Genomic DNA, 72,089 nt, shown 5'->3' on the forward strand with positions numbered 1-72,089 from the left:
CAACAATAACTTTTGTCTAGATAACTCTAGATTATCTTATAGACTGATACCTTTCATACACTGCAGTGTGGATTCATTGAATATGTATTACCTGACATATATGACTTAAAAGTCATCTATTAGGAAAAACCGAAATCAGTTTTTCGTCAGAATAAACTGAACACAAGTTTTCATAATGGTGGAAATTATCTGGTTGACCAATAAGAACTCATTACCATAAACACCATAGAGTGCATTTTTCTTTTTTCGAATATGTAATTTCGAAAAACATGACAAAATTGTCTTTCTGGAAGCACCACTTTGACAACAATAACTTTTGTCTAGATAACTCTAGATTATCTTATAGACTGATACCTTTCATACACTGCAGTGTGGATTCATTGAATATGTATTACCAGACATATATGACTTAAAAGTCATCTATTAGGAAAAACCGAAATCAGTTTTTCGTCAGAATAAACTGAACACAAGTTTTCATAATGGTGGAAATTATCTGGTTGACCAATATGAACTCATTACCATAAACACCATAGAGTGCATTTTTCTTTTTTCGAATATGTAATTTCGAAAAACATGACGATATTGTCTCTCTGGAAGCACCACTTTGACAACAATAACTTTTGTCTAGATAACTCTAGATTATCTTATAGACTGATACCTTTCATACACTGCAGTGTGGATTCATTGAATATGTATTACCAGACATATATGACTTAAAAGTCATCTATTAGGAAAAACCGAAATCAGTTTTTCGTCAGAATAAACTGAACACAAGTTTTCATAATGGTGGAAATTATCTGGTTGACCAATAAGAACTCATTACCATAAACACCATAGAGTGCATTTTTCTTTTTTCGAATAGGTAATTTCGAAAAACATGACAAAATTGTCTTTCTGGAAGCACCACTTTGACAACAATAACTTTTGTCTAGATAACTCTAGATTATCTTATAGACTGATACCTTTCATACACTGCAGTGTGGATTCATTGAATATGTATTACCAGACATATATGACTTAAAAGTCATCTATTAGGAAAAACCGAAATCAGTTTTTCGTCAGAATAAACTGAACACAAGTTTTCATAATGGTGGAAATTATCTGGTTGACCAATAAGAACTCATTACCATAAACACCATAGAGTGCATTTTTCTTTTTTCGAATATGTAATTTCGAAAAACATGACAAAATTGTCTTTCTGGAAGCACCACTTTGACAACAATAACTTTTGTCTAGATAACTCTAGATTATCTTATAGACTGATACCTTTCATACACTGCAGTGTGGATTCATTGAATATGTATTACCAGACATATATGACTTAAAAGTCATCTATTAGGAAAAACCGAAATCAGTTTTTCGTCAGAATAAACTGAACACAAGTTTTCATAATGGTGGAAATTATCTGGTTGACCAATATGAACTCATTACCATAAACACCATAGAGTGCATTTTTCTTTTTTCGAATAGGTAATTTCGAAAAACATGACAAAATTGTCTTTCTGGAAGCACCACTTTGACAACAATAACTTTTGTCTAGATAACTCTAGATTATCTTATAGACTGATACCTTTCATACACTGCAGTGTGGATTCATTGAATATGTATTACCAGACATATATGACTTAAAAGTCATCTATTAGGAAAAACCGAAATCAGTTTTTCGTCAGAATAAACTGAACACAAGTTTTCATAATGGTGGAAATTATCTGGTTGACCAATAAGAACTCATTACCATAAACACCATAGAGTGCATTTTTCTTTTTTCGAATATGTAATTTCGAAAAACATGACGATATTGTCTCTCTGGAAGCACCACTTTGACAACAATAACTTTTGTCTAGATAACTCTAAATTATCCTATAGACTGATACCTTTCATACACTGCAGTGTGGATTCATTGAATATGTATTACCAGACATATATGACTTAAAAGTCATCTATTAGGAAAAACCGAAATCAGTTTTTCGTCAGAATAAACTGAACACAAGTTTTCATAATGGTGGAAATTATCTGGTTGACCAATAAGAACCCATTACCATAAACACCATAGAGTGCATTTTTCTTTTTTCGAATAGGTAATTTCGAAAAACATGACAAAATTGTCTTTCTGGAAGCACCACTTTGACAACAATAACTTTTGTCTAGATAACTCTAGATTATCTTATAGACTGATACCTTTCATACACTGCAGTGTGGATTCATTGAATATGTATTACCAGACATATATGACTTAAAAGTCATCTATTAGGAAAAACCGAAATCAGTTTTTCGTCAGAATAAACTGAACACAAGTTTTCATAATGGTGGAAATTATCTGGTTGACCAATAAGAACTCATTACCATAAACACCATAGAGTGCATTTTTCTTTTTTCGAATATGTAATTTCGAAAAACATGACGAAATTGTCTTTCTGGAAGCACCACTTTGACAACAATAACTTTTGTCTAGATAACTCTAGAATATCTTATAGACTGATACCTTTCATACACTGCAGTGTGGATTCATTGAATATGTATTACTAGACATATATGACTTAAAAGTCATCTATTAGGACAAACCGAAATCAGTTTTTCGTCAGAATAAACTGAACACAAGTTTTCATAATGGTGGAAATGATCTGGTTGACCAATAAGAACTCATTACCATAAACACCATAGAGTGCATTTTTCTATTTTCGAATAGGTAATTTCGAAAAACATGACAAAATTGTCTTTCTGGAAGCACCACTTTGACAACAATAACTTTTGTCTAGATAACTCTAGATTATCTTATAGACTGATACCTTTCATACACTGCAGTGTGGATTCATTGAATATGTATTACTAGACATATATGACTTAAAAGTCATCTATTAGGACAAACCGAAATCAGTTTTTCGTCAGAATAAACTGAACACAAGTTTTCATAATGGTGGAAATGATCTGGTTGACCAATAAGAACTCATTACCATAAACACCATAGAGTGCATTTTTCTTTTTTCGAATATGTAATTTCGAAAAACATGACGAAATTGTCTTTCTGGAAGCACCACTTTGACAACAATAACTTTTGTCTAGATAACTCTAAATTATCCTATAGACTGATACCTTTCATACACTGCAGTGTGGATTCATTGAATATGTATTACCAGACATATATGACTTAAAAGTCATCTATTAGGAAAAACCGAAATCAGTTTTTCGTCAGAATAAACTGAACACAAGTTTTCATAATGGTGGAAATTATCTGGTTGACCAATAAGAACTCATTACCATAAACACCATAAAGCGCATTTTTCTTTTTTCGAATATGTAATTTCGAAAAACATGACGAAATTGTCTTTCTGGAAGCACCACTTTGACAACAATAACTTTTGTCTAGATAACTCTAAATTATCCTATAGACTGATACCTTTCATACACTGCAGTGTGGATTCATTGAATATGTATTACCAGACATATATGACTTAAAAGTCATCTATTAGGAAAAACCGAAATCAGTTTTTCGTCAGAATAAACTGAACACAAGTTTTCATAATGGTGGAAACTATCTGGTTGACCAATAAGAACTCATTACCATAAACACCATAGAGTGCATTTTTCTTTTTTCGAATATGTAATTTCGAAAAACATGACGAAATTGTCTTTCTGGAAGCACCACTTTGACAACAATAACTTTTGTCTAGATAACTCTAAATTATCCTATAGACTGATACCTTTCATACACTGCAGTATGGATTCATTGAATATATATTACTAGACATATATGACTTAAAAGTCATCTATTAGGAAAAACCGAAATCAGTTTTTCGTCAGAATAAACTGAACACAAGTTTTCATAATGATGGAAACTATCTGGTTGACCAATAAGAACTCATTACCATAAACACCATAGAGTGCATTTTTCTTTTTCGAATATGTAATTTCGAAAAACATGACGAAATTGTCTTTCTGGAAGCACCACTTTGACAACAATAACTTTTGTCTAGATAACTCTAAATTATCCTATAGACTGATACCTTTCATACACTGCAGTGTGGATTCATTGAATATGTATTACCAGACATATATGACTTAAAAGTCATCTATTAGGAAAAACCGAAATCAGTTTTTCGTCAGAATAAACTGAACACAAGTTTTCATAATGGTGGAAATTATCTGGTTGACCAATAAGAACTCATTACCATAAACACCATAGAGTGCATTTTTCTTTTTTCGAATATGTAATTTCGAAAAACATGACGAAATTGTCTTTCTGGAAGCACCACTTTGACAACAATAACTTTTGTCTAGATAACTCTAAATTATCCTATAGACTGATACCTTTCATACACTGCAGTATGGATTCATTGAATATATATTACTAGACATATATGACTTAAAAGTCATCTATTAGGAAAAACCGAAATCAGTTTTTCGTCAGAATAAACTGAACACAAGTTTTCATAATGGTGGAAATTATCTGGTTGACCAATAAGAACTCATTACCATAAACACCATAAAGCGCATTTTTCTTTTTTCGAATATGTAATTTCGAAAAACATGACGAAATTGTCTTTCTGGAAGCACCACTTTGACAACAATAACTTTTGTCTAGATAACTCTAAATTATCCTATAGACTGATACCTTTCATACACTGCAGTGTGGATTCATTGAATATGTATTACCAGACATATATGACTTAAAAGTCATCTATTAGGAAAAACCGAAATCAGTTTTTCGTCAGAATAAACTGAACACAAGTTTTCATAATGGTGGAAATTATCTGGTTGACCAATAAGAACTCATTACCATAAACACCATGGAGTGCATTTTTCTTTTTTCGAATATGTAATTTCGAAAAACATGACGAAATTGTCTTTCTGGAAGCACCACTTTGACAACAATAACTTTTGTCTAGATAACTCTAAATTATCCTATAGACTGATACCTTTCATACACTGCAGTGTGGATTCATTGAATATGTATTACCAGACATATATGACTTAAAAGTCATCTATTAGGAAAAACCGAAATCAGTTTTTCGTCAGAATAAACTGAACACAAGTTTTCATAATGGTGGAAATTATCTGGTTGACCAATAAGAACTCATTACCATAAACACCATAAAGCGCATTTTTCTTTTTTCGAATATGTAATTTCGAAAAACATGACGAAATTGTCTTTCTGGAAGCACCACTTTGACAACAATAACTTTTGTCTAGATAACTCTAAATTATCCTATAGACTGATACCTTTCATACACTGCAGTGTGGATTCATTGAATATGTATTACCAGACATATATGACTTAAAAGTCATCTATTAGGAAAAACCGAAATCAGTTTTTCGTCAGAATAAACTGAACACAAGTTTTCATAATGGTGGAAACTATCTGGTTGACCAATAAGAACTCATTACCATAAACACCATAGAGTGCATTTTTCTTTTTTCGAATATGTAATTTCGAAAAACATGACGAAATTGTCTTTCTGGAAGCACCACTTTGACAACAATAACTTTTGTCTAGATAACTCTAAATTATCCTATAGACTGATACCTTTCATACACTGCAGTATGGATTCATTGAATATATATTACTAGACATATATGACTTAAAAGTCATCTATTAGGAAAAACCGAAATCAGTTTTTCGTCAGAATAAACTGAACACAAGTTTTCATAATGGTGGAAACTATCTGGTTGACCAATAAGAACTCATTACCATAAACACCATAGAGTGCATTTTTCTTTTTTCGAATATGTAATTTCGAAAAACATGACGAAATTGTCTTTCTGGAAGCACCACTTTGACAACAATAACTTTTGTCTAGATAACTCTAAATTATCCTATAGACTGATACCTTTCATACACTGCAGTGTGGATTCATTGAATATGTATTACCAGACATATATGACTTAAAAGTCATCTATTAGGAAAAACCGAGATCAGTTTTTCGTCAGAATAAACTGAACACAAGTTTTCATAATGGTGGAAATTATCTGGTTGACCAATAAGAACTCATTACCATAAACACCATAGAGTGCATTTTTCTTTTTTCGAATATGTAATTTCGAAAAACATGACGAAATTGTCTTTCTGGAAGCACCACTTTGACAACAATAACTTTTGTCTAGATAACTCTAAATTATCCTATAGACTGATACCTTTCATACACTGCAGTGTGGATTCATTGAATATGTATTACCAGACATATATGACTTAAAAGTCATCTATTAGGAAAAACCGAGATCAGTTTTTCGTCAGAATAAACTGAACACAAGTTTTCATAATGGTGGAAATTATCTGGTTGACCAATAAGAACTCATTACCATAAACACCATAGAGTGCATTTTTCTTTTTTCGAATATGTAATTTCGAAAAACATGACGAAATTGTCTTTCTGGAAGCACCACTTTGACAACAATAACTTTTGTCTAGATAACTCTAAATTATCCTATAGACTGATACCTTTCATACACTGCAGTGTGGATTCATTGAATATGTATTACCAGACATATATGACTTAAAAGTCATCTATTAGGAAAAACCGAGATCAGTTTTTCGTCAGAATAAACTGAACACAAGTTTTCATAATGGTGGAAATTATCTGGTTGACCAATAAGAACTCATTACCATAAACACCATAGAGTGCATTTTTCTTTTTTCGAATATGTAATTTCGAAAAACATGACGAAATTGTCTTTCTGGAAGCACCACTTTGACAACAATAACTTTTGTCTAGATAACTCTAAATTATCCTATAGACTGATACCTTTCATACACTGCAGTGTGGATTCATTGAATATGTATTACCAGACATATATGACTTAAAAGTCATCTATTAGGAAAAACCGAGATCAGTTTTTCGTCAGAATAAACTGAACACAAGTTTTCATAATGGTGGAAATTATCTGGTTGACCAATAAGAACTCATTACCATAAACACCATAGAGTGCATTTTTCTTTTTTCGAATATGTAATTTCGAAAAACATGACGAAATTGTCTTTCTGGAAGCACCACTTTGACAACAATAACTTTTGTCTAGATAACTCTAAATTATCCTATAGACTGATACCTTTCATACACTGCAGTGTGGATTCATTGAATATGTATTACCAGACATATATGACTTAAAAGTCATCTATTAGGAAAAACCGAGATCAGTTTTTCGTCAGAATAAACTGAACACAAGTTTTCATAATGGTGGAAATTATCTGGTTGACCAATAAGAACTCATTACCATAAACACCATAGAGTGCATTTTTCTTTTTTCGAATATGTAATTTCGAAAAACATGACGAAATTGTCTTTCTGGAAGCACCACTTTGACAACAATAACTTTTGTCTAGATAACTCTAAATTATCCTATAGACTGATACCTTTCATACACTGCAGTGTGGATTCATTGAATATGTATTACCAGACATATATGACTTAAAAGTCATCTATTAGGAAAAACCGAGATCAGTTTTTCGTCAGAATAAACTGAACACAAGTTTTCATAATGGTGGAAATTATCTGGTTGACCAATAAGAACTCATTACCATAAACACCATAGAGTGCATTTTTCTTTTTTCGAATATGTAATTTCGAAAAACATGACGAAATTGTCTTTCTGGAAGCACCACTTTGACAACAATAACTTTTGTCTAGATAACTCTAAATTATCCTATAGACTGATACCTTTCATACACTGCAGTGTGGATTCATTGAATATGTATTACCAGACATATATGACTTAAAAGTCATCTATTAGGAAAAACCGAGATCAGTTTTTCGTCAGAATAAACTGAACACAAGTTTTCATAATGGTGGAAATTATCTGGTTGACCAATATGAACTCATTACCATAAACACCATAGAGTGCATTTTTCTTTTTTCGAATATGTAATTTCGAAAAACATGACGAAATTGTCTTTCTGGAAGCACCACTTTGACAACAATAACTTTTGTCTAGATAACTCTAGATTATCTTATAGACTGATACCTTTCATACACTGCAGTGTGGATTCATTGAATATGTATTACCTGACATATATGACTTAAAAGTCATCTATTAGGAAAAACCGAAATCAGTTTTTCGTCAGAATAAACTGAACACAAGTTTTCATAATGGTGGAAATTATCTGGTTGACCAATATGAACTCATTACCATAAACACCATAGAGTGCATTTTTCTTTTTTCGAATATGTAATTTCGAAAAACATGACGAAATTGTCTTTCTGGAAGCACCACTTTGACAACAATAACTTTTGTCTAGATAACTCTAGATTATCTTATAGACTGATACCTTTCATACACTGCAGTGTGGATTCATTGAATATGTATTACCAGACATATATGACTTAAAAGTCATCTATTAGGAAAAACCGAAATCAGTTTTTCGTCAGAATAAACTGAACACAAGTTTTCATAATGGTGGAAACTATCTGGTTGACCAATATGAACTCATTACCATAAACACCATAGAGTGCATTTTTCTTTTTTCGAATATGTAATTTCGAAAAACATGACGAAATTGTCTTTCTGGAAGCACCACTTTGACAACAATAACTTTTGTCTAGATAACTCTAGATTATCTTATAGACTGATACCTTTCATACACTGCAGTGTGGATTCATTGAATATGTATTACCAGACATATATGACTTAAAAGTCATCTATTAGGAAAAACCGAAATCAGTTTTTCGTCAGAATAAACTGAACACAAGTTTTCATAATGGTGGAAATTATCTGGTTGACCAATATGAACTCATTACCATAAACACCATAGAGTGCATTTTTCTTTTTTCGAATATGTAATTTCGAAAAACATGACGAAATTGTCTTTCTGGAAGCACCACTTTGACAACAATAACTTTTGTCTAGATAACTCTAGATTATCTTATAGACTGATACCTTTCATACACTGCAGTGTGGATTCATTGAATATGTATTACCTGACATATATGACTTAAAAGTCATCTATTAGGAAAAACCGAAATCAGTTTTTCGTCAGAATAAACTGAACACAAGTTTTCATAATGGTGGAAATTATCTGGTTGACCAATATGAACTCATTACCATAAACACCATAGAGTGCATTTTTCTTTTTTCGAATATGTAATTTCGAAAAACATGACGAAATTGTCTTTCTGGAAGCACCACTTTGACAACAATAACTTTTGTCTAGATAACTCTAGATTATCTTATAGACTGATACCTTTCATACACTGCAGTGTGGATTCATTGAATATGTATTACCAGACATATATGACTTAAAAGTCATCTATTAGGAAAAACCGAAATCAGTTTTTCGTCAGAATAAACTGAACACAAGTTTTCATAATGGTGGAAATTATCTGGTTGACCAATATGAACTCATTACCATAAACACCATAGAGTGCATTTTTCTTTTTTCGAATATGTAATTTCGAAAAACATGACGAAATTGTCTTTCTGGAAGCACCACTTTGACAACAATAACTTTTGTCTAGATAACTCTAGATTATCTTATAGACTGATACCTTTCATACACTGCAGTGTGGATTCATTGAATATGTATTACCAGACATATATGACTTAAAAGTCATCTATTAGGAAAAACCGAAATCAGTTTTTCGTCAGAATAAACTGAACACAAGTTTTCATAATGGTGGAAATTATCTGGTTGACCAATATGAACTCATTACCATAAACACCATAGAGTGCATTTTTCTTTTTTCGAATATGTAATTTCGAAAAACATGACGAAATTGTCTTTCTGGAAGCACCACTTTGACAACAATAACTTTTGTCTAGATAACTCTAAATTATCCTATAGACTGATACCTTTCATACACTGCAGTGTGGATTCATTGAATATGTATTACCAGACATATATGACTTAAAAGTCATCTATTAGGAAAAACCGAGATCAGTTTTTCGTCAGAATAAACTGAACACAAGTTTTCATAATGGTGGAAATTATCTGGTTGACCAATAAGAACTCATTACCATAAACACCATAGAGTGCATTTTTCTTTTTTCGAATATGTAATTTCGAAAAACATGACGAAATTGTCTTTCTGGAAGCACCACTTTGACAACAATAACTTTTGTCTAGATAACTCTAAATTATCCTATAGACTGATACCTTTCATACACTGCAGTGTGGATTCATTGAATATGTATTACCAGACATATATGACTTAAAAGTCATCTATTAGGAAAAACCGAGATCAGTTTTTCGTCAGAATAAACTGAACACAAGTTTTCATAATGGTGGAAATTATCTGGTTGACCAATAAGAACTCATTACCATAAACACCATAGAGTGCATTTTTCTTTTTTCGAATATGTAATTTCGAAAAACATGACGAAATTGTCTTTCTGGAAGCACCACTTTGACAACAATAACTTTTGTCTAGATAACTCTAAATTATCCTATAGACTGATACCTTTCATACACTGCAGTGTGGATTCATTGAATATGTATTACCAGACATATATGACTTAAAAGTCATCTATTAGGAAAAACCGAGATCAGTTTTTCGTCAGAATAAACTGAACACAAGTTTTCATAATGGTGGAAATTATCTGGTTGACCAATAAGAACTCATTACCATAAACACCATAGAGTGCATTTTTCTTTTTTCGAATATGTAATTTCGAAAAACATGACGAAATTGTCTTTCTGGAAGCACCACTTTGACAACAATAACTTTTGTCTAGATAACTCTAAATTATCCTATAGACTGATACCTTTCATACACTGCAGTGTGGATTCATTGAATATGTATTACCAGACATATATGACTTAAAAGTCATCTATTAGGAAAAACCGAGATCAGTTTTTCGTCAGAATAAACTGAACACAAGTTTTCATAATGGTGGAAATTATCTGGTTGACCAATAAGAACTCATTACCATAAACACCATAGAGTGCATTTTTCTTTTTTCGAATATGTAATTTCGAAAAACATGACGAAATTGTCTTTCTGGAAGCACCACTTTGACAACAATAACTTTTGTCTAGATAACTCTAAATTATCCTATAGACTGATACCTTTCATACACTGCAGTGTGGATTCATTGAATATGTATTACCAGACATATATGACTTAAAAGTCATCTATTAGGAAAAACCGAGATCAGTTTTTCGTCAGAATAAACTGAACACAAGTTTTCATAATGGTGGAAATTATCTGGTTGACCAATAAGAACTCATTACCATAAACACCATAGAGTGCATTTTTCTTTTTTCGAATATGTAATTTCGAAAAACATGACGAAATTGTCTTTCTGGAAGCACCACTTTGACAACAATAACTTTTGTCTAGATAACTCTAAATTATCCTATAGACTGATACCTTTCATACACTGCAGTATGGATTCATTGAATATATATTACTAGACATATATGACTTAAAAGTCATCTATTAGGAAAAACCGAAATCAGTTTTTCGTCAGAATAAACTGAACACAAGTTTTCATAATGGTGGAAACTATCTGGTTGACCAATAAGAACTCATTACCATAAACACCATAGAGTGCATTTTTCTTTTTTCGAATATGTAATTTCGAAAAACATGACGAAATTGTCTTTCTGGAAGCACCACTTTGACAACAATAACTTTTGTCTAGATAACTCTAAATTATCCTATAGACTGATACCTTTCATACACTGCAGTGTGGATTCATTGAATATGTATTACCAGACATATATGACTTAAAAGTCATCTATTAGGAAAAACCGAAATCAGTTTTTCGTCAGAATAAACTGAACACAAGTTTTCATAATGGTGGAAATTATCTGGTTGACCAATAAGAACTCATTACCATAAACACCATAGAGTGCATTTTTCTTTTTTCGAATATGTAATTTCGAAAAACATGACGAAATTGTCTTTCTGGAAGCACCACTTTGACAACAATAACTTTTGTCTAGATAACTCTAAATTATCCTATAGACTGATACCTTTCATACACTGCAGTGTGGATTCATTGAATATGTATTACCAGACATATATGACTTAAAAGTCATCTATTAGGAAAAACCGAAATCAGTTTTTCGTCAGAATAAACTGAACACAAGTTTTCATAATGGTGGAAACTATCTGGTTGACCAATATGAACTCATTACCATAAACACCATAGAGTGCATTTTTCTTTTTTCGAATATGTAATTTCGAAAAACATGACGAAATTGTCTTTCTGGAAGCACCACTTTGACAACAATAACTTTTGTCTAGATAACTCTAAATTATCCTATAGACTGATACCTTTCATACACTGCAGTGTGGATTCATTGAATATGTATTACCAGACATATATGACTTAAAAGTCATCTATTAGGAAAAACCGAAATCAGTTTTTCGTCAGAATAAACTGAACACAAGTTTTCATAATGGTGGAAATTATCTGGTTGACCAATAAGAACTCATTACCATAAACACCATAGAGTGCATTTTTCTTTTTTCGAATATGTAATTTCGAAAAACATGACGAAATTGTCTTTCTGGAAGCACCACTTTGACAACAATAACTTTTGTCTAGATAACTCTAAATTATCCTATAGACTGATACCTTTCATACACTGCAGTATGGATTCATTGAATATATATTACTAGACATATATGACTTAAAAGTCATCTATTAGGACAAACCGAAATTAGTTTTTCGTCAGAATAAACTGAACACAAGTTTTCATAATGGTGGAAATTATCTGGTTGACCAATAAGAACTCATTACCATAAACACCATAGAGTGCATTTTTCTTTTTTCGAATATGTAATTTCGAAAAACATGACGAAATTGTCTTTCTGGAAGCACCACTTTGACAACAATAACTTTTGTCTAGATAACTCTAAATTATCCTATAGACTGATACCTTTCATACACTGCAGTGTGGATTCATTGAATATGTATTACCAGACATATATGACTTAAAAGTCATCTATTAGGAAAAACCGAGATCAGTTTTTCGTCAGAATAAACTGAACACAAGTTTTCATAATGGTGGAAATTATCTGGTTGACCAATAAGAACTCATTACCATAAACACCATGGAGTGCATTTTTCTTTTTTCGAATATGTAATTTCGAAAAACATGACGAAATTGTCTTTCTGGAAGCACCACTTTGACAACAATAACTTTTGTCTAGATAACTCTAAATTATCCTATAGACTGATACCTTTCATACACTGCAGTGTGGATTCATTGAATATGTATTACCAGACATATATGACTTAAAAGTCATCTATTAGGAAAAACCGAGATCAGTTTTTCGTCAGAATAAACTGAACACAAGTTTTCATAATGGTGGAAATTATCTGGTTGACCAATAAGAACTCATTACCATAAACACCATAGAGTGCATTTTTCTTTTTTCGAATATGTAATTTCGAAAAACATGACGAAATTGTCTTTCTGGAAGCACCACTTTGACAACAATAACTTTTGTCTAGATAACTCTAAATTATCCTATAGACTGATACCTTTCATACACTGCAGTGTGGATTCATTGAATATGTATTACCAGACATATATGACTTAAAAGTCATCTATTAGGAAAAACCGAGATCAGTTTTTCGTCAGAATAAACTGAACACAAGTTTTCATAATGGTGGAAATTATCTGGTTGACCAATAAGAACTCATTACCATAAACACCATGGAGTGCATTTTTCTTTTTTCGAATATGTAATTTCGAAAAACATGACGAAATTGTCTTTCTGGAAGCACCACTTTGACAACAATAACTTTTGTCTAGATAACTCTAATTTATCCTATAGACTGATACCTTTCATACACTGCAGTGTGGATTCATTGAATATGTATTACCAGACATATATGACTTAAAAGTCATCTATTAGGAAAAACCGAAATCAGTTTTTCGTCAGAATAAACTGAACACAAGTTTTCATAATGGTGGAAATTATCTGGTTGACCAATAAGAACTCATTACCATAAACACCATAGAGTGCATTTTTCTTTTTTCGAATATGTAATTTCGAAAAACATGACGAAATTGTCTTTCTGGAAGCACCACTTTGAAAACAATAACTTTTGTCTAGATAACTCTAAATTATCCTATAGACTGATACCTTTCATACACTGCAGTATGGATTCATTGAATATATATTACTAGACATATATGACTTAAAAGTCATCTATTAGGACAAACCGAAATTAGTTTTTCGTCAGAATAAACTGAACACAAGTTTTCCTAATGGTGGAAATTATCTGGTTGGCCAATAAGAACTCATTACCATAAACACCATAAAGCGCATTTTTCTTTTTTCGAATATGTAATTTCGAAAAACATGACGAAATTGTCTTTCTGGAAGCACCACTTTGACAACAATAACTTTTGTCTAGATAACTCTAAATTATCCTATAGACTGATACCTTTCATACACTGCAGTGTGGATTCATTGAATATGTATTACCAGACATATATGACTTAAAAGTCATCTATTAGGAAAAACCGAAATCAGTTTTTCGTCAGAATAAACTGAACACAAGTTTTCATAATGGTGGAAATTATCTGGTTGACCAATAAGAACTCATTACCATAAACACCATAGAGTGCATTTTTCTTTTTTCGAATATGTAATTTCGAAAAACATGACGAAATTGTCTTTCTGGAAGCACCACTTTGAAAACAATAACTTTTGTCTAGATAACTCTAAATTATCCTATAGACTGATACCTTTCATACACTGCAGTATGGATTCATTGAATATATATTACTAGACATATATGACTTAAAAGTCATCTATTAGGACAAACCGAAATTAGTTTTTCGTCAGAATAAACTGAACACAAGTTTTCCTAATGGTGGAAATTATCTGGTTGGCCAATAAGAACTCATTACCATAAACACCATAAAGCGCATTTTTCTTTTTTCGAATATGTAATTTCGAAAAACATGACGAAATTGTCTTTCTGGAAGCACCACTTTGACAACAATAACTTTTGTCTAGATAACTCTAAATTATCCTATAGACTGATACCTTTCATACACTGCAGTGTGGATTCATTGAATATGTATTACTAGACATATATGACTTAAATGGTTTTTCCTAATAGATGACTATTAGGAAAAACCGAAATCAGTTTTTCGTCAGAATAAACTGAACACAAGCTTTCATAATGGTGGAAATTATCTGGTTGACCAATAAGAACTCATTACCATAAACACCATAGAGTGCATTTTTCTTTTTTCGAATATGTAATTTCGAAAAACATGACGAAATTGTCTTTCTGGAAGCACCACTTTGACAACAATAACTTTTGTCTAGATAACTCTAAATTATCCTATAGACTGATACCTTTCATACACTGCAGTGTGGATTCATTGAATATGTATTACTAGACATATATGACTTAAATGGTTTTTCCTAATAGATGACTATTAGGAAAAACCGAAATCAGTTTTTCGTCAGAATAAACTGAACACAAGCTTTCATACTGGTGGAAATTATCTGGTTGACCAATAAGAACTCATTACCATAAACACCATAGAGTGCATTTTTCTTTTTTCGAATATGTAATTTCGAAAAACATGACGAAATTGTCTTTCTGGAAGCACCACTTTGACAACAATAACTTTTGTCTAGATAACTCTAAATTATCCTATAGACTGATACCTTTCATACACTGCAGTGTGGATTCATTGAATATGTATTACTAGACATATATGACTTAAATGGTTTTTCCTAATAGATGACTATTAGGAAAAACCGAAATCAGTTTTTCGTCAGAATAAACTGAACACAAGCTTTCATACTGGTGGAAATTATCTGGTTGACCAATAAGAACTCATTACCATAAACACCATAGAGTGCATTTTTCTTTTTTCGAATATGTAATTTCGAAAAACATGACGAAATTGTCTCTCTGGAAGCACCACTTTGACAACAATAACTTTTGTCTAGATAACTCTAAATTATCCTATAGACTGATACCTTTCATACACTGCAGTGTGGATTCATTGAATATGTATTACTAGACATATATGACTTAAATGGTTTTTCCTAATAGATGACTATTAGGAAAAACCGAAATCAGTTTTTCGTCAGAATAAACTGAACACAAGCTTTCATACTGGTGGAAATTATCTGCCAGACGCAAAAAAAACATTTTAAAGTTAAAACAATCATAAATAATATATCTGCTTTGAAATTAATGTGGTAATTAATTTTGTAAACATATTATAAACAGTTTACAACATTATGTGGAACAAAGAACGCCATATGATACAAATATAAAAATTTTAGACCCACTAATGGTCTCGGAACCATATAATTGAAACACCATCAAACTTAAAGATGTCCGACTAAGACAGATATATCTCGAGATTCTCAACGGAAATCTCCGAAATCAATATGTTAATTCCATTTTGACAGTTCAATCGAAGTTTACTTTGACGCTAAATTAGATTTTCCAGAAAAGGGAACATAATATAGATCAAAACTAGATAAATTTTAGGTTATTGGAGCATTCCAAGTACTGGGACCCGGATGTGTGATCCGTCTGATTGGGAAATGGGATGAGAAATTATTAGAAAATCACTGATAACTGTAATTTTTAAATATGGCTAGGACGATACAAAACGTTTTTTAATGTCAATAATAGGCAAAGTATTTTAAAGAACAAAAAATAAGGAGGTATATACAAAATATAATTATATAAAAAAATAAAATATAATTATAATTTATTTTCAATTATCCATCTATGGTACTTCCCAAATTCTATTATTTTCCTTATACTTAAAAAAACAAATAGCGAAAATCTATTTAAAAAATTGACTAACTCCACAACTAAATTTAAACGGTTATTTGTCTTTTCAATAGCGGTGGAAATATTATGGGCTAAAATAAATTACCCTATTGTCATATCATTTTTTTTGCAGAATTTAGAAATCACGCCAGAGCTTAGTAAATCAGTACACTCCGGCATCAAAACAATAACTCCTGGTAGAATAGGCAGATCACAAGTTTTAATTTTAGTGAAAATATATCCAAATAATCAGAAAAAATATCTAATAAAGACCATCTAATAATGAGTGTTGCAACCAGTCAAAGAAAATTAAATGTAGAAAGAAAGGTAATGTATACAAGATATAATTTACGAAGATTTTATGAAAATTAATTCTTCGACATTGGCACTTCGGTAATCTCATATATAAATAATCTAGCCCTATGAAAAGTACTATACTGTACTATCTGGATTATGATTGGTCCAGAATACTTTACTATTTAGCGTTTTAAAGAATATTTTTAAGATCAAAATGCCAAGAGAATACGTTCATTCACTCAAGAATGTTTGCTACTTTTGTGACGACAGACTGTTTCCCTCATAGAGCCTCCATTTGCCGCATCCTCTGAAGATATCCTATTTTAATATTTTTTGAAGGTTTGGTATTAGAATAGAAATGCTACTTATAAAAAATTCTATAGAAAAAAGTTTAAAGATGTTGCAAAGACAACTTATAAGAGAAAAAACAAAAGACAGCAATGCCTTGTTCAATCACTTGTTTCTTTATAAGTTCGTCTTGCAGATAACTATATTTTTTAACAATTATCTATAATAAAGGGCAATGACATTTTCAGTGTTTTTAATACATGTAATTATTATCCACGCATATTATTTATAAGAAAAACCCTCATGTATTATACGTCATAAAAATAATCGCTAACAAAAATATTTTCCTGTCATATTTTTAAGTGAATATTTGTAATAATAAACAGATATTTTAAAATTGAGCCACTCGGCAAAATGCTAATACATAGTGTAAACAAAACAAAAATTGATGGAAAAAGGTAAAAGTTAGAATAACATAGGTTTTGTTGTTTATAATGTTTTTTTTTTAATAATTCATTGCAGATATATTATTATTCATGGTAGAAATAGTTGTGAGTTTATTTCCAGAGACTAATTAGTATTTGGTAATCCGGTAACTATAATCTAAATATTTATATATTATATAATTTACTGTTATTATATATATTATATAATTATTGACAGATGGTGGAATTCTTAACAAGTATTTGATAGGTTAGAAGTTAACAAATTGGTAAATGACTTGAATAGTGATTCTGATGAAGGAGTCTGAATCAATCTTGTGTTGCGGGCTTATGTCCTAATGCTGATAATTATCAACACAGGGTGATAAAAGCAGAAATAATTAAAAATTAATGTATAATTAATATAGGATACGTATAGAAACTCATATTATAGAGAATAAAATATTTAAGAGCATGGATTATTTTGTAATTGTTTTGAATATACATTAGTACTATGTTAGAATTTATGATAGAATTAGTACTAACTTTTTTGGAGATATGGGAAATGCATTAGGAGGAATGTGCATTTAATTTTATAGGTGAAGATGCACCCAGGCAGTAACAGAAGAAACTCTGGGGATATTCAGAGATATTCAAATGAATTTGCAAGAAAACACAAGAAAGAAGAAAGCAAAAAAAAACGTAAAAAGGTAAATATTATCTCTAGTGAAAGTAACACACATTTCCTAGATATACTTATATGGCTGATTAGGCCTCCAGAATATACCACTACATAAAGAACGAGCCTAGAACTCTACCTCATGAGTGGCGAGGAAACAAACAACTCTAACCTTTTAATTAACAGTGGTTAAAGTGCTTCGAAAATATATGCATTAGATATTTGGTAACGCCACTTCTATTTCATTATTTTTTATATTAGTATTTTTTATGTCAGAGTCAAGAATATATTTTTTACACAAATACTTTTTTTTTAAATCTAATATCTACCACGGTATTTCAAATGTTCTTTTTCTACATAAAGGAAATTATACAAATTGAGTACTGGCTAGCTAGCAATTTAATTTAAAGTACCTTTCTCACCCGGGCACAAATAATTAATAGCACTAGCAAATATAAAATGAGGATGTATTATGTAGGAGATTTCTCTTTTTTCTTAATATAAATTCTAATTAGTTTGTGATTTACCACGAAAAGCAACACATACAACAACTAGAAGGTAGGAAATAGCTAAATTACTAACGCTCTGTACGTAATCGATAAATTATATTTCCGATCACACTTAACTCGTGAAAAAGAGAATTTATTTTAGGGAATTATATCGGAAAGTCACCAAACATAGCGTCATCTACAATACCAAAAAGGCACTGCCTTGAAAAATCAATAACTTCAGATAGCTCTCCAAGCTCTCGTCTTATAATATATTAAATTTATATATAAATCATGTTAGCACACAATTATTTATTGATAGCACATCCGAAGTATTCATTATTAAATTAAATCATCGTTTTAACATTTTATTGCAACATAAATTACTAGTAATGGCATCTTAAATGTAATGGAGACAATAAATTAAATTAAATTAAGAATGAGTACTCTCACATCCATAAATTTACATTTAAAAATTAATTTGAAATTATTTATTAATTAGAATCGCATTTATAATATTTGTTGTGATTTTTTAAATTTGTTTGAATATAGCAATTGTTTTACTTAATCATTAAATTTAATCTCTCCATGAGGAGTCCACCAAGGGATAATTCTGACTCTAGCAATATCAGCAGCCAACTCAATCAATATAAAACTGAGAAATATCCTGAACGCCTTTTCATATTCTTGATCGGTTCCAAGAGCAATGAATACGTGGGGGCAGCATTTATATCGGTGATGTCGGACACTATTTGCCATATATAGGGCCCTGATCTCAGTACAAGATGTGAAAGACCAACTATTAGTTATCGTCTCCGATTTAATGAGGTCCTTAAAGTGCCTCCAACCATCGCTATCTTCCAACCATCGATAGCAAAGCTATCACCTTTATCTGGCTCCCTTCTCCCTCTGGGATCATTGAAAATGAAAGAAAATATTACTTAGGCAAGAACAGGGAGGGATCACTTACTCAACATTTCCTCTTCTGAGTAGAGATATGAAGCATCATTCTACTACAATATTTAGATATCTAGACCTACTCATATGGGATCTAACAGAACACAAGCTTCGCTTAAGCTTATTCTCGTCTCTCAAAATTGGTCACTGCAAACTGACCCATGAGTTTCTCATTAAGGGAAGAAGTCCACCACTGTGCGTCGAATGTGGTTCTCCACTGTCTGTCAAACACAACCTGGGAGAGAAGATGGACCAATGTCTTAGTCTGGAGAACCTGGACGAGCTGATTAATTTTCTAACCGTAACAGGACTACTACTAGAAATATAATAGAATGCATCTATGTAATATCATACATGTTCATTTGAGTGGTTTGTATCTTGTATCCTTATCACTGTCATGGGTTGTGCGACCATTATTCAGAAACTCATACATCTCTATGCTTATACAAATTTTACTAGTGATCTTTCAATATGTACTCTTTATCCTACACATTTAACTCTAGACTTTATATTCCGACCATGTATTTATATTGTTCTTTGCATTTTATGGTTGTAATATCAATGTATACTTTAACTGATGACTGATACTGATAAATAAACATTACATTATTGCTAGTCGTTGCTGGCTACAATTCGACTTAACAAAATTTTAAATCTGGTTATATAGTAGGAGGGCCCATCAGCTCTATCTTAATCTCTGTTGTAATAATCTTTACGTACTAACACTAGTGTTTCTCTATTAAATGAACCTCACTGCACTATACTACCTAAGATTAAATTAGATTTTGTTGATTTTCTTTATTTTGAGCCTGTGTACTGTTTTGGTGTTATCAAAGAGTTCGATATTGACATGAGAATGGAGTATGTCTTCATATATCCTTCGAATTTCAAGTAGTTCTTTTGCTTTTCTATGCCTGTATCTGAAGGTCTGGGAGAAAGTAATTATTCCTGTATTATCTCGGTACTCCTAGAATACTTCTCTAGACCTTGTTCTTGAAAACTTTTATTGTATTTATATTATTTTTCGAGGAAGATCCCCAAAATTGAGTTCCGTATGTTCATATAGGTTTCAATTTTTGTTTGTATAATAACAACTTATTATTTGTCTTCATCTTCTAACTAACTATTATATTTAAACCCCAGTTCTTTTCTATTTTACATGCTTCTTTCAGCGAAGTTTTGTATCAAGATTGATTTCGAAATATTAACGTTGTTTGTATATGGAATAATAGAATAATTTATTGTCACTGATACTTGTGCGGTCTGATTATACATGAACTGTACAAACATGTACAAATTTATTTTCGTTAATTTCTATTTTCCCGTTTTGGGGCAAATTATTTATGTTCTCATTACCTCATGCAATTTTCTAGTGGCTTTTTGAATGTAACAAATGTAATAATAGTAATGCAAAAATATTAGGAGCATAAATATATAGATTATTGATACTTGTGAAACAATGAAGATTGGGCTGGTTTGAATTGATGTTTTTAATAAACTCGTATGGTAGACATTTTCCTTCATTTTGTATATTTCACATTGCGTTTAAACCTTCAACAGCAACTGCTCATGATGTTCATCATCAATCCTACTTGAAATATCTTTGAGAGTTTGAGCTAAGTTGTTTATTCTATACAATCCTGCAAATCGTTACCTTCGATCTTCCAATTTGCTATTTTTCTAGCTTGATATTGAACCACTTTCATAACGTTGAAACCAAAACAGTAAATTGATATGTGACGAAGCAACATCATGTCATTCCAAAACCATATAATGTCCTTCATATTTCTCTAATAATGCATTTTGGTCGACGTTTGACACAGAAAGAACATATAGTGCCAAAACGCAAATAGCTTGGGCTTAAACTAAACCAAATGTATTGGCTGGTAGGGCGTAAATCTAAATTATCATTGGATAATAAGGTTTTGCTATATAAGTCAATACTTTGGTCCATTTAGACATATGGTATTGAACTATGGGGTACTACTAGCAAATCTAACATGGGAATCTTCCAGTGGTTCCAGAATAAAGTTTTGTAACTCCAACAAACTGATTCAGCGTGATATCCCCATAGAAACCATAACGAGTGTGATTCGGAGTGTTAGTATGAAGTATTCTGAAAGACTATTAATGCATCCCAATGCATTCGCCAAATAGTTAAATGTGCACGATGACAGTGAACTGATTAATAGAAACATAGAGTGAGATTTAATATCTAGAATAAGTTGAATAGTCTTTAAAATAAATTAGGATAGACCTTAAAATAAGTTCGAATAATATCTAGAATACGATTTAGATTATAAGTTGTACAGCAGATAACTTACTGACGCGATCTTCTACATATCAGGATACTTATATAACGGAAATCATATGATAATACTTATTGCCCACAGGCAGATGTTAAAATTCTAGAAGATCAATAAAAAATATTTCTCTAAATCAAATAAGAAAATTAATGATTTGATTGTCGAAAAGGCAATTTTATTAAATTTACATCGAAAACCTTCATTTTATGTAGAGAAGTGTCTAAAGAGTTAAACTTAATCAGGTTGCTGTGTGTTTACATTCACAAATACATATTACTGATTAAAATACATTAAGCCATCATTAAAATATATTAGGTGAAATATTGTTAAAATATTAACAAGTAAATATATTAATTATATGACGTTAAATTTAAGATAGTAAGAACTCATTTTCCATAAATAAATATCGTTGAGGAAGTAAAATAATAATCAATAACTCATATTTTCAGACATGACCTAAAATCAGCTACAGTATTAATGATATCTTAGATTATATACTGTAATGAAAGTGCGGGATACGTACGTTTATATTAAAATGTGAGTTTTATATTTCATATTTCGATATTGAGATGAAATAATGTTTGCATTTCACGAACATTGGACTTTTGTTTACCAACAATTTTCCATATTTTATCATAGTTTTCTAAAGAAGGAATGTTGTAAAAATAATTCTAGATCGGTTGTTTTTTGATAAATTAAACTAGATTATAATTAACTATAATTTAACTAGATTATAAATTGCTATTATTCCTAATTCGTTAACTGGTACTGACCATCTTCCCACAGCGAGATTGAAGGATCCCTAATGATGTCTCCTAATGATGATCCCTACAGAACATGATAAGAGTCATATTGGTACGATGTAATTCCGATAGAAAGTGATTGGAAATTAAGTAGGTTAGGATCAGAAAGCAATGAGCTCGTAAATTAGTGATATTTGAAAAAATGACAATCGGTTATCAATACTGTAAGGTAGTAAAATAAAGTCAAAATGCCATAATCAGTTCCACCATTATGCCCATTAGTTTCTGTGATGGGAAATGAGTCTAAACACTTCTTGGACATTCATAAAAATAGTAGTTGTTTCCAAATGACATCTCTTGACGCAATGAATATTCTACTTGACAATTTTAGGCCCAATTTCAAGTTATTTCAAATTTATATCAGAAAAAAAACAAAAAAGCACATAAAAAGGCTTAGAAAGGTGTCACTAATGCCTGCATATTCATTTTAATGGTAATCCGGATGCGAAAATTGATGGATACTGTGCTCAAGGGTAAGGTGAACCATTGTCCAAGAACTACGAACGATTAAATGAACTACAAAGTCAAAATAGTTTATATTATATTGGATGCCATCTCACCACTATAATGTTGTCATTAGTCCATTATAGTAATTCTCCGAAAAGGTAAATATTTACGATTAATTTTTGCATGTTCAGCCATTTAACAAGAAAAATTAGTAGTCATTTTATTTAATAGTTGTTTACATTGATGTTCGAATCTTCACGAAATTGTTCAAATATTAAAAGGTGATATTTGCTCTAAGATAACAATAACTCGTATTTTTAGGGATATATTGTATTAATAAGTATGTATAATAACTTTATAGGATAATAGGAAAAGTGTATTGTAAAATGTTTCCAGTGATAAATAATATTTAACAATCGTTATATTCTATAATACAACACTGTATTTATTATTCATTATTCGTCATTGAATTTATCTTCAATAACAAAACATAGCAATGGTCTAAAATGAAAATATTAACGATAATCTGAGGGCATATTACGTATTTTTCTTTAACAGAAGGACAAATTGAAATAACCGTTCGGAATACGTTTCATCGAACAGCCATCGTAGGGGATATAACCGTTCTCGTAGCAATTGATTGAGAACTGAACGAAATCAATACTGTGTCGCCAAAGGGGCCTAATATATATAATATGATGGTCAAAGGGCAAGAATAAATGGGCAAAGGAATGCGCAAAAAAACAATTCAATTTTTCAAAACGCATTTATCTTTCCCGAAATTAGCTTTGGAAAAATAATAGTTTCATTATTATTCTTAAATACAACATAAGAGGTCACATAACATTAGCAGAAATGTTATATAACCTTCAGTTTTTATATGGAATAGATTGATTCAAGGTCGCTTATCTCAGTAATCCTTACAGACACAAAGAGAAAATTATTCCTTTGCTCAGTTACTAACTAGTGCCGCATGTAAATGGATATTTTTGTTCAGAAGACAATTTCCATCATATTTTTCTCCGAAAATGCTTACACTTCTCGTATAGACGGCGATGACTGAATCTTATCTAAGACAGAAGGTAACTATAATATTGACATATAGTCTATTCAAAACACTAGTAATGCTTATTTAATAAATTTCAAATCACCGCGCTTTTTAATGAATATACTTTTTGCGCGTTGCAGCTGCACTGAATATTAGTACGGACACGGTCACTAAAATATCTCAAAAGAACAATATAACTTTATATTCTCCAAAAGGAAATCCTCTTTCGAACCAGGTGACGAAACAAGATCAACTTGATGTTTCCTGTATCAGAGATCAAATCTACGAAATGTATAAAAACGATAAAAAAATTTTTCAGTCGAAACATAATTTAATACAATTATTATGCCAAAAGATATGCAGCTATTTGAAGGATGTTTAACATCCCTTCATATATTGTTAGGTAATATAGAATTTATGTGTTGTAAAGATAACCCAAGAAGCGGTTTAATGGAACTTCTAGACGTTGCTTTTAAAAGAATACAATTTTTAAAAACATACAACAAAATCTAGGAAGAATTATATCAGTTTGTATAATTAAATGAGACATTTATCATAACATTTATTAATAATTCATTGCAGACAAGTGCTGGAAACAGGAAATCTTTAATTCCTGATGCCGAATTAGTAATTTCCTCTAAGTTCAAGGGTGACTACCATGGAGAAATGAACCATAACTTGTTTTTACAGTGGTTTGAAAACCAGCTTTTAAAAAATTTGGAGGAACCATCAGTTATTGTTTTGGATAACGCACTATATCATAGTACACTGGTAGAGAAGATGACAAGAAGTACACCAACAAAGGCTGTAATTAAGAAATGCCTTAAATTAAACAAAAAACGTTTGGAAAAAACATGTTAAAGAATGAACTATTTCAAATTGTTTCTTTGGTAAATATAAATGGAGTATTTCATTGCATTCTATATAAATTACTTTTTTAGTAGTAATAGTTTACAGTAGTAATACGTCTTCCTCCTTATCACTGCACATTTAATCCAATTGAGTTGATACTGGGTATTGCAAAGAATCATTACAATACACATTCGCATCGAAGAGGATATTCAAACCGGAATTGTCTGGATTTATGGAAAGAGGCATTGTCGAAAATAATAGTTTAGATGAGCTCGATCAAACACATTGAAAAAGAACGGTAGATTGGAAGTAAACAGCTTAGTTATTCAGTTGACTAGTATTTCTGAAAGTGACAGTGATTGAATAAAACTTTATGAATGTTGGATTATGATTCAATGCTGACAATTACGAAAAAAGAGTGATGAAAGAGGAAAAAACTACAGGTCAGTATATAACTAATATACTTTATCAGTAGGAATATAGAGCGTGAAAGCTTTATAATGTGTGTGTTGTTGTTCAAAATATACATGAACGTTTAGTTAAAATGTATGTGTAGAGAAATAATACTAACTGTTAGGCAATTATGGCAAATGCATTAAGAAGAATTGCTTGATTAAATCTAGTTTTAACAATAAATATGTATATATGTAGTAACAAACTAAGGCGACATATAGTAATATCAAAATGACTTTCCAATGAAATGTTGCATCCAAGAAAACAAGAACTAAGCATAAAAGTAAAATATGCTCTCTAATCAAAGTAAAATAGACTACTCAAATATACAATTGTTAATTAGGTGGATTTGGCCTTCAAGGGACCACTTCATAAAAAAGAACGCGACTAGAACTCTACCCATACTAGTGTGGTATGGGTATTTAGGTCAGAATTTTGTTGTATGTCAAAGTCAAAATGGACTAAAACTCAGAGTTACTGCGGCAACATTGCAAGGTTTTGACACATCACCTGGGCACACTGCTGTTTTCAGTTGACTATATGTGTTCTTATTTTTCACTTATTTTGAAGTTATACAAAATCGTGGTAAAGTATTAAACGGTTAGTGTCAAGAAATTATCTTCAATACGTAATATATTATATATCCGAACACGCCCATAAATACTTGTCAAGCAAAAAGATATGTCGGTCCCTAGTAAGAGTGGGCCTACATTATAAGTTTATTTCCATTAATGTGGGAATAAACATTTGTAATCATGTATTTATCGACCCTAGAAACTCCTAAAGGATGCTGGATGTTAACAAATAATATTAATCCGTCAAACCCAATAGTTAATACTCTCAAATATTCCTCAAGCATATTGAATTCAAATGAATCAAATTAAATAAAATCGAGCTTCTCCGAAAATATATCCTGTGCCTGCCTGCATGATATCTCTGGATAATTTATAAGCAAATATATAAGGTAACGAGAATTAACCATCTTAAGATTCAGCCCGTGTCTTATAATAAATAAAAAAATAGGGCTGGATCGCCGATAGTCGCTCATTCGATTTTCATTCTGCTTCTTGGCTCATTCGTCAAATATAACACGTGCCCTGTATATCAACGCGATATATCACTAGTGAAATCGAAGAGGGGCGCTTTTCAGCCCCATATCATCGAGTAAACTCGCACTACCCTTATATTAAAACGGAATAATTTAAGCCATATAAAAAAGTTCATAATGACAATATGAAGGCTCGATCTGGTTCTTTAATATCGCTGAATATTGGTGGTGGAAATCGAATTTAAACCTGGCGATATCAAACTTATGGGCATTCAAAAGCACATTTGAAAATGCTTTTGCATTATCTTATATATACTAAAGAACAAAGAGAACTCGGGTTAACAGACAAGTAATTAGCACAATAAAATTCAAAGACAATACAAAAATCAGCTATTTAGGAAATAATCGGTCGCAAGAATTTTCGGACTAGATAAGTCCCAGTCCAGATAAACCCTCGTTGATAATCTCATGTCAGTAAACTTATTTATATTATATATTTATTCATACATCTTCTATAGCTTAATGTACTGGTTTTCATTTTGTCTTGAACTCACAAATCCCCAGCAAAAATGAATTCATTCTATGAAGCTATTTTATAATTGCAACAATGTTCATTTCAACTATTAATATACAAACTAGTATAGAACTAATACATTTACTATCGGTAATATTTGGTTAGTGCTTTGTTACAAAATGCATTTACTTAAGTAACCTGGAGTGCATTAGAAGTCAATACCAAAAAATCTACAGAAAAACATTTTACTATTTTTACAGTTATCCAATTGTAATATGTCTCCAAACCCACATCAATTACTACCTGTTTTTAGACAAGATCGGTTTTCTTAACTTTTTTCTCTCTATCGGATAATTAAATGTCCGAATTAAAAATGTTTGTCAAATAAGTCTAATGTATTAGATGTTTTTAATATATATTTTAGGTGAGAAACATGTACAAAAGTTAAAGATTATAAATGAAAGATACACAAATGAAATATTGAAAACATGCAGATAAAATGACGATAAAATAAAACGGGTAATTAATTATCTAATTGTTTCCTCTATTTTAATATTAATATTCATAAATTTATTCAAATAAAAATTTCAACAATTTGTATTATTATATTCCGTGTTTTTATACAAAGCAGGTATTACTTCATTTAATATTCGATATTTTGTGTTCATAATATAATAGTAAATACTATTCCATATATTATATACTTATATTTGATGTTCTGAGGTTGCTAAAGTTCTGAAAATAATCACACTTATGATATTTTTGTTTGAATATGTGTTAATGTTCAGTGGTGTGGTATTTTATATTTAAATATCTTAATATTTTGTTGATTTAGTGGAAATTAGATTTAATGAAATAGAATTTATAAGATGTTGATGAATGTTACTTCTTGAGAAATCGCGCATATTTTGATATATTGTTACTTTACTTGTACTTATTTTTAATCCTTAACATGTTATGAGGGAAATATTTTTTAAAAAATTATTTCGACCACTGGGTGTTCATGATTATTGATTTTTGAGACCATATTTACCTTCAACCTTTAGGTTTCAGGTTAACAAAGTTTTTTGTTATACATGACATTACTGCCAAAAAGCAACAATTGAAAACCATTTTTATATATAACAGAAGCACCTAATTATGAGATCACAATATTACGGTCAGATATTCTTCCAAATATTAATGTTTCTAAAATACATCGGCAATACAATGTATTAATATTATTTTAAAAATTTGCACGTTGTTATTGTTGCCCATGATTATTTTACCTCTAAATGAATATATTTGTATTAAAATTGAAACGTTACAAATGATGGAAACCAAGGGATGTTTAAAAAAAAATTTAATACGGTATTACAGTTTTAAATTGTTTTAAGATAGGAAGAAATTTTGTTAGGAACAGTAGAAGAACAGTAAGACAAAACATAATTAATGTGAATGATTTTGGTCATATTTCTTACAAGGACAATCACAGGATATTAAAAATGTACCCATAATTTGGCATTACGATTTTCAATGGGGCTGGTGATATTTTGTTTTTTTTTGGATCTGAAACTGAAACTTTATCCTATTTTATCCTCATTTATTTAACATACTATAAACTTCACCAATTACTTAAATTCTAGTCACATCTGACGTTTATGTGCTTTGCAGGTTTAACATATGAATGTGTGCTTAAGTTGTTTATGATTTTTCTTTGCTCAATAATCTAATGATTAAAATTATTTTTGACGTATACAACTAGAGCTTGCATTGATATAAACATTCTAGTTCATGATCCAAATGATTACTCAGAAAAAGCATTATTTGGTATATATGGGTATGAGAAAGCTCTGTGCAAAATGGGTGCCGCGCCAGCTCACTTTTGACCAAAGACAACGATGAGTTGATGATTCGGATCAGTGTTTGAAGATAATCAAGTGTAATAAACCCGAGTCATCAATAGGTGACAATGGATGAAACATGACTCTATAATTTCACACCGAAGTCCAATCGACAGTCATCCAAGTTGACTGCACACGATGAACCCGCTCCAAAGCGTGGGAAAACGCAATCGTCGGCTCGCAAGGTTATGGCGTCTGTATTTTGGGATGCGCATGGAATAACTTTCATTGACTATTTTAAAAAAGGAAGGAGCATCAACAACGACTATTATATAGCATTAATAGACCGTTTAAAGGACCAAATCGCCGAAAAACTGCCGCATTTGAAGAAAAAGAAAGTGCAATTTTACCAAGTCAATGGACCGTGTGACAAGTCAGTGAAAACGATGGCAAAAATCCATGAATTGGGCTTCGAATTGCTTCCTCATCCACCGTGTTCTCCATATATGGCCTCCAGCGACTATTTCCTGGATCTCAAGAGAATGCTCACTGGGAAGAAATGTTTGTCGAATAAAGAGGTGATCGCCGAGGCCTATTTTGAAGCAAAGGACAAATCGTACTACAAAAATGGTATCGAAAAATGGTTGCTATAATCAGTATATCACCTTTGAAGGGTATTATATTGAATAAAAAAACTAATTTTGCCAAAAAAATGTGTTTTGCTATAGTAGGCTGGGTACAATTGACCTGTTATGTGATTTTCATTGATACTTTGCATTTTCGCCAATATGTATCGTTAATTAAAATACATGGAAATCTTTAAAATATGCATCCAAAGATACTTAATATAGAACGTGAAATCATTGAAAAATTAAATATCTAAACCAATTTTAATGCTTGCCAACTAACGGAACATTTCTAACGTTTCGTCCATTAAAGTATTTCCAACTACGTGGATACTTGAACCTTAAAAATACAAACAAATAAAGTGTGGCGGAACAAAAAACACCATTAACAGCTTGTCTTCCTTTAGGAAATGTATCCGTCTGTTAAATGAATGTAACACAATGCATTCGTTCTTTCCCTCTGAAATCGTTTATATCAGGTTATTTTCTTAAGTGGTAACGTATCTGTGTAGATCTCTTTAGTCTTTAATAAGTATCTCGCCGAAAGATCGATCATACGATTTCAATAGCGAACTTTTGCCAGCATTAAACTTTAACAATATTTTATTCCGATATGCTACAAAAAGTTCTTATCGTATTTTCTCGACAGTTTTATAAAAGTTAAATGTAGTCGTTAGCAGTATTGGCGATTTCGTAACGGTTTCAACATTGTGCCGTTCGAAAGCCTATATTTTATAGCGGCCGTTTTCTTGCTTCAACACCTACAGATATTAGAACACTCTATTAGAACTTAGATTAACCGGCTCTTGGATTTTAACAGTTCTCTCAATATTGAAACACGATTTTTTTAGTTTTATTAATATATTATAACTAGTCGTTGCCAACTAATTTCCTCTGTAACTGTAACTGTAAGTAAAAATATTTATCTCCCTAGATAGTTTTATCTAGGAAGACCTATTATCTCCTACTCTCTAAAAATATTTTTAGCAAAAAAATAAACCGACTTCAAAAATAAATAACTCAGTTAACAATAAAAATAATCAAACTTAGATTTTTAACACAAAAAAAAAACATTTTAAAATAAAATGTGTACATAATAATCATTGCAATAACTAAATAAAAATAATCAAACAACTTATTTAACCCATCTAATACACGTATTTTATATTGTACTTTATACACACAATTTAGCTTAATACCTACCTAAACCCATTCATCTATTTACAATTCTGTTCTAACTACTATCAAATGATGAGTTTGAAGTCGGTACTGAGCAACAAATTAGCTTTGTTTTGTTCGTAATTTAATTTTGAGAACCCAACCAAACTCAAACAGTTATATTAATTTAGATATGTTTTGTTGGTCATTTAATTTTCTGTATATGTCACAAAACTATATTATTACTATTGTATTGTTTAGGCTCGGCACAGATTAGGAAGGTATTGAGCTAAATTGTGTGTATATAGTAGAATAGAAAATACGTAGAGTAGATAATTTAAATAATGGTTTTTATTATTTTTATTTAGATATTACAGCGACTATTATGTATATATTTTATTTTCAAGTGTTTTTTTTTGTGTTTCAAACCTAAGTTTGATTATTTTTTAATTTTTGGTGGGATAAAGTAGTGAGCTTTAGTACTTTGTATTTATTTTTTGAAGTCGGTTCAATTTTTGTGTTAAAACTATTTTGCTTTTCTCTTTTTAGTGTTAGATATTTACTCAATACATTTCGCAGTTATTTTATTTAATATTACATTGGGTAGGCCAAGTAAAGGTGCAGCGTATGACAAAAATACGGATAATGAAATATATTTGAAAATAAGCAATTCAGGCTCCGAAGTTCGCTACCTAGTGTAGGTGATTTGAGAAATGTTCTAACTAGAACAATAAAAAATATTTTCTGCACGGAAATCCGCGACCAACGATTGGGAGCTAAACGCTTTAACAATTACACGATAGAAGTAATTATCTACAATATTTCGACGAGGTGTTATATGCTGTTGTTAGAGTTTAAAAAGTAAACTGAATGGCTCTTGCACTCAATCGCTTCTGATTTTCCGTCACAGTAGCTAAGCAATAAGATTATACACGAATATCTGATTATTTTAGATAAAAAATATGTGAACACTTTGTATATGCCTTTGAAATATGAGGCTTTCCTTCTCTTTCCTCCTTGAGTAAACTTCTTCATATTAAATAGTATCTTTGCTGAGCTGTAGTATGTTAAGTGTTCAGCATGTTGCTTCGATAATATTTTATGGTGCTTGGGACCTTTATGCTAGAGTTTAACCAAATCTTGAGCTACGTCAATGCAGGGCTGATCGAAATTTTGTTCTCTTCATGAGTTTTCTAATATCGCCTATGATATGTAGTTGGGAAATTATTAGATATAGGTAGTAGATTTGTTGTCCTCTATGATTTTAATAATTCTACTTCATTTGGTAGTTTTCTAGGTTTCGGAATCATAATAGGTTCAACCATTTTCCTTACACCCGAAACATATTTTAATCAGAATTCTACATTAATCAAGTTGGTGAGTTTTATAATTGCCTTTACTGATAGATTTTTCACCACATTCCGGTTATTAACTTGTACCTTGATATTTTTTTCGGATTAATGTCACTTATAACTTTGGCAACTTTTGTTGACGTAACAAGTTTAATCAGAAGACTTCCGCATTCCCTGATAGCCAGAATATGTTCAAACTTTGATGGTTGATTTAGATTTCAACTATCATTTTTCTAAATGTTATCCACGGTATTCCGAGTAACTTCACAACAGATCTAAAAATGGCAATTGGGCTAAATAAACAGCACTCGGTGACAGTACATAATCCAGAAATATGTAAAATTGAGGCTTACATTGTAAAGTATATATTTCTTACGAAACAATTGATTGTATTTGGTGTTTCTGATACTTTTCTAGTTCACTGCCAAAACCCCTTATTTAGATATTGGCAGTAAAAGTAATACCAAGAGCGACAAGTGGGATATGATGGACAAGGTCACTGTAAGTTTCTAAAAGTGTCTGATGGCCTGGCGGCAGCATATGTCTGCAAATCCAAAAGAAGTATTAAGAGCGAAAAAGAAATGTTAAGCGTCCTATGATTAGCGAATGTGTACACGGAACAACTTAATTATACTACATAGAAAATTGATGTTTTCTCTAGATAAGTGACAAAATTCCATTAATACAAATAGTTGATTAAAATACATTAAAGCATTTGCAAGATTAGTAGCTATCATGCTAGCAGCATTCTATGTGTTTGCAAACTCCGAAATTTTTCACTCTAAATTTGTACTTTGACTAGCAGAATACATATTTTTGTAGATTATATATAGAGCTATAGGTGATGAAACCATAAAATTTTATAAATAAAAGTGTGTTATTGGTCTCAATTGCTAAATATAAAAGAGAATCTCCTAGTAGAATCCCAGCATCTGTGAACATAATAATCCATTTCAAGGATATGTTTTTAAAGTAGCATTACACTGTACCTTAATATGTTTTAGAGATATTTAGTTACACTGTCTGACACATTTATTCTAACATAAACAAGTTGACGAAAAAGGTGATAAGATGATAAAGTGAATATTATTCACGCTAAAACGCTGTATTACACCCAAATGGCAGCCAATACCCTTCCATGCCTATTGCGCATTCAGTGATTTTAAAAGAAACGTATGAAAACATAAAACTAATATTAGGGTTAAACAAATGCGAATAATACAACTGACTTAGTTTGTATTAAATCATACATTAACTATGAACTTATTCCGCAAGAAAATATAACGTTTTTAATAAATGTTTTAATAATTTCATGATATTTATATTTGAAAACTTGTTTTTTCTAAATTAAATGACGCTAAATTAAAAGAAGGCAATTTCATTAGCCCACAAATAAGAAAACTTGAATTGAAACTTGAAAATGCCGAGATTTCAGTGAACGACTTGTTACAAAAAGTTAAAAATATGCGGCTCAGGATATCTTAAAAATGCATTGCTTGCATTGGCATATCGATTTCAACCCCTAATCTTGGAACGACGAAGACGAACCAGGAGGACGTTTTTACCTGGATATAAAATAGATAGAAGAGTTTATCAATGGAGATGGAATGCTAAAATGTTTGTAATCCAATTGGATTCTTCACAAGAGGAAAAGTTAAAATTTTGTCATTTTATTTCAGAATATACGGCTCAGTTTTTATATCGACCACTTAAACCTGAGCAATTTTGATTCATTGTCTATTTGTAAATATATGTTACCATTTTAATTTTATAAAATTAATAATAAAAATAAATAAATGTGATTTAAAATTTTCATACCGCCTTTATTTATAGTACTTTAATTTATCAGCAAGTACAATTTGAAAAACCAAAAATAGTACAGAATAAGTATGTTGCGCCGTGTTATTTTTTGCTTTTCAACGACTAATTGTTGTAATTTCTTTACTCTACTTTGATTTTTGCGGTTTGACTGCAAGAAGATCCAAGGGATCCAAAAAATAAGTCTTCAATAGTATATATATATATATATATATATATATATATATATATATATATATATATATATATATATACTACATTTGATTAATTAGCTTAATGATTAGATTAATGGCTCGCCGTAATTCATGATAATGACAAATAGTATTAATTGATTATACCCCGACACGTTTTACGTTTATGATACTGTGAGTGGCGTATATGTTAATTTCCATCCATATTTACTCATTCTGCTTTCGACAGACACACAAACGCTACGTGATTTATTAAATTCGAAAATAGAGGTTTTAACAAAAAGTGGAATTGTCTAACTTCGCTGGTTATATTCCACCAGGGCGCAACTGTAAATAAAATTTAGTTGTGCCCGCTTAAATCTCATTTATCTTTCTGTTATTGAATCCTACACATACCGTTCTATAAGGAAATAACTATCCAGCTCCCCTATCTGTCCCAAAATTTATCTCGATTCAGACAGAAGAAAAATGATCTATATAAGTATCGTCTTTCTCCAGCAGTTTTCTCATATTAGTTTTATCAATTTAAAATTTAATTAATAAAAAAATAAATGTATCGTATATGAGAAAACAGCTCGCCTACTTTGGTAGACATTTTCGGATTGGAGTTTACAATGTTCGCAAGTCATTTTTGTATTAAAAAAATAATTGATATGGTAATAACTGAGAAGACTACTATTTTAGTGTAATCTATTCCTAATTATCTGTTTGAATGTTTATAAGTTTAGTTAGATTTTAAATGAATTATTAATATATTTAATCATATATATGTTAAAATCATATCTGCACATAGTTCTCTAAATAAATAGCTTATTTGAAAATGTATAAAGAATCACAATGAAGAGAAATTTATATCTGCGTTTTTTAATTTCCCGCCAATTTGTTTTTATATAATATAGTACATCTTTTTGCTTGCTAGCAACACAGTTTCCTTGTAAAAATGCGATGCCTATGTATTACTGTGCTTAATACTCTTTCAACCTAAATGTTATGACGGGAACTACAAAAAGCTATCATTCATTCAAGAGCTGTAACAGCCAAACTATTTATAATTGAACCCAACAGCAGTCTGTAAAAGAAGTGGCTTAACGATCATAAAACCTACCTTTTTATATGATATATTAAGCTAATTAGACAATTAGATATGAAAAAGAATTAGAATGGATTAGAATGGAAAAAGGTAAAAATTAGAATAACATTTGATTAACTTTTGTAAATCACAATATTTTTTAATAATTCATTGCAGATAAATAATAGGTCAATTGAAAAGTCCCTGGCCTGAAACCTAGATGGCGCTAATAGAATTAAATCGATATGTTTTTTAGCTAACCCTCATAAGAGGCGTGTATAAATTTGACAACTGTTCAGGTCATTAGTTTGTGAATTATAGCATTTTGAGTGAAGCAACTTTTGTTATTAAAAAAAACGAATAAAAAGGAATTTCGCGTGTTGATAAAATATTGCTTTTCGAAAGGAAAAAATACAGTTGAAGAAGTTTTTGCTTGATGCCGAGTTTTCGGACACTGCTCCAGGAAAATCCACCATAAATGATTGGTATGTTAAATTTAGACACAGTGAAATGAGCACCGAAGACAATGAACGCAGTGGGCTCCCAAAAGAGGTTATTACCAGAGGAAAACATTTAATATATCCATAAAATGATTTTGAATAACCGTAAACTGAAATTGAATTAAATAGCAGACACTCTACAGATATTTACTGAACGTGTACATCATATCACTCCCGAATATTTGGGTATGAGAAAGCTCTGTGCAAAGTGGATGTCGCGCGAACTCATTGTCGTTGCTCGTTGCTCGCTGGGAAGAAATGTTCGTCGAATGAAGAGGTGATCGCCGAAACTGAGACATATTTTCAAGCAAAGGACAAATCGTACTACAAAAATGGTATCAAAAAATTGGAGGATCGCTATAATCAGTGCATCACCTGTGAAGGGAATTATGTTGAATTTAAAAAAAATTGCTAAATAAATGTGTTTTATTATGGTAGGCCGGGGACTTTTCAATTGATCTGTTAAAAGAAACCAACAAGTGGTCGACAAAAGCTGTAATTAAAGAAGATACCATGTTAAAAAGTGAAGTATTTCAAATTGTCACTCGATACATATAAACGAAATGCTTAATTACCTTTTATGTAATTTACTTTTTTATAAATAAACTTGAAATATAGATACCTAGTCGATAAGATGGCTGTAATATTAAAATAAATTATATTTTATAACATTTTTATTCCATTAATTTATTCATATTAGAATGTGGTTAAATATCGAAGCTAAAATAAAGTAAAATGCCTAAAACTTCAACGTTAAATGCGGCAACATTGCACTGTTTTGACGTCATAAATTGAGATGATGTGAATTCACTGCTACTTGTTGTATAGACTATAAGTTTAGGCGCGTGAATTCTTGAGTTTCTTTAGGCTCCAGGCCCAGATGGTATAACAGCAAACTATCTAAAAAACCTCACTAGCAAGCAACTATCAGAACTTGCTAACATTACATGCATGAAACATGCATTGGTCTCTGTCATTCCTAAAAAAAAATGCCAAGTCCAAGCCATCTGACTGATTAGTTCACTCTCCAAACTTGCCGAAAAAGCAATATTAAACGCTCTAAACGATTCCACAGACGCACATCACATAATCCCGAACGAACAATTCGGTTACCGAGCCAAACATTCGTGCCACCATCAAGCTGCCCGCGTCACAGCAACAATCCATCAGGCACTAATAAAAGGTCGAAAACTGGAGCCATCTTTTTAGGTGTCTCCAAAGCTTTCGATCAAGTATGTCACTACAGTCTAATATTCAAAGCGAAACAGCTTGGTTTACCGAATGACCCAATATCCTTGATAGATTCATACTTGGACGGTAGGTCCTTTCAAGTAACGATCGGTGACGCAGTCTCCTCTCATAAACAGATTTCCGCAGGAGTCCCGCAAGGTACTCCACTAGCCCCAGCCCTATTCAACCTTTATATGGCTGATTTCCCGCTCCACAAACTTTCCCACACAGCATTTTATGCAGATGATACCGCTTTTTTCACAACCGTAGGACGTATTCGCGTGGTAGCGTAGTACAAATTCTGGCGGGTACAGATATACCCGAGCAAAACTCATACTGTTCTGTTCCACCGCAAGAGGAAGTTCCGCGCCTTCCGAAACCAAATTGATAAAGTCGCTATTCCCTGGATCCAAAAAGTTTCATACCTCGGTCTCCAGTTCGACCGCAAGTTTCAATGGTCAGCCCTAATACAGCATGTCATTTGTAAAGAAAACGATGTTGTATAAAATGGTAGTCCGTCCAGTCTGCCTCAACGGAGCACAGGTGTGGTACAGGTATGTCTCTGAGAGACAACTTGAACTACTAGAAGTTTTCCAATACAAAAAAGTCCGCGCGTTACTCAATGCCCCATGGTTTATGACAAATTTCAACACACATCTCAGTGTAAGGTTCTCCATAGGCACCTTAGAACACGACAACACCTTGATTAAATCCCTACCCATCCACAAACGTCGGCAGTAAACCAACTACGACAATCCCAGTCGTAACCCAGGGTCTCTGTCGCCCGCGAAACAATCATACCTCGAAACCGAAGCGAAATCAGCAGAAGACCATTTGGTTCTAGCTGGTCAACTTGTTAAAAGAAAAAAAAATCTTCAGTTTTTTGGTTTCATATCCCATAAATACCAGAAGACGTCTATAATTAATTTGTCCTCGTTTAATTAACAGACATAATTAACAGTGCCACCGAACAAATTAAATAGTTCTTCCGAAGTAATTAATACCCAATACATTTATATTAAGTTAAACCGCCTTAATTCGTGATCGCGAGTTTAAAACGAATTCGAACAATTATATCGCCGGTCCGACGTACTTCTGACGAAAACCCCTCCCTATCTCTCTCATTCCTGTCGTTGGAAACGAAAACTCAATAAGGCCGTAATCAAAGAACAGTTTTTCACTTAATTTCGGTCTACGGCAAGAGAATGTTGACCCGATTGCGTTTCACGACGATAATGCAATAAAGAATTGAAGGAGGAACGTCCGTTCTGTCTTTCGGCCGACCGAAATTTCGTGAAAGATTGAGATATTATTTGTGCCGCCCGGGAGCTCCACGATGGGAACTCCTATCGAGGTAAATAGTTTCGTTATTGGAAAAACATTATCGTTACGAAATAGCTATTAGACGACGGTTATTTCAAAACGGTTAATGTACGTAACAGATTTTAAGTGAATTGTAAGCAGTCGCGGCTTTTTTTTTGATAATATCATCAAAAATGCAGGAAGCATCAACGAATATGACGCTATCATCAGCTAATATCAAATCGGTCAATATCAATTTATTTATTTATTGATGAGCCATCTTCCTCGTGGGCTATTCGGGGCCTATTCCCAATTTTACAAAATGTACAATATTTTTGTTATGTATAGCTGAACTAATATAATTACTGCATATAAAATACAAAAATATTGTATAGCAAAGTGGATATTAAGTTGAGTATAACCAATAAAAAATCTAAATAATAGAATTATAAAAACATCAAAAATATAAGACTATCACTACATAGTATAAAACAAAGTCGCCTTTTCTGTCCCTATATCCCTATGTGCGCTTAAATCTTTAAAACTACGCAACGGATTTTGATGCGGTTTTTTTCAATAGAGTGATTCAAGAGGAAGGTTTATATGTATAATACATGCATAATATACTAAGGCAACATTGCTAATTTTAGAGGTTTCTAACGTGATGTCGTAAATTAACCTATTTTTTTAGGCTTATTTAGCAATTAGCAAAAACGCTGCCTAACCCTACGAGTTAGATCAAATTAATGTACTACAGTATTGTACACCATAAAAAGGTCTACAAAAAAGTCCGCGATGGTATATGTTTATCTTTTAGGGATAACCCACATTAACCATTTTTATTGTTTACTTTTTACGTGAGAAAATGGCTTATTTACGAAGCTATTTTAAGCAATACGGCATTAATCCTTATCGAATTAAGTACCTTAAATACAGTGTGCAATTAATATAGATCAATATGGTTCCTTACAGCATGTAAATTAAACAAATATTTTCGGAGATATTACAAATTTAAAATTTGCGTTTAAAAATGTGTAATGTAATAAAAATTGTATGAATTTAGATATTCCAAAGATAGCAGGAAATCTTCATAGTAAATATAGGGGAAGAGGAATTGTTTTACTCCAAATTTAATGCGTGCAGGCCAAGGGCAGTAATGAATGAACCCAAAATACTGAATCGATTTTAATCATGTTTTCATTGAGTGACCTAGGCATATATAATTTATGCCCGTGCAAAGTCGGAGCGGGCCGCTATGTATTTATATACAACGTTCATATTTTTTCTGTAGTGTATTTAATTTAGTATCAGCATTGCACCCGTGCGAAGCCGGGGCGGGTCGCTAGTAAATATACAAAAGGATAATAAATTTAAAAAAATTGAAACAGAAAAATATACAAGCGTACAAATATAAAATAAAGAAGTATAAAGACATAAAATATAAAAATTTAGATATATAAATATATAACAAAAAAAACGAAACGTTTAAGGTACAAAGAATATACATAAATGTGAATATTAATAAAAAATATGGGTTACCATCTTTAAATATTTGGCAGTTCACCAGCTGATCCAAGGGTATTATCTGAAGGTATTCTTTCATTATATTTTCCAAGTTAAATAGTCGCCACTATGAGCTGTATATTCGACATTCAATTAGTATATGCTTAACGGTCAGAGACGATCAGCACTCATTGCATAATGGTGAATTCCCTCCCTCAAGGACAACTTAAGGAGTGAATTTACAGTGGCCTATTCAAAGTCACCAAATATGCACAGTTTGCGTCCACTAATATCGACAGTGTTAAGATCCTGGTAGAACTATTTCTTCACACAGCTTACTATTCTTTATCAGGTCTCATTAAAATGTGGAACACTTCACGATTTTGCGTCTCATCATTGAGCAGGGGTCTCTTTTCTGTCTCTGTATCTCCTCTGTATCGTTCAAATGTTAGTATATGTGGCGCCGGAACGAGTACATGATATCCGTCAAGAAATTTGTACAATCATATTGAAAGACAAGCGACAGTAAAAGCGTGCCCCTAGCTTCCAGCGTGCGTGTTGATTGGTCAGAGCTGCTCAAACGAATTTATTCTAACCTAGCTTGAGTACTCGCTTCGACGGTACATATACTAAAATTGGAACGATACAAAGAAGATTAGCATGGCCCCTGCGCAAGGATAACACGCAAGGAAGTCCCTTGACTAGACGCGAATTGCTTTTGATTAAATATGGAAGCTCTTTGAGATTTAAATAAAAACTGTCTCATTACAGACATTTTATTCCATCAAGCACCAACTCAAACCCTCTAGAGAGCAAAATAGAGGATCTTGTCATAGATTCCATGCAGTTTGTAGGCGCTTATCGCTGGCTTTTCCTCCGATATACACCTCCGAGGATAGATTGCCTCCAAGGCGATTGTAAGCTGATTGTGTGCTGATCTCTCCGTGAGGAGTCTACGAAGGGAGAGTTCTGACTCTGACAGTATCAGTACCCAATTCAATCAATATAAAATTGAGAAATATCCTAAACACCTTTTCATATTCTCGGACGGTTCCTAGAGCAATGACTAGTAGGGACAGCATTTACATCGGTGATGTCGGAAGGACAATTCCGGCTCCTCGTTTCATCGAGTGTCTTGACGGCTAAGCTGTTTGCCATGTATAGGGCCCTGACCTGAGGACAAGATGTTCAAGACAAACGATTAATTTTCGCCTCCGATTCAATGAGCTCCTTAAAGTGCCTCCAACCATATCTACCTCTACACCCGCTAGGAGTGCTTATCCGTGAACTAACATCTAAGTTTGAAAGGAGCGGCGAAACTATCACGTTTATGTGACTCCCTTCTCACTCTGGCTCCATCTGACTCAATAAAAATGAAAGAGCGGATTACTTAGCCAAAAATAAGGTGATCCCCCTCTTACTGAAAATTTCCTATTCTGTAGTAGAGATATGAAGAACGACTCTACTAGAATCTTTAGACATCTAGACTAACTCATATGAGATCTAACAGAAAACAACAAGCTTTAGGAGGTGAAAAAAGAGTATTAGCAGGGCCTTAACGCCACTAACATTAGCAGGCGTAACTTAAGCATATTCTCGCGTCTCAAAATTGGTCACTGCAAACTGACCCATGAGTTTGTCATTAAGGGAAGAAGTCCACCACTGTGCGTCGAATGCGGTCCTCGTTGTCAACCAAACACATACTAATCGAATGCCGAAGATACAACTCGCAAAGACTGTTAGGTAACCTGGGAGAAACGACGGACCAGTGCCTTAGGCTGGAGAACCCCTAAGAGAAATATTAATATTCATGTTCGTTTAATTTTTTTGCATTTTGTATCCTTATCACTGTCATGGATTATGCGACCATTATACTGTAGCATTCATATATCCATATATCTGTATGCTTTTACATGTTTTTCTTGCCATCTTGCAACATAATTGTAATAACATTATATACTTTAGCTAATACTGCAAATGTGTTGTATATATTTATTGACAATTTCACAGCCACTCATTTTTGTTTGCAAGGGTTGTGTCTAGGAAGTAGTTTGATATCAATTTTATTTTTATAAAAGCTTGTTAAGTTAATATAATTACATGTTACTTAATAGAGAATATTTATACCAAACAAAGCGAAAATGAATATATGAAATATTATCTTTTAGTTAAATTGTAGCCCAAGTTGGATAAATATTAAAGGAACCAGGCTATAAAGACTCTTATGGCATGTTATAAAGAACATTCAAGGCAACAGGAAATTAAAAAATCCGGAACTTGGAGCGCAAATGAAAGAAGAAATGAGAAACATTATTAACGAAAAAGAAAAAACCAAATGTATACAGCTGGTAGATGTGTGCATTACAAAACTCACGAGCTGACGAAGTTGAATTTTAAAATTATTCGTACTAGTATTACTACATGAATAATTACTTTATGTGTATATTGTTTTTGCAGGTATTACATACTAAGATGAGGATACAGTAAACATGTGGTCTCACTACTTCCGAAAAAACGCTGGAATACGGCTATAAAGTCCATGAACAATCTCCTAAATCAAGTACCCTAAAAAGAAATACTAGGGCACTGTTAGATGCGTTAAATGATTTGATTGATTTGAAATTATGGAAGAGGATTTTGGATATTAAATAACCAAATGCTAACAATTATCAAAACTGAATAATTATCAGAAACCCTAAGAAAACTCAACAAATTCACAGGGATCCTCACATAATCGACACAATTTTGCAGCATTCAGGAAAATTTCTAATAAAATATCAAGATAAAACGATAAGAGATTTGTTAAAATATAGTACGTCTAAATAAATTCTTTATTTATATGATGAGTGGGTGAATATTGCTTAAATTATTTTTTTTTGTTTTATTCGATTTACTGACATGAATCACATTTTTTGTTTCGAAAATATAACCCTGTTTTTCTTTATAATTTAACTATCAATATAAAGATTTTTTTGAATTATAAATATGTGTTTAACATCTATTAATGAGTAATAATAACTCATAAATTATATAGGAACATGAAAGGTTCAAATTTAGACTTGTACATAATACAGTTCACAGTGACACATATTTGATCAAAGATTGTACTATTATAAAAATATTACATATGTTATGACACAGAAGCTTCGAAATTTCTTATTATAATAAACGCACGAACCCCAATGTTTTCCATGAAGTTAAGTAAACGAAACTAATCAGAGACATAGTTTAAGTTTTGGTAGGAGAATTTAATATATTAAAACATATCAAAAATAAAATTTTGTAAATACTTGATAAAGTACTGTAGTTGCATGTCCCTTATAATTCTATAAGGCTGTTAAAATAAACTTCAAAATCACAGTTTGTACTTTTTAGTTACTGAAATATTATAAGATAATTTAGTATAATACCGGATAAACTTGTTCGTTCTACAGAGCTGTTAAAAGTTAAAAAATTAAATACCCACCATCGAATGTATACAATTCAAATACTTTTGTGTTGTAGTTGGTATCAACTATGAAAATTAATATCTTCAATTAATATTAATATCAAATACATTAACTTGTCTATCTTAAATTCATCATCATACAATTTTTCAGTAGGTTTGCCGTTGATGGAATCTTTAATATCGATGAATATTAGCAAATAAAATGCACTTTATAATACTGTTTTAATAATACTATTATCAGAGTTATCAACTGGTGCTTATACGATAATTGTATACTCTTTAGACTTATTACCTGCATTTATTGGTATTCTAAACGTTTTACTGATATTATACGTTTTTATTTGATTTTCGTCAACATTTTAGCTCATTTAATGGTAGTAAAGTAGCCACCGAACAATCAAATCAGCACATACTAAAGTTATTTTTCTCGATATATTCGAGTACAACTTTTTCCTTTAGCTCGTTGGTAGCACAAAATAATAATATAACTCTGAAATATAAGATGAATAATTGAAACAAAATCCAGTGATAACAAACATAAACTACTTTCGTTCATTTGTCCGCAGACTCGCATATCTAAGCTGTAATTCACAGGAAAATGTTTTGCGATATTTTAAAGTTTCTTTTTACCAACTAAGATTTCTTTAGACTATACCTACGACTTAACGTGGGATCCATATCACCGTCTTCGACATTAAGACTACCGACTGGCCAATGATCAACTTGGAGATCATCCCAGAAGATATCTCATCTTAACCAGCCTGCCTTATGGTGACTGACGTGACTGGGGCCATTTTCTTTATTGGATTTTGCATCCTTGCCTTTTGGACACCCAAAAACATAAATTTACGACCATACCTCAGCAGGATTCATGTCGCCTTTACCACAGCGCCAATCAAACCGACAGGAAAATATTTTGATCAAAATATACTGTGACATTTTTTTAAAAATAAAGGCGTTCTTCCTCTAAAGTCAGAAATCGACATACACATAGAAACAACTAGTACTATAAAATATTTATTTCCAATAAACAAAGAATACAAAAATTATAAAATTAGGGAAACCTTTATTATTTACGTATTGGGTAGCAATATAATTATCTGGCTGGTTTTGTCAATGACAATTTAATTATTAAATATTTCACAATGGTTAGGTTGTCAAAGGTAACAACAACAATATTATTCGTTTCATTATGTTCTAAAATCGAATAATGTTCGCCTGTACATTAATAACAGGCTTCACTAAAAGATAAATTGATATAATAGGATCAAATATCAATGTCACGTAATTGAGAAATATTTATTGTCAAATTATAATAGGAAAATAATAATTAATGTTATGTCGATTAAATAATAATAACCGTCGAATAATATAAAAGATATCAGTTATGAATACGAGAATTATATTGTGGCTACACTGTAATTAACAACACCTATTTCATCGATTGTTGGTGAATCTTCGCATTGTAACGTTCATTGTTTTTAAAACCTGAAACAAAATTGCCGGCTCGGTTGGCGCAGTGGTAAAGGCGAGTAGGTACTGTTAATTTAGTTCAAATCCTGCTGGGACATGGTCGTAAATATATGTTTGCGATTGTTAAATATTTGTGAATGTCCTAGGCAAGAGTGTAAAATCCGACAAGGAAATTGATCCCAGTCACGCCAGTAAGCAGGCTGGGCAAGACCGGATGTCTTCTGGGATGATTTCTATGTTAGTCCCTCGCCAGTCGGTAGGTTTAATGCCGAGGACCGTGTTTCGGAGCTACATTAAAGCCCACTGAAGGTTCAGTCCATATAAACCCTCATTGGTAAAAGAAGACTTTAAAATATACAAAAGAAAATGAAACAAAATTTCCTGCGCAAACGGCAAGGCGCATACATTTTGATTTGTAACTGTTGATTAGTCAGTTAAAATTTCAGTCTATTTTCCATTGTATATACCTCCGCGATGGAGAGATTTAGCCCCAGGAAACTCAAAAGTTATAATCAAACATACATTACGATTATATAGGAAGTGCTAATATGTACCTAAAAGATGGAACCTCCTCTAAAGACTAGCAAAGTTATTAATATGAAAATTTATCGTTAATTTTGTATGAAATATTTTAAGTAAATACCACCGTTCAAAAGCCCAATATATATGAATAAATATAAAATATAGATGTGGAATTATATACACATTATAATAATTGAAAGTGTCTTAATTATGTTTACAAAGCAAATAAAAATTTGGAAATATTTGGAAATAATAAGTCATATTATGTTAGAGAAACGTACTGCAATAGTCTAAAAAAAGCATATTTTAAAAAAAATATTAATTACATCTTACATACGATCTTAATTCACAAATAAATGTATTACTACTGTTCTGTTGTACTTGCATTAATGTACAAGCAAGGCAAGTACGGGACCAATACATTAGTATGTATTTTCCAATTAGAATAAAACTAATCTACTTGAGCTAAAGATAAAACACACATACACAACTAGTATGTGTGGTTTGATTCGCTTCAATCTTCTGATTTCTTGCGTGTTGTACATTAGCTGTATTGCTTTACGTTGCTGTGATTTAGAATCTTGTTTTATTTTTTGGCCGAAATTTTGGATGACTTCGTGTCCCTTTGATTCCGAGGTCATGGTGCAGCACAGGTTAAGTAGCGATAAGCATTGGTAGTTAATCCTAAAACTTTGTTTTACGATACGAACCTTGTTGTGCATTGGACTACTAGTTGGTTTGTTGTTTTAGTGCAATCTATGATTTTAGATCAAGTTAAGAGTATCTTCCGACTAACTAGTACAGTTGCCTGACTTGAGTTTAAATTTCTCTGTTTTTTTTTCTCACATGACGTTTCCAGTTTAGCCTACCATCGAGATATATTCCGAGGTATTTAGCTGATTCTGCTTAAGGATTCGAGTATATATCAAATGATATAAATAAGATTTTGTCCAATCGCCGCAACGCAAAATTATAATGACAGATTTGAATCTATTAAGCTGTATTTTCCAGTCTCTAGTACATTTGTAGATCTTGTTCACCACTACTTGTACTTGTTTTATAGCCTTAAACAGAGATGCATCTTTTGCCAATATAACTGTGTCGTCAGCAAATGTTTCAAATACTATTTCTTTGTTGTTGAGATATCAGCAGTACAGAGCATATATAGAAATGGTCCCAAGACAATACCTTGTGGAACTCAAGCCGAAATAGATTTAGGTGTGGAATATGTATATGGAGATCAAATTTAAATATAATTACATTAAATCCATGTATAGGAAATGACATCGTATTGCAACATTTTTAAAAAATCATGAACCATTAATGAAATGCTTGATATAATCTAGTATTATTTAGAAAAAGTCGAGAAAGAATATTTGCGTATGTCATTTATCTATCTCTAAACAAAATCTTTGTCTCACAGACCATCGTAATTTTCACCTGAAAAAACTTTGAACACTCTCTTTTTACTAATACTATTTAGAGTATCTCGTATCCATTTCGTTGTTAGGGATACCGGGATATCCAAGTGACATCCATTGAGCAAAACCCCTTCAAGAAACCCTGTGTTAAACTGACCATAGATAACCTCGATGAAGAGAAACATTCACATGTCCTCCCTAGGTCATCAAAGCAGCTGAAAACCATAGGACAAGAGAAAGAAAAGTAGGCCAAAGTGTGTTTACCGAGGGGCCTTTCGTCACGACAGGTGGTATCCGACCCAATGCTATTTGTTCAACATTTCGACTAAATCGTTGATCTGATGAAGAAAACTCTTTCTTGTTCTTGGACAATAATTTGCTTCGCTTTGGATTGGCAACGCCGCCTATGATCACATTGGTAGTAGTGTCTCATTCCTCACTCATTCCTCGATCACATGCATGCTGTATCTGCAGAATAGGTCAATTTTATTGTGTCGTGCTAGCTGTTATTGTGTTTCATACATACGAACTTGTTGCATTGTCAGGTTATCCACTTCATTTTCAGTCACTCTCGAACGTAATGTGTCGCAGAGCAACACAACTATTATCATTTTCAATCTATCGCTGGTCGTCTATATGGTTAGAACATGAGTTAGCTCGTTGCACTTCGACGACCTAATTCATATCGTCTTTTAGTTAGCATCCTTAATAATAATAGTAAAGAAAGTTTTTCCGCCCTAATTTGTGATGAAATAATATAAAATGTGAAATATATTTACAAATTACGCTTTATCATTTTGTCAAACACTCACCACATAATTCAAAGATGTTCTTATGGATTATGTTTACTCGACCACAATTAGAATTCGATTCGAAATTGCCCTCAGCTATCATAATTTTACAGTTATATCATATATCACATATATATCATTATTTTTCACTTGATTTACGTATTGTCGAATATACATATGAAAAAATACCCACGTTTCGATGAAGTATAAATTGTGGTAAAATATTAAACTGTCAGTACCGAGAATCTATCTTGTATATTTAATACATTATATATTTCTATTGTAGTTGGATAATAGTGGGCGGTAGTTTTAATCAATATTAAACATATTTCGCCACGAAATAAATGCCCGAACATAGTCATATTTTAAAGCCAACCAAATTGGTGGATCCTTTGTGACTTTTCTATATGGGGGAGAGAAATAGCAGTTTTAGCAATTTCTGTTTTCCAGGGGGTATTGCGTAGCGCGGTGGACGCAGCTTGGTTTGAACGCAATGAAGATATGCATAGTGATTTGGAAATTCCTACAGCAAAGGAAGAAATTAAAATATTCGCTTTGAAAAACCAAGCCCGGCACACCTCCATGGAAACCCAGGGGCGCTTCAGCTACTGCATGGATGACACTCTCTTCGCAGACTGAAGAAGACTAAACCCTGGGAGCTTGTGTGGCAGTGTCTATGTAAAGAGGTGTAAGATGTGAGAGCAGAACTATAGATTATCGCTGGATATACAATGGTGTATTAACTGTAATAATAACTGTTACCTGTAAATTTATGGTTGATCTAGGAGACCTGTTTTAATAATAAATAAATTTAACAAAAAAAACCTATTTGCTCACAGTAATTTCATATTCTTCACTATATAAACCTTATAATCTAACTATGAAACCCTATTCATTCCCACATCATTATCAAGTTTTAACAAGACTAACAATTAATTTTTACATATATATATGAATATATTTGGTTCTAAAGAAAATATTTTAATCACAATTTCATATCTTATATATGGTTATTCTCGATCGTATTTTATATATGAAATAATATGTATATATATAAAACTAATCTAATTTAAAAACAATTTTTTAGATATTCCCCGTATAGGTAACATCTGATGACAACACCCTTTGCCATAATAGCAGAATTTTTCGAAATATCCTTTTCCAGCATGGCAAATGTTCGCATGATTGACGGGTAATTCCCTGTCAGATTTTTTTTGGCCCGACAAGCTCCGATGACTCCAAATATAAAACATAGATGACATGGCTAAGATTCAAGCGCCGAAATTCCTCCCGCCTGACTGAACCGCGAAACTGTTGCCTTGCAAAATGGCAAAAAAGTTTTGCCGGCAGTAAAAAGAACCTCGACGTTCTAAAAAATTCGATTTTTACTGAAATACTATAGATTACGTCTTCTGAAAGAGATAGAAATTGTTCTTAGTAAGCGAGATCATTCGCTAGAATGTAATAGAACTCCGCTGTTTGTATAGAGAATTTAAGAAAAATTAAATTTAATTCAATCGAAACATAAATTAATACAATTATTTGAGAGAAAATTGTTAGTTTGGAAAGTATCCATAAAAAGTCAAAAGATGTGAAGCTATTTGGGGGAAGTAAAACATCCCTTCATACACTTTTGGGCAATATAGGATTTAAGTGGTGTAAAGATAACCTACCAAGGGATTTAATGGAACATCTAGATATTGTTTTCAACGGAATACAATGTTTAAAACCATGTGACAAACTCAAGGAAGAACTATTATATCAATTTGAATATATAGATGAAACATGAATATTTCAAAATCGTATGGCAATATACATATCATGTATTAATAATTCATTAGAGACATATTGTTCTCTATGCTGGAAACAGGAATGGTTTTACTCCCGGTGCAGAATTAGTATTTTCCTCTAAATCCAATGGTAACTATCATGGAGAAAATAATCGTAACGTGTCTTTGCAGTAGTTTAAAAAATATTTAAAGTTACTGTTATGTACAATACACCATAGTATAGTATTCTGGTGGAGCAGATAACAACAAGTGCATCAATAAAGATTGAAATTAAGGAATGGTTTAAAGGTCATAAAATAAGTTTCGAAGAAACCATGTTTAAGAATGAACTATTTCAAATGGTTACTCGGTAAATATAAATAAAATATGTAATAACATTTTATGTAATTTAGTTTTTTAGAAATAAGCCTGAGAATATATACATTGTAGATCAGATACCTGCATATTTAATCCAATTGTGTTGATATGGGGCGTTGCCAAGAATTATTACAATAGAGATGGGTCGAGGAGGATATTCAAACCAGAACTGTCTGGATTTATGGAAAGAGGCATTATTGAAAATAACAGCTTCGGTTTGGATGAGGTCGATCAGACATTTAAGAAGAAATTGACAAATAGTAGAATAGTGAGTAAGTTTTTGATTAATTGGAAATAAACAGCTTAGTTATTCATTTAATTAGTGTTTTTGAAAGTGACAGTGATTGAATAAAACTTTATGAATGTTGCCTTATGATTCAATACTGACAATTATCAAGACAGGGTGATGAAAAAATAAGCAACTAAAGTTCAGTATACAATTAGTAGACTTTAACTGTAGGAAATTGTATTATAGAGATATGTGAGATGTATATAATAGAGTATGAATACTTTATGTTATTGTTCAGAATATATATGTACGTTTAGTTAAAATGTATGAGGAGAGAAATAATACGGGTTGTTTTGCAGATTTGGCAAATGTATTAAAGATAATGCAGTGATTAAATGTAGTTTTATAAATAAATATGTACACAGGTCGTATACATGTAACAGAACAAACTAAGGAGAAATATAGTAATATCAAAATGACTTTACAAGAAAACATTGCATGGAAGGAATCAAGAACTAAGCTCAAATAGAACTAAAAGGTAAATATGCTGTCTAAAGAAAGTAAAATACATTACTCAGATATACAATTGTTAATTAGGTGGATTATGCATGTGGGCGATACGACTACATAAAAAAAGGCGCCTAGAACTCTACCTGTACTAGAGTTGAAAAAAGTACAATGTAAATATAATAAAACAACTCTAACCTGCAAATTATTGTGGCTATATAATTAATTATAATTTTAAGTTCTTCGATAATATATGGATTAGATGTAATATAATGTAAAAATAAAATATAATACATAACATTTCTGTCAAAGTCAAAATGTACTAAAACTTAGAGTTGCTGCGGCAACATCGCGATGTTTTGACAGGTCACGTGGGTACACTGCTATTTTGAATTGACTATACAAGATCGTTGTTCCACATGGGCAACTAAGGAGCAAATAGTTGTCTTAAAATTGTTTTTCAATATCGATTGTACCGTCGTCCTAACAGCTAATTTGCCTCTGATGGCCTTCGAAATAACACTTCTTCTACCTAATACCTTCTTCTACCTAATACCTTCTTCTTCTACTTTTTATTGTGTTACACTATTGATGGTTTTCCAAAATTAGGTGAATCCAGATTTAAATAATCTTCAGGTAGAAAACGAAACTATTATCATTTTGTTGGCAATTCACCCTAAATTGTAAGCTTTTGTTTAAATTCCAGTAAACTATGTGAATTCACAGCAACTTCAGTCCGACTTGGTGACTTTATATCGAGTCATGTGCCGAAAATTCAAGGAAAAGGGCTGTTTTTAAAAGCTTGAATGCCTCTTACTGAGAATAGTTTATGACTAGCAGTCTTTGAGCTCGCTCAATCTACCTTTTATGGCCTTGCAACTTCAGCTGCAATACTTTTGTCCCAACTCCACTTAACTACACCGAGAAATTCTTTGAGTAACTGCGAAACGATTACCAATCCAACGTCAACCTTCTTTTTGATTAGTCAATCTGTTTTCTTGATGCCTGCGCTAGTCCAGACCGTATTAAAATCACGATACTACAACCGTATCGCAATTACTATTATTTAAATTAGATCTATTTAGGATTTATACTATATTATTTTCGTTTAAGAAATCTGTGATATTTATTAAAGTACAACAAAAGCTGTTATAACTGATTTTATAAATATATATATATAATATAAACATCGAACATATAACATATAATCCTTGCGACTTCGATTTCAGACATTAAACCAACATAATTTGATACGACTCTATGATTATCTTTTGAAACAATATCAAATATACGGTTTAATAGCGATATTTTATAATATAACATTAATTTAAACTTTATTGACGTAAAATATTAACATATGAATGGATAATATGAAAATTATAAGTATAATTTAATATAAATCGGCATTCAAAATTAAATATTAAACGCAATAGTAATATCGTGTTGGATATTAATATGTACTTTAGTAAAAAAAAACGCTATAATTATTGATAAATATTTATAAAGGAATATTTGATAAAACATAACATGCATTACATGCTCAAACAAAAGGAGCATATTCAATATAATTAAAATTTTATTAATTATACTGAGGATTATAATAAATTTTTTTTAATTTTTTCATTTTTTTGCCAGGAGAGTGTGCTCCTTTAAAAATAATACTTAACAACAATATTTTTGAAGATTCTGTCACTATTCATAGAGTTAAATGTCTTTCACTGATGTCTCTTTTTTTGACGTTTAGAAAAAGTAATCACCGGTAACCAAATCAGCAGATTAGGATATTTTTATTATATTCTTAGAACCTCAACAACCTGCATGTGGGCAATAAGTATTATTATATGATTTCCTTTATACAATATAACTATCCTGACATGTAGAAGATCGCTTCAGTAAGTAATCTGCTGTACACATTTATAATCTAAATCTTATTCTAGATACTGTTCTAACTTATTCAAAAGTCTATTCTAATTTATTATAAAGGCTATTCTAACTTATTCTAAAGATAATTATATCTCATTCTATGTGTCTATAAATCAGTTCGTATGGTAGTTTGCGTTTGAGCCAGCGCCAAAGTATATATTTAAATATTTTCATCATCCCTTTCTAACTATTTTTTCTAAAAGTACTGTATTTATTCAAAAGCGATCTTTTGGCAACTATCCAATGATCGATCCAATTTCTCCTTGCTTCAGTATTTTGAAGCCCTGTGCCAGCCAAGCAATTCTGATTCGCTCTAAATAAATGCTGATCAGAAGGTAGTATATCTGGAGGGTGCGACAGAACTTTCCATTCTGGTTGTGTAACAGTCACAATGTTATTTTACTCTGTTAGTCCCCTTTTTTGACACTATATGTTATTTAATTTGTACAAATAGCTTATACACTGCATGTTTGTGATACGACCATATGCACAACGATACTATATTTCGTGGGACTTAAGGCAGAGGACACTGGACTCGAGTTGAGATTATACTTTCACTTGAAATTATACTAAATACACTTTTAATCGGCAGCTACAATACGCCACAGAAAATTCTTAGAAAATTTTCCTGGCAAATATTGATACCACGATATTGAAACCGTTTAATATGATAGTTTCAGTCAGTTCATCTGGTAGCCCTTGCCCCTCTGCTTTAAAAGACCTAGGGAAAGTTGATTTATTAATTGCTAAGATGGCTGAAAGTTTTTTGAAAGGTGGAGTTGAATTTTCATTCAATAAGTCGTGAAATTTTCAATTTTCAAGTTTTTTAATCATTCAGGACGTTCTTTGTCAACGACATCAAAATCACCTATTTTGAAAAACAAAAAAACAGGGATATGAAGGAGTAACCTGGAATGGTATGACTTCGGCAGGAATGCTAATTTTTAGCAGCAACAACAAACCCATTTGTGTCCTTTGAATAAATCAATATCATTAAAAGTAAAAGTATTATTTGATGTTGGAAAATATCAAAGCCGTCAAATTTAACAAATAATTTAAGTTATTTAGATTGAGTTTGCCGTTTATTGAAAGTAGACATCCCTAATCAGAATACATATCAAATAAAAAGATAATAATTAAGAGAATAACGTAATATTTAAAACTTATATACATTAGGAACTACATATAGAGTTTTTATTGTTACATAATTTCCTTTAAAAGTAATAAAAATATGCATTTCAATTATCCTTCAACAATTTCTGTCAATGAAAACAACAATACAAAAGAGTGAAAATTACAATAATATTCCCAATAGTTTATAGATCACTATAGAGTCTTGCATTAGTTTCAGTTATCCAACACACAATCTAGATAAATCCATATCCAAACATACATCGTAAAAAAGGCGTGTAGAGACCGCTACGACCACTTAGGCCACCACTATTACATCAACATTAATTGTAAAGGTTGGCAACGCTGGTGGATTTGTATCATGCGGATTCCAGCTATAAAAGACCACCACGACGAAGTCTCTCTCATTTTTCTCTTTTTTCTACCCCCTTGTAACAATACCCCTTCCATAGTGCTTTCGTATTTCCTTAACCTAACCTAATGCACTGTCCATCCTTCAGTCGATCACATGTATTATTTAAGATCGAAATAAACAAGTTTTATTCAAGCAGTGTTTTTTGTTCCCATGCGAATTCCTTTCATAAAAATTGTAGTGAGTATTCCGATAAACAATCGTATCGACAGCCACACATTCCGACCGAGAAGACGAACAATCCTACAATTGGTGTGTGTGCCTACCAGATCAAAAAGACCAACAGGATCTAAGCGCTCGATACGTTCATGGGGGGACAAGCACGAAGAACCGTCTCGATTTTATTGAAAATATTTTTTGCGCCTTGCAGCTGCACTGCATATTAGTACGGACACAGTCACTAACATATCTCAAGAAATAAAAAACCATATATAACCTTAAATTCGCCAAAAAGAAACCATGTTTATGCGAAAGAGGTGACGAATCAAGATCAGCTTGGTGTTTCAGAGATCAAATATACTAAATGTATAAAACAGTAAGTAGTTTTTTCAACCGAAAGATCATTTAATACAATTATTTCAGAGATAATTGTTAGTCTGGAAAGTATCTATAAATATCCAAAAGATATAGAGCTATTTGAGAGGTATAGAACATCCGTTCATAGAAGAACCATGAGTTATTGTTATGTACAATGCACTATATCTACCATATATATATATATATATATATATATATATATATATATATATATATATATATATATATATATATATATATATATATAAATAAATATATATAATACACTAGTGGACAAACTCCCAACAAGTTCATCAACAAAGGCTGCAATTAAGGTATGACTTAAAGTACGTAAAATAAGTTTCGAGGAAATCATGTTAAAGAATGAACTATTACAAATTGTTACTTGGTAAATATAAAAGAAATATTTAATTGCATTTTATGTAATTTACTTTTTTAGAAATAAGTCTGAGAAAAGATACATAGTAGATCAGATAACTGAATGTTAATGGTCACAGTGTGTGAAAGCTTTATGAGCATGTGTGTTATTCTTCAAAATAAACATGAACGTTCGGTTAACATGTATGAGAAGAGAAATAACGCTAACTGTTTTGTACTACATTAACTATTTTGTACACCAACTGTGATTAAATGTAGTTTTATCAAGAAAGATGTATACCGATAAAAATAGGACAAACTAAAGAGAAATATAGTAACATCATAATGACTTTATAAGGATAAATTGCATCGAAAGAAACAAAGACTAAGCGTAAAACATAAATATGTTCTCTAATGAAAGTAAAATACATTAGTCAGATATAGAATTGTTAATTAACTGGATTATGTGGATTAGGCCTTTGGAAGATACCACTACATACAATAACGCCCTAGAACCCTATCGATATTAGTGCGGAAAAAATCTCAGTGTATATATAATAAAACAACTATAACCAATAAATTATTGCGGCCGTAAAATTAATTGTAGTATTAAGTTCTTCGATAATAAATGCATTTGATGTACTATAATGTTAAAATAAATGATATTTAATAAAATATTTTTTCAATTATTTTATTTATATTAAGATGTTGTTATATGTCAGAGCCAAAATGTACTAAAACTCAGAGTTGATGCGGCAACATTTCGACGTTTTGACAGTACTCCGGTGTCACTGCTATTTTGAATTGACTATAGGTTCACTAAAACAAATCGGAATGCTCCAGGACGAACTACACCCTGTTCCTCGATTTATTATCGAAATAAACAAGTTTTTAATCAACCAGTGTTTTCTGTCCCCTTGCGAATTCCTTCCACAAAAATATTAGTGAGTGTTCCGATAAACAATCTTGTACGTGCAGTTCTACAAGTTTAATTAAAAACATAAAATTAATAAAATTAGTGTTAAGTAAAAGACGCTTGAAACATTCTTAATTATTTGTTGATAATTAGCATTATATTAAACTCTGTTGCATTAACAGCTTCTATCCTACAGCCAGCTTCAACATTTTATTACAAAATCTCGATGAGTGGCGTGACAAAATAATTAAAGCTTTCGAGAGATACAATCCGAAAATACCTTCGGAAAAAATTGTTTTCAATTTGTCAAGGGATTTAATTAGTGCGATAATTAGATCTTCCTTTTAGGGCTAAATGGGTGCAGCTAATGCCGAAACGTTTATTTTCCTGGCTGTGTCAGAAAGCAGAGAGCATATTTTGCGTTAATTAGATTTGATCGTTTGTAAGCAGTTAGCAGTCTCAACGATTAGAACTTTGGAGATCGTCTAGAGGATTATGTAAAGATATGATGTTATTATTAGATCCTTGTTTGGTAAAAACAAATTTATTTCTCTGCTTTAAAGGCTCACATGCATTCGTATAACGTTACTATCTTAAAAAGGAAGTTATTGAGGAAAAATGACAAGGGATACATTAGTCGAAATATTTTTATCACTTCTTGGAATCTTGTCCCATCTTTATGGCAAGATGGCGATACCGTATCGTAAGAATGATGTTGATTTGGCTGCAATCCGATCAATTTCCCAGTTTTTCAGGATTTCGAAACCGGCTACCAGCCAAACCATGCTCAATCGAACTGAACAACTATCAGTTACAGAGAGCGATAACTGGTGGTTACGCTAGATGCGGCAGAACTTCAGATGATAGTAAAAAGGCTATAAACAAAGTTTTCATTGGCTATAACCGCACATGCGCATTTGTTCTAATCTCGCCTTACAGATTTCACAGCAATCCATTATTTTGTATATATTTCCTTTCGTTTATATAACTCCTCGGAGCAGATAAATAATGTCGAAATATTATTGCCATTAATGTAGTAAAATAATGAAAAGGTAACCTAAGCAATATACATTTAGAGACATACACACAAACCATATAAATAAAATATTAAAATAAAGTTTTGAATCAAAATAACTTATCTTCATTTCCCTTTTAAATGGTTTTTTATTAAAATCTCTTAAGCATCACCTCTATGTTATTAATAATTTCAATTTGAGATTCTTCAGTGACTGACTTATGACGAATCTGTAGATATATTGTCTATTCTGTTATCGATGCAATTTTCCCTATTTGTTTTTTTCCGCTTCTCTCTATCACTGTAACTGTCACTCACTTCACACTCGCTACATTATCTGCAAAAAAGATTACTGCCCATTATCTTCTCGTGCATACATACAAAATGCACATCCTTACATAGAGTATTCCTTATTATATAATCGCGACAGCTACAATACATACCTATACTCACAAATCTTACACACTTTTGTGCAGCTGATGAATCTTTACATTACAAGAGGCCGTTGAAGTCGAACTTTTAAATTATCTGTACAAGTATGTGCTACAATTGCTGTATTAATAATAATTAACATTACTTTAAGGTTATATCATTTTTCTAGGTTATAACTTAGAAGATGAGGACAGAATAAAAATGCGCTCATTGCTTCCGAAGAAACACTGGAATCAATATAAATATGGCAATGGAATCTTTGCACAATCTATTAAAAACAAATACACTAGGAAGGAATGCTAGGATGTCAGCTGAAACACTTTAGATAATCTGGTTGATTTGAAATTATGGAAAAGGATTTAGGATATAACGCTGGTAACTATCAGGAAAAAACTACTATTAGAGCCCATAAAATAAGTATAAAATACATACAGTTCACCAAAATTCAGGCGAATTTGAAGTCAAATATTACAATAAAATATACAATGTAAATATCAATGAAATCTGCGAGAATAGTTGTAAATTTTTTTGTAGAGAGTGTAAGATTTGTGTACATAGGGTATGAAGATGAGTTATTTTGATTGACTACTTTATTTTAATACTTTATTTATATTGTAGGAATGTTCCTCGGGGGTCATGGCGGTCGCCACATGACTCCTCTCCTAGTGGAACTGCCGTGGAACGTACCTCTATGTGGTGCAGGTTCCGGAGTGAACCCGCAATCACGCAAACAAACGCCCAGGGGCTACTGACGAGATGGGGATCCCAACCTGAGCGAGGAGTTTTACGGGTACCTATAAGTGTGGTGCCTTACGTGTCCCGATTCGTGATGCAAGGGTGTTCATGTGTTGATGTTATACATAATGGGCTTCTGTGGTTTTCGTCCATCAGGTTAGTCTCGTGGTATATCGTCGACCTTGTGATGTTGATGGGTTCCGTTCCTCGTGCTATCCTTCCATGCACGTGTCGAGCACCTGTCGAATGGCTTATGTTGAGCTGATTTACCTGTTAGGCACATTGATCACGTCGGTGTCACCAATTGGAGGAATGTTCGTCGGGTCGGTCGGTCGAAATGAATGGCTGTCGACGCTATTGCTTGTCTAAACACTCACTACTATTTTTGGAAGAAATGTGCACGAGAACTAAAAACACTGGTTGAGTGAAGCTTATTTATTTTAGCTTATAATTGATACATATGGTCGACGGGAGAATTGACAGGATATTTAGTGGTACTTTTACAAGGGGGTGGAGAAAAGAAAAGAGAGCGAGACGTCGTCGTGATGGTCTTTTATAGCTGGGAACTGCATGGTACGAATCCGCAGGCGTTGCCAACCTTTGAAAGTGTAGCTGAATGTGTGGTAGCCTAAAGGGTCGTGGCGGTCGCCAATGATTTGTGTGTATGTCTCTAAATGTGTATTTCTTATTTTTCTTATTTTCTTTATTTTATTATATTTATCGCAATAAAATTCTTATTAGCTAATCACCAAAACCAGCTATAAACTATTTAAAATACTTAACATAGTAAAGCTACATTTCATTATATCCTATTTCGATGGTCTTCAATAAAGTTCGTCAACACCAACACCCACACTCACATAATATTTAATTCGTCAATAAACTGAGGAGAAACTGAAAGAAACGGCTTTCAAAGCCATTGTATTAACATTTTTCCGACTAAAAATGACTACCCGACTAATATAAAATAATGAATGTGTTTTGGGCTAAGTATTCCAAAAATATATGTCCCCTGAACGTTAAAAAATGTTTCCAATTTATTAGAAGGTCTAATTTGAACGATAATTTGTCTCGACCCCTTTAAAACGAAGATGGTGTAATTATCGTCAAGCCTAAATTCTTAATTAAAATGATATTTCTTTATTCCACCCATTTAAAACATATAATTTCCTAGATGGAACGCTCATTAGCATAACATTATCATTTAATTATCATCTGATAAGCCTGGTTATAGTACAAGGGTTTTATATATAGTGCAAGATACAAAGATATACAAGATATATATGTTTCTGTCACATCTAAATATATTTTACAGTGTATATTAAAATATTTCCATATATTAAATTGTGTTAACTATATATTTAACCATATATTTTAGGACATGTATGAGGATTATAACATATATTAACAACGTTAAAAATATCATCGAGCTTAAACACCATCAAGTGTCGAAAAAGAATTTGTGACTCAGGCAGTCAAAGTATTTAATATTTACTAGAATGGAGAAGTTTCGCACCAAAGTTTAGTTTCAGCCAGAAAGTTCAAATGGAAATTACTCCTATTAAAACAGTTTGCATCTGTTCTTTCTGTAGGAATATGGAATTCTTTGTAGGATAATATTTCACCAAAATAGTACCGCTTGGAAAGTATAATATTTGCATAATTAAGTTCTTTTCTTTCACGGTAATATTAGGGTATTATATAACGTTGAATTTTAGTTAATGTTAGTTATAAATACACTAATTCCTATGCTCTTAACTATAATTAATAAACTTTATATTAGACACGACAGAAGCCAATAAAAGCTAGGTGTAAGATATTGTTTAACAAAAACAGCTTTGTGGAGTTCGCTAGGCCTATCAATTTTAAACAGGTGAAACTATTGTACACTTTCAACCGTAATACCAACTGAGAAATACAATTAAAATATATTCGCCTCTGCATATAAACGGCCGTTCAAAATTTGGAAACACCCTGTTTTTAGTTGACATAGAGAAATTCTGCAACAAATTCTTATATAAATATGTTGGTATTGGAGTTTTTCCATTTGGATTACTTTCCAACCGCACTTATAAGCATAATAATGACGGTATGATGATTTGGGGACATTCTGATAATAATAAGCCCAATCATATTGAAAACAAAAGGAGGCTATCTGAACATACATGAGAAAAGTTTGTTTTCAACCAGGCAATGGCCATAAATATTTGTCAAAAGAGAAAGTGTTTCTAGAGCAAGAAAGAGAAGAAGGAATATTGCAAATCATAAGATGGCTAAATTGATATGAGATGAATTTCATAACAAAACAAAAAATAAAGCATATCAATCTCAGCACAGCACAGAAAAAATCAGCGTGGTCATTTTGTCAAAATTTTACAAAAAGTACTCAAACTCTATAGTTCGTACTAAGTATATTTAAGTAACTTCAACTAAATAACGGGTCAATTGAAATGTACCCGGCCTACCATAGTAAAACACTTTTTTTTGTCAAACTCAGTTTTTTTTAATCAACATAATTCCCTTCAAGGGTGATAAACTGATTCTAGCGACCCTCCAACTTTTCGATAACATTTTTGTAGTACGATTTGTCCTTTGCTTCAAAACAGGCCTCAGTTTCGGCGATCACCTCTTCATTTGACGAAAATGTGTTCCCAGCGAGCATTCTTTTGGGATCTGAGAACAGGAAATAGTCGCTGGGCCTAGATCTAGACAATAAGGTAGTCAATGAAAATTATTCCATGCGCAGCCCAAAATACAGACGCCATAACCTTGCCAGCCGACTGCTGCGTTTTCCCACGTGGATGACTGTCGATAGGTCTTTGAAGTGAAATGATGGAGCCACCACATATCGACGCCAAAACTCGGGTTTATTTCGCTTGATTATCTTAACACTGCTCCGAATCATCAACTCGTCGTTGTTTTTGGTTAAAAGTGAGTTCGCACGGCACCCACTTTGCAGAGAGCTTTCTCATACTTTTAAAATATTCGTAAATGATATGATGTAAGCGTTCAGTTGATATATTTAAAGTGTCTGCTATTTCATTCAATTTCAATTAACGGTCATTCAAAATTATTTTGTGGATTTTTTTAACGCTTTCGTCGGTAACAACCTCTTTTGGGCGTCCACTACGTTCACCGTCTTCGGTACTCATTTCACCATATCTAAACTTATCATATCAATCCTTGATGGTTGATTTTCTTGGGGCAGTATCCGGAAACTCGGCATCGAGCCAAGTTTTTGATTCAACTATTTTTATTTCCTTTCAAAAAGTTAAGTTAATTTTATCTGGTTGGTATTAGTACTGCAGCTTAAAATGTCGATGTTGAAAACATAGAAATTGTTTGCAAACAATATTTTAGTTCATATTGAATACTACTTCCCCTTTCAATTAATTCAGTTATACATAACCAAAATGTAACTCAAGAATGGTGTGGATATAATTATGTATTAGTTAGTATGAATCGGTAAATTAATCAGATGCAGAAGAAAATTTATAAAAGGAAAGATTGCTGATAAAATAAATTAACAATATAAAGGACTATAGAAAACATTTAAGATTTATTTTCTTCCAGATAGCTAAAGATATTATTAGTTTCTTATTATTTCTAGCTAGTTGAAGAGTCTAATAATTTTGCACATAAGCAAAATTTGTTTAACTAATGTTACCTTATATCCGAAAAATAATTGATAATTTTAATACAATCAACTGTATTTAAACAAAACGAAACAACGCAGATTTTAAAATGAATTGACGAAGAATAACAGTGTTGAAAACCACTAGTAACATATTTTGTTAACAAAAATCTTAATTTGTAGCTTATTTAGTGCTGTGGTTTTAAATTTGCTATTAAATATGTATTTTGCTCTGAAACTTATAAAACCCTGTGACTTACATACATTAAATATGTAGTATCAGAATAAAATCTATTAATAATATGAAAATAATACTCTGAACTGGACAATTACCAAAATCCACATGAAATAAAGAAATGAAATAAATAAATTTAAATTTAAGAGAAATAGTGTAATACTATAACAAAAAATAACAAATTCAATATAACAATTAGGAAAATATTTTTAAATACTTTAAAACATAGGCTTAACAAACGTAAATTAGAAACACTCATTCTCTAGGGGGGAATGAAACCAGAGCTATCATATATGTAAAAAGGTCTTACTATTTTCTCTACTAACGTGCTACCGAGCCGATACCAAATATTGAACATTACCATACAAAAACCAAAAACAAATAACCATAAAACTTCAGGCATATTCGAAAATGTCACTTGATTGTAAAACCTTTTGTCATAATATGAGGCAATTTATATCAAAACTAAACAGTAAGTTGTGAAATAATATAAAGAGGATTAATAAACAGGTGTTAACGGTATTTATGGAATAATATTAATTTAACGTCGACCCCGGCTCATCTAGCATAATAACTGCCACTACAGTATAAGAACCAGTATTCATAAAATCTAACTTTAAGAATCATACAAGTTCTTATTAAATAATTTTAATTTAATTTAAACTTCCAACACTTGGAAAAGCTATGACATCTTGAAATGTATTAACACTGTAGACTTAACATATTTTGGGCTAAAAAATAGCCTATTCTCATACATATGTTCATGAGTTGAATTTAATAAAATTAATATAATAAGTAACGATTAGCTCTGACTGTTATTTATAGCAACCTTAGTTTATGTTTTAAGATGAAATAATCTATAATTTCGTAAAATTGATTTCGAGGTCATCGTGCAGCTCTTTGTTTTTTACGTAGGGGTAGGCATTGATAATTAATCGTAGGTCTTTTTTTGGCTACATTGCATTACTATTTGGTTTTATGTTTTGGGGCAACGCCGTATTTGCATCCCATAGATCCAACATGGCTTTATAATTGACTGATAAACCAATCTCTTTGATTTTAGGTCAAGTTGAAAGTATCTTCTAACTAACCAGCACAATTGCTTGATATTGAGTCTAATCAGCTTTGCTCTTTGCCTAAAATGATGTTTCCAATTTAACCTACCATTGAGAGATATTTAACAGGCTTTTCTTGAGAAATCGGGTATCCATGAAGTGGTATAATACGTTCTTGTCATTTCGCCGTAGCGCAAAGTTAATAAGGACAGATTTTGAATTATTAAGCTGTATTGTCCAGTCGACTGCTACTTTTAGTTTTTCTACAGAGATTCATATTTTGACACAAAAACTGTGTCGTCGGCAAATGTTAAGATATCTTTAAAATATAGGAGTGTAAAGACACGACTCTGGGAAACTCCAGTATTCGGCAACTTTAAACGAGACGAATTTTTTTTAGAAAATATATGACTCCAGCAGTTGACAATAATTTTGCAGTAGCAATTTGCTCATTTTGTTGACTAATCCTAAAACCCATACCATTTTCTTCTAATGCTTTTTCAACATCAGCTGTTACTCTGTGTACCTAGGCGATTGTTTAGTGGAGATTTCGAAATCTAAACTGGATATCTCGTATTTCTATAAATAATTTCATACATTTTAACAACAGTTTTTCAAATAATTTTTATATTACAGGCAGCAGCAAAATAAGCCTGTAAGATCCAACTTGTTGCCGGTTGGTATATTTTTTTAGCAATTATTTGAGCAACCTTAAACAATTCTGGAACATGTTTCAGTCCCAAACAGTCATTGAATATATATGTCAACATGATTATTGCTTTCAGTAGCAGAGCTTTCAATAATCCTGGTGAAATATTATTAATTTCAGGATCTTTTTGATGAATGAGGTTGTTGTTAAATTCGGTGGCAACTTCTATTGGAGAAAGCAGAGTTATATGCGGCTGATAAACCAGATTTGTATCCAACGTAGATTATGTAACGTTCGATTGCAATTTTATTCTGTAGTAATTTTATTTATATGTTGCATTGAACACATTTTTTTAGATCATTTTTAATAGCTGGTACTTTAATAATTAGTCTTTTAAATTTCCGAGTTGCTTCTATAGCAAGTAATCTTTGTTTGCTTGCTGGCTTAATTTATTTACATATTTTTGGAAGTAACTTCGTTTATATTATTTAATCTATTGATTTATCTGATTACTAACTCTATTAAATATTGCTTTGTCTACAACCTTTCTGGTTCTGTGCCATTAATTCTCTAATTTCAAGGGTTAATTTACCTCATATTCTGATTTTTCTCTTGATATCGGGAGGGCTTCTTTTGCAGCAGACCGAATTCGTTTAGTATTTCAGGTTTGCTGCTCAAGATCGTTTGTACTACTAAATTTTGCCTTTAAACTGATTTGTTCCTGCATTATAAATCTAAATTGTCTCAGTTAGTAAATGGAATATATATGATAAACAAACACATGCTATATGCTGTTAGAGTATGCAATTAATATTTGTTATGTTAAAAAATTGAGCGATTATAAAAATTGTTCTTTGTCAGGCAATAAACTCAGACCTAAGCGATAGAGATAAGGTCCAATTTCATTATTTTAAATCTCAGGTTCGCGCAAACGATTCATCATGCGTCTCTTTCATCTGCGCGTTATCACAACCGTCGCAAATAAAGGAATAAATTTCCGAAACGGTTTCCGTAGTTTCGATACTCGACAAGGGAGATCTAAACGCAAATCGTTCACCCAATAAAACAGAATTCTTGAATAATACAGATCGAAATTAATTTACATATTTTGGAGTTGCGCGCCCGTATCAGGTGGCATTTTTACTATTATCACTGTAGTCGTTCTCTCCATTATTCATGGCAACGATTTTAAATCGACGAAAGAACAGAGTATAGACGTTTAATATTTATTTTTATCGAAATGGGAACGATTTGTAAAATGAGTCCCACCGAAAACATAAGTTTAGAATCTGTCGAGTAAATATTACATTTGTCAAGAGAGAAAGATGAGATTTTTTTGATATCGTAATATTTTGTTTCAATTATTTCAATACAAGTATCGTTTTGCCAAGAACAATCTCTTGTACTCTAACATGTATTTTATTCTAGAGAGAAATACAATCCAGCGAAATACAATACATAAAAACAAATACAATACTGCGTGAGCAACCGGAATAGATAGTTCTTATTTCCAATGTAGAGTAAAGCCTCTTTGAAATTGTACTTGGAACTCTTGATGAACACAAGCCATCATAAGGTATATTCATCTTTATCTTGTTATTCGTTGCATTTATGACAATTAAGGTAACAATCATCTATATGATTTTTCTATTCTCTGCATAACGTTATCACAAAACTGTTATACAACTTGGTTCTGCAAGCGTTGCAAGACAATGACTCATAGCTTGTCAGTATTTACTAGAGCAAAACCAGTGATGCCACCATGAACAAATTTAAAAACTAGAACCAATATTGACACACTAATTTAAGATCTGAGTTCAGGGCATCAAGTAATGTTAAGAATCGCTTTCATCTCTTCAGGTTAAAAACTTGTGATAGTATAAGAATGGTTCTAAAGTCTCCCACCAGGTGTAAAGTATGCAATATTATGACATGATACATATTTTATTTTATTGTAGTGACGTAGATCTCAAACATATAGAAAATGTCAAGTCTGTGCTTGTGAAGTGAAGTGTTTTATTAAAAGAAAGAGGCGCTGAAAGCGATCTCTTTGTGGCAGAGGGCTTACAGTGAGCATGCTCCAACCACAAGAACATGCAAAACATGGTTTCGACAAGTGAAATGTCGCGATTTCATCGTTGAAGACAAAGAAAGTTCTGGCAGGATTGCAAACGATGACGATGATCTATAAACCTAATATATAGGCCCAAGAATATTGTTTGAACTGATAATACTCATCATATAATAACGTAATACAATATTTTACCTTTCAAATTGCTACATTTGAATATTGACAGACCTTTAAGGCTTAGAGACTCCAACAATTAACATACCATTCGTCATACTCATAATAATTCATACTGTCTTTTAATAACATATTGGCATGGTTTTATTACAGATGAATATCAAAAGGTTAACAACGTTATCTTCTAATCATTCGAAATAACAAAACGCTATCAATAGATTCTATTACAATTACCATAATGTCATAAAGCATCAGATACCTCAATCTTCAAATATTTTGATTTGTTTCATTTTGTTTTAGACAAAAACTGTCATACCTTCATAGTAGATGCCCAGTTCTTGAAGAAAAATAAAACGACAGTGACTTATTTATGGTCTCAATATGAAAATGACTCAAATATACTTTCCAATGATATGACTACTACAATAGTGCCAAACAACGATATTCAATACTGCAATAACACTTCCAATAAATCTTTAATCAGCATTTCAATAAATATATCTATGTCAACTTCAAGTGTTTCTTACTCTCTCATGTTGATTACAGTCGGAAACATAGATCGAAATTCAATATGCTAAAAAATAGATTATCAGGGAATATCAATATTGACATTTAATATAAATCCCTAATTATTTGTTTGTTTAGTTGCCGATTAATACAACATTTTGACCGGACCATTATAGACAGTAATAAATTGTATTCGGGTTATGGGTTAATATTTATTCAGCTAGTAGAAAGGGTTTTTTAATAGAAGATATGAGGGAGGTCCATGTAAAAGGGAAAAGCGAAACACATATTTAAATGAAATTATTTGTCCTTAACGTAGTAACAATATAGCAGCTATATATCCATATTTCATTAATATGTAGAATTGTTCTAAACAGTTAATTTTGTCTATATAATTTTTTCCTACAATAAGTAAAGTTATTGGTTTGTAAAGATATTATTTCGAGTTAACATTGACGAATATTGCGACAGATCTTTAAATAGCCGGCTTGGTGGCGCAGTGGTAAAGGCGACAGGACGGTCCACCTACTGTTGTGATAGTCGCGCATTCGAATCTAGCTGGGGCATGGTCATATCTTTATGTTTATCATTGTTTAATATTTGTGATTGTCCTAGGCAAGAGTGCAAAATCCGACAAGGAAATTTATCCTAGTCACGCCAGTAACTAGGCTGGGTAAGACCGGATATCTTCTGGGATTGTTTCTAAGTTGGTCACCCACCAGTCGGTAGGCTTAATGCCGATGACCGTGGATCTTCAAATAAACGTATCTATATATTAATCGGCTTAGTGAAAAATTTGCCTCCCTAAGAGTTAAACATAGTATAGTCATCTAAAAATCACATTTTACACTTTTTATAAAGACAAACAATTAATATGTCCGTTTTATCAAAAGGAATGTTCAGCTGTGAAAGAAAAACATTACATACGAATACTTCATTACAGTAATCCCTATAGAATAAATGGAATCGTCCATCTTCTTTGTTTACGATTATTTTAATTTTATTTCAGATTTTATATTTTAGCAAACAGATTTCTCAAATTCTTGCTTAAGAACTTACAGTAATTGAGAGGGTTGTGTAGATATAATGTATCATTGAACTAGAAGTAACAATAATGGTTATTTAGATTTTTATTGGTATTAACTCCTAATACATTTTGGATTTTATTAGCAAATGCATTTCGTAACAAAGCAGTAACGGAGAATAAAGAAGATAAGCTAATAAATACATTAATATATGCACCAAAATGTAAAATAGGTATTGTAAAGATAAAGTAGAAAGCAGTATGTTGACGAAAGTCATAGAAGACAAATAAAGAATAAACTACCGGCCAGCGCGATATTGCAGACTATGACAACCAAGTTTATCGACAGAAAAACAATAATAATAATAATCTATGGCAGTTATTGTATAAAAGTTAAAGAGTAGAACAAATAAGTAAAGATCAATGCACTTCTATTTCAAAATACAGGTGAAGATTTTTTATCAAATAAAGCTGTTATATTTATTTCTTCAACATGTATATTTTCGATGAGAAATATGGACTAATGACGTGAACTCATGAATGAAGTAATGATAATATGCGCAAATCTAAGACAGACAGAATAAATTTAAAAAAATATGAATTAATCATAGTAATTTGGTAAATATTTTGAAATAAAATACAATAAAATATGGACCTATATTATATTGTATGCTCTAAAACTTTTTGAACTACCTTAATGATTGGTTATAATCCCCTTAAATATACATTTCTAAATTGTGATAAATGAAGTGCATAATTGTCTTCGTTATTGTCCTAATATACACAGTAAACTCAAATAATAATTTCAATTAATATATTAATTAATAAAATGAAAAATGCAGATATTTTATACATTTACTTTTACTCTTCATACCTTTTATTAACTGTTCATCATTTAACGTTTATAAATTAACTTCCTTTAATATTTTCGACTAAATGTGAAAAAGTGCCTGTTAATATATCAATAATTTATAATATAAAGGATTTAGAAAACAAAAACTATTAATATACTTGAAACTATTGTTTTATTTAACAGAACGAAGTGTCTGGTTGAAGGGCGATACAAAGCGACACTGAAGGTAAAAACAGACCAACCCGTCTCTGTCGTTCACCACGTCGTACTAGATAATACCTCCTGAAGGAACGACCACAGGAATGTACATGGTCAATACTTCGTCTGGACAGATGTCAGCTTACAGTTGTTGTGAAATTATGTTTGAGTATCGCCTGTACCTTCATCGGCCAGTTTACCTTTGAAGGTATCAAAGTGGCCCTGTGTGTAGCCAAATATCCATGGTGTGATTTCCCAGCTTTGGTGACTCCAGATTGCAATAGCTTACGGAAACTAAGCTACTGCATTCCACATTTGGTGGTCGTTGGATTGAAAGCTTCCATTCAAATTTCGGTCCTGTGGTGTTTGTGGCCTTAAACCACAAGCTGTGATGCGTGTACCGGCAATCCACGAATGGAGTAATTTTCAAAGCTTGAATGTTTCTTACATGGTATAGTTTATGGCTAGAGATCCTTGAGCACCTTGCCCTAACTCCATTTAACTATCTCAGGAAATTCTTGGAGTAACTGTGGAACGATTACCAATCCAACGTCTATCCTAATTCTGTCCGTCTCTATGCGAAACGGGTGACCAATCCATATTAGCTTGATGTTAGCTGTATCAGAGATCAAATATACGAAAACTATAAAAACAGTAAGTAATTATTTTTCAACCGAAACATCATTCAATACAATTATTTCAGACAAAATTGTTAGTCTGGAAATTATCCATAAAAAGCTGAAAGATATGCAGCTATTTGAGGGATGTAAAACATCCCCTCATGCACTATAAAGATAACCCATGAAGGGGTTTAATGAACTTCCATGAAACAAAAACATGAGACATGGATGTTTCAGAATGGTACATTGGGTTAGATTGCTAATATAGTATAAAGACAACAATAGTTAATGGAAACAGGTAAACATAATATTTATTAATAATTCATTGCAGACATTCATGCTAGAAACCAGAATGGTTTTATTGCTGGTGCAAAATTAGTAGTTCTTCTAAGTCTAAGGGTAACTACCATGGAGAAATAAACCATAACTTCTTTTGGCAGTGATTTGAAAATCACCTTTTAAAGAACTTGGAGGAACCATTAGTTATTGTTATGGTCAATATATATATCATATCATACCAATTTTTATATCATAGTACAGATGGAATGGTGGAAAAGATTCCAACAAGTGCATCAAGGAAGGCTGCAATTAAGCAATGGCTTAAAGTACACAAAAATAAGTTTTGAAGAAACCCTGTTAAAGAATGACCAATTTCAAATTTTGTTTCTCGGTAAATAAAAATGTAATATTGCATTTAATGCATTTTATGTAATTTACTTTTTTTAGAAATAAGCCTGAGAATAAATACATGGTAGATCATATTGCTGAACTTTATGGCCACAGAGCCTTCCTCCCTATCACTGCATATTTAATCCAATTGAGCTGATATGGGATACTGCAAAGAATTATTACCATAGACATTCAGGTCGGTAAGGATATTCAAATCAGAACTGTCTCGAATTATGGAAAGAAGCATTGCCGACATATTCTAATATAAAAACCTATAACAATTTAATTAATATTATTCATTTTTGTTGAAGATGTTGTTGAAATAAGTTTTATTGGAATTAATTTTAATAAATTATTCCCTATACATTATTATAAGAGAAATTAATCTAACAAATTGTGATCACTAGAGCGATTAAGAATTTGAATAACATTTCTGTGATAGATTACTAGGACCTTGTAGATTAAAAAAAAAACTTCAAATATATTCTCCTCCCACAACTGGTACGGTGACGGATTCTGGCGACAAAAAATAGAGGGGAAGAACGAACATCTCAAGAATTACGACTTAAAAATCGCCACTGTATTTTTCACGATCTATTTCGGAGATTCGGCGGCGCGCATTTAAATAAATTACAAATTTATTGTTTGCGGGGGGCTCGTCTACGCCCGACATTTTAATAAAATAAAAATTATTAAACTGTTTCTCACCCTTTCTAGTTTGCATAAATGAATAATGTCAAGGAGAGCTCCGGAACGGTGGTAATTCCGACCGGCACCGGCCCGATACCCGACGAAAAAAATATGTATGGAAATTAATTTCGATTTTTATTATTCAAAAACGTTGTTCTATAGGGCGCCGATTTACATTCGGTCGCCCCTATCCCCCCACGCAACCATCGTTCTTTCTTTTTTTTTTCGTTGCGTCTTTGGTGGGAGAAGGGGGTATTGAATTATTGTTTTCCTTTTTCGGCTGTTGTTCTTTAATATCGAGAGAATAATTTGAATAAAAAGTGTTGCTGAAAGTAAAGTATTGTGAAATGTATATATTTTTTATTATTTATTACAGCAATCTAGCAAATTAATACCGATATACTATTTGTTTTTATCCTAATTTACTAGAGTTTAAATTACAAAACAGTTATTCTATGATAAACACTTTGGGCTTAACTTCTATCTCATTATCTTTATTGTCTACTGGTTTTACTCTCTTTAATCTTCTGGCCATCAACCTAGGTGCTAGAGAATCTCAACATTGATGTGCTCATGGAGCCTTTCTTTACGTTTTTGGGTATTGTCTCTGATAACCTTATCAACAGTATTTACCTTGAGGTCCTTGTTCATGCAAATTGTCGTTACGAATGTACCATGGGCCATCAATAATAGTTTCAAAGCTTGTTGGGCAAGCAGAAACTTTCTATACTGACAGGGCTGAATATCTACTCAACAACCAGTACTTCAGCTTCAATTCTTACATTATTTTTAACATATGACTTTCACTTGAGTTTAATATCAAGTGTTATGCCAAGTATACTGGCTTGTTCTTGATTCTTTTTCCGATAAAATCAATATGTACTGATATATTTTTAGTCATTTTGATGCGCCATTTTCCTGTCCAGCATTGACTTCATTCGCTGTTGTCTGATTCAGCATATTGTCATCCAATGTAGGCAAGTCCCGATTGTGCAACAAATATATTGCTGGTTCCAATACACTTCCCCATAATAGTTATGCAGAGAAGATACGTAGTAAACTGCGTCAATAATGTGCGAAATACATCATAGAGGAAGCTCAAAGAAACCTTACAAACGGTTACAAAATCTTTATTTTCAACAAGTTAAGATTTGGACTGAAGAGAAATTGTTCGTTAAAAGTTACTCGAAATTGGCTTAACTAGCCGAATTATTAGAGATTGCCCGGGAAATGTTTAAACTTATTAATACTTTGTTGATTATTAAAACTTCTTGAGGCATGTATTTTAATATACGGGCATTTGTTATGGTAATTAATATTATATATGAAATATATTTCTGGTCTTCTATTGAAAATCTACTCAAAACAAGTTTTGATAAAATTAGCGGATCATTTTTGAGTTACTCTCTGTAGTCTATTATGGGAGAAACATGATTAACTTTATAAATTGTTAACATTCATCCATAGCCACTGCATTTTTCTTTTATCTGTTAATTTTTTATTGCTCACCCAATGATGTTTAGCTCAGTTTCGTTTTAAAAATTGTGTTGTATAAACGTCCAAATTTTATTATGGATAAATATACAGCACAAGAACGAGCAGAAATAGTTACAATATTTATTGAAAATAATCGCTCCATTATTGCCACTCAGCGGAAATTGCGTCAAAAATATCCTAATCGTCCAGTGCATCACAAAACCACAATTTATCGTTTACACGCGAATATTCGAGAGCACGGTACGACAGTAGGCAGGCAGGAAAATGTGGCTCTGGTGCGCAATAGTGTTGCGGAATCTTCAAAAACATTACTTCGGAGACGTGGTTCCC

At 31.8% G+C, this 72,089-nt stretch overlaps 2 pseudogenes; one reads left to right on the plus strand and one right to left on the minus strand.

Moving 5' to 3' along the window:
• Positions 1–40,246: 40,246 nt before the first annotated feature.
• LOC143205383 (uncharacterized) lies at positions 40,247–40,363 on the minus strand (annotated as a pseudogene).
• A 129-nt stretch (positions 40,364–40,492) lies between these two features.
• Positions 40,493–40,607, plus strand: LOC143205374 (uncharacterized; annotated as a pseudogene).
• Positions 40,608–72,089: the final 31,482 nt, after the last annotated feature.

Source organism: Rhynchophorus ferrugineus, unplaced genomic scaffold, assembly GCF_030347505.1.
Source record: "Rhynchophorus ferrugineus isolate W39M unplaced genomic scaffold, kcgeb_rfMv2 rfM11, whole genome shotgun sequence".
Taxonomy (NCBI): domain Eukaryota; kingdom Metazoa; phylum Arthropoda; class Insecta; order Coleoptera; family Curculionidae; genus Rhynchophorus; species Rhynchophorus ferrugineus.